The sequence below is a fragment of the Sceloporus occidentalis genome, unplaced genomic scaffold (assembly GCF_023333645.1).
Source record: "Sceloporus occidentalis isolate IW3139 unplaced genomic scaffold, rSceOcc1.0.p SCAF_76, whole genome shotgun sequence".
Taxonomy (NCBI): domain Eukaryota; kingdom Metazoa; phylum Chordata; class Lepidosauria; order Squamata; family Phrynosomatidae; genus Sceloporus; species Sceloporus occidentalis.
In genome coordinates, this window is record NW_028317056.1 from 4,629,599 (window position 1) to 4,687,488 (window position 57,890).

Genomic DNA, 57,890 nt, shown 5'->3' on the forward strand with positions numbered 1-57,890 from the left:
AAGACCCAAATTGGCTGAATTTATTATACAAGAGGCAGCCAAAAATGATCCTGTTTCCAGGCCCGAAAATAATACTGATGAGCCCTTGTGCCATTTTCCCACTATTATTCTTCCTTGTAAAAAATAATTTCTTTATAAAAAAATAAAAAAAATAAAAAAAATTGGCTGATAGAACAAAAAAGGCTATTGGCGAGATGGTAGGATTGTTGACCTGGGACCTCTATGTCTAAAAGGTTTCCTTTATCCTTAATAAATATAGTAAAGGATTTCTGGCATCTTCTCCGAATATTAAATACACCCGAGAAAGGCACATTTTATTCGTCTTACGTAAACGAGAAAACGAGACGCGTCCTCAAGCAGGAAAACGGGTACGATGATGGAGCATCTGATGGAGAAGATTGTTTATCGTTCTAACAGAAGAAACAGGCTGCGTGAAATTGAACTTTTTTTTTATTGTAAACGTGAAAATAAATATACTTGGAAATAATATTTAGAACCAACGAGGTTCTCAATGTCACGGAGTAAACCTACTGAGAGTTCTGGGGATCACTCGGAGAGAATGGGCTCCCCGGGACACGCTATGAATCCTGCTGGCAGATAAGATCCAGAAAAAAAAAGACTTTTACAACCAAAAATTACTTCTGGGTGAATTGATACCCAAAATAATATGTGGACAGACCTCATTTTGGGCTTTCGGTGCAGCACTACAAGAAGTCAAACACTGCTTGTTTCATGTTAGAATAATATTAAGACCTTGGTTTGAGCGGCCCTGGGAGATTTGAGGCGGCATGCATAGAACAATCTAAAGGGGAGAAGGCACTAAAAGAGACCCCCAAGGGACAGAAATCCTGAGAAACAGCCACGAGAGAAACATACGCGCAGAGCATAGATCCAAGTGACCAGGAGCAAGGTAGAAGACGGAGAGAACGGCTGTACAGAAATGAACAAGAAGGAACCTTTGAGACAAGACCCTGAGAAATTCCATATAAGAATCTGTAAGGAGGAGATAATTCCAAGGGAAAGAACCTAAGAGTGTCCGTTGTGTACCAATGGAAGACCTCCCGAGAGCACCAAGCCCATGGGCCACGTATAAAAACACAGAGGAAAGGACAAAACACTAGAAGGAACTCGCAAACGTGGAGCAAACAGCTCTTGGAAACGCTTCAAAGACCTGAAAGGAGGTGAAACCCAAACCTGACACTTGGCAACAGGAGACAGCTATGGCCAATCTGGGAAGTCAACGATTACGGGGGTCCGTCAGCATGGACTGATAGACTGCTTTCTGAGAAGAGAACGTTAAACACGACCTCGGCTTATAACTTACAGGAACAGAACGTTGTATACGTTTACTCCAAACCAACGAGGCAGCAGAAATAACCGAGAGCAAGGTGCCAACGGACTTGGGTGAGGGCTGCCGGGGTGCGTATGCGAGGATATACCCCACATCGTCTTAGTGTCCTCCAGCTGGCTCTGTCAGCCTCTTCGGTGTAAACCTCAGCCTAGATATGGTTGTCTTCCCCGAGCTCCGAGGGTCAGATCAGTTGGTTGAGTTCAGTGGTTCTGAAGGACCTTCTGCGTGGGAAGGCTGTGTGACACCGAGTCTGTCATTACACGACAGAGACGCCGGGATAATGAACTCCTTCCTCATGAATCCTGAGGCACAACTTGGTGAATGCTGTCAGGGGTCAGCGCATCAAAGAAACAGCTGATCATCTTGTCGGCCTGGAGAAAGAGAGAGATTTGAAGAAAAGCAACAAAAAACGAGGGAACAGAGAACTTAAGAATAATGATGGAAGAAAAAAAAAAAAAAGAGGACGGAACAAAAAAAAGGAGAGAAAGAAGAAAAAAAAAGGATGGAACAAAAAAAAGATCGAATAAAGAACAAAAAAATATTAAAATTGGATGGAAGAATAAAGGACAGAATGAAGAATGAAAAGATAAAGCCTGGACCAAAAAAGGATGGAAAGGAGAACAAATGCAAGAGAGAAGAAATATGAAAAAAAGATGGAATGGAGGAGAAAAAAGGGAAGGAACAGAGAAGAAACACAAAAGAATGAAAGAAAGGTAGGAATGGTATAGAGCAGACGGCAAATTGTGCTCCTTCCTCCACTCGTCTCCCAAAGGTATTTCACAGAATGTAATTCATTTGTGTAAATGAAATCAGCGATATGAATGAAATTGCCGCGTCTGCCGTGTTCATCTCCGTGCTGCCGGCGGTCACCCCGCGGCCCGTTACACGCGGCACCCACCTGGCACCCAGTCTGAGGACACATCACTCCCGCCGGGAAGCTCTGATCGGGCGACGTCTCAAAATTAACACTGTAGGCAGAAACACGGTCGATGTTAAGCTCTTGGGGTCATGGATGATACCCGACACGCTCACCAATTGTATGGCCCCAGAAACACAGGATTCCTCCAACTCACCTGGACCACCCAACTACCGGCCTCCACTAAAAATAGAACGGGCCAGAAAATATATATAGCTTTACCCCAGAAAACTGATTGCCCCCCCCCCCCCAATCTCAGCTTCCGTGAAGTTAACCTTGAAAGACGCTTAGATTTACTTCATTCCGTATTACAGGCTGCCTCAATGTCAGAGGTAGGTGAACCACCAATAAAATGGCATTACGTGACTCTGACCATGGCCTTGCTCCTTGACCTATCAGAGTCTGCTGTTGCGTCACATGATAATTAAGCATTCCCTGGAAAACTATGAACAGGGCCAAAGGATTATTCCAGGGAAGGGTTTGGGCATTCAGGACTACTAGAGTTGATGTATTAAGTCAGGGGCGTCCAACCTGCGTCCCTCCAGCTGCTGCAGGACTTCATCTCCCATCCTCCTCAGCCAGCCCCTTAGCTGAAAGAGCATTATGGGAGATGTAGTCCTGCAGCAGCTGGAGGGACGCAGGTTGGAAGCCCCTGTATTAGGTAATAAAAGTGTTCAATTCAGGTGGAACGGCACCTTTAAAACACCTGTTTTAAAGGAACTGATTGAGAAACATGTCAGGTTAAAGACCATTGCGCTAAGACATCACGTTCTTCCCAATATATTCGCTGCACCTTTAGGGAAAAAGTTTTCAGATAGGATTTTTTTGTTTGGATAAATGGAATTCATTCAAATGTCTTTAAATACAGGTAAAAACAGGACCGGCGTTAAGGATCAGATCAGTTTCTTGATTTCCAAGTTAAGCATCGGCGGATGATATAACCTCATGATAGGAGTTGTGTTCTGCGTGGCCCGGCGCCCGTGACACTCATCTCTTCCAAGACGCAACGCCAATTAGCGTAGGAAAAAAGTGTAAGGAACGTCGAAGGAGTTTACATTTCTAAACATCACTAAAAGACGTGATTCTCCCACTCACTCCAGGAATTAATAAACGTCGCTGCAGGAAAAAGCTGGTCATCGGAACGCGAATCACAAACTATCCGGCCCGTTTAACCATAAAACGGAGACGGAAACGTCTGAGAACGCTTTACTAAAACTAACGGAGCCAACAGACACACCTGAGCAAGAAGGATGGGCAAGGCTGACGTCCAGGTGTAGATCCACTGGGTATCAGGAGGCGGGCTTAGTCATAACCACACCCACCATGACCCTGCCACGCCCATTTTCTGATCTTGCCCTGCCCATTTAACCAACGCGCCCCTACTTCAAAGCCATTTAACGTTGCGGCGTCAGTGACTTTTGGTGGCCAACGACTGGGGGTACGTGGGGTGTAAATCCAGCCATTGTTTCTGACCTTGGTCACATGACCTTAATGCCTGACATTAGTAGGAGTTTATCGGGGCATTTAAACATGCTGGTTTCTTCAGCGTTATTATAGAATCCGATACAAATAACCGTTTTCCGCTCCTCTTCACAAGAACTGAAACGTACCGCGGTTATTTGAAGAACCCGCGCTTCTGCGCTGCTTAAAACAAAATAAATCCCTCAGCTTTTTCTTTTTTTTTCGGGTGCTGGCCTACTTTTGCCGCGCGGCGGACTATAACTCACGGCTTTTCCGGCTGGCAGTTCTGTAACATCGCAGATAAGAGCTACGGAGGGGGCTTCTCTACCCCCACCTCGCACCGACGGAGAGGAAGGAACCAACACGGCTCCCGGCTGGGACCGACACAGCCTCCTGTCACACCGCCTGCTCCCTGCTGGCTCTCAACATTACAGAAGTCTATACGGAACTCTATACCATACCACTAGAAATAAAAATACACAGTATCGTCCATCGCGGGAGAAGCCCATGGCGAATACTCGGTGGGAAATACTTTGTCCCCCACAGATCACCGTTTAGTAATTGAACCCCATGGTGCGGGCTAGTAAATGCCCCGTGGGGGGCATCTCAGAATTAATGAATCAATGTCCCCCTCACTGAGAAGCAGGTAATGGTCTCCCCCATTGGCTCTTGCCCTGGGCGATGGTGGAATATTTGCCCCTGGTGTATGCATTTCCGTCGCCCGCAACATTTTCTAAGTCATGGAAACCTTGACTCTATCTAATCCCCGGCAAAACAAAAGCTTCCCGTAAACGGATTTTCGTGCATCGTAATCCGTCAGAGGAAAGGGAACTGTCCCCGGATCAATCTGCCAAATCCTCTGGGTGACCCCCGGCTGCAGATTAACCGCCGAATGCTGTGGAAAGACTGTAACTCTTGCCATAGAAGACTGGTCAACGTTTAGGGGTACGGGGGGGTTATTTACTACACAGTGTGGGTGAGCCGAGACGTCTCATCTCTCCTATTAGATGACGCTCAACCGTGACACCGTTCTCCGGCATGAAGAAGTCCATTTCTATTCAAAGTGGCTCCCTGTGCAAACATAGAGGTCGTCTGCCCTGGATTGCAGGTCCTTATCCTGGTCTCCAAGCTTCGCACTCAACTTATTCCTTGGCTCCTGAAAAGTTAACATTGGCTCGTAGTTTATCTGGCTGAAGTCTACATGAGCTTTCCAGCCGCGTTCCGTAGAAATGGGGATCACCGTAAAGTCACCAGGAGATAAACCGGGGCTTACCTGTCCCTAAGGGAGGTAAAACAAGACACTGCGTTGTCCCGTTGGGCAGCGACCAGCAGACAGGGTCCCTCCGACAGAGCCTTGAGCTGTCAAAAAGAAGACAAGTCCGAGGTCAGGTGAGGGACACAGAGCATCTTTCATGAACATATCAGATCAAAGCTTCAAGGTCGGTCAACGTGGAGCTGCCATTGTTGATGGACAAACCACCGGATGCTCCAGGCCTGAGGAGAGCTGCTCCATGCGCAAGACCAGAATACAGATCACTAGCAGCACCTCCTGCTCCATGAGGTTCTATACCTGAGAGGACAAGCCGGCCGTCGGGCTGTATAACGCTGCCACAAGCTGAGCCTGTGATTGGTTGAACACAGTAAGCCGCGCCGCTGTAACTTGGAAGCCTCGGCCAATCAGTTTCTCTACTCCATGGATGTAGGGCGGTGGGCAGCCATGTAGGGTGCAGGGAGGGAAGAGGAGGCACGTAGTCTGGCAGAGGGCACTGACAAAGGGCTTATCTGAAAAAGAAGGACATCAGGGGTCAATATACGGCCTATCAACCAACACAGGCCCAAGATGTCACTCCCGAGACACCCTATTGTGTATAACGGGGCAACACGGGCCATGTTAAGGGGTAAGGGGCCACTGGCGCTCCTGGCATTCCCAGACAAGAGTTAGGAGGCCAACGGGAACTTCCCTTGGGTCATGTTGTGGCCCCTTCACAGCTTTTAGCCTCACGAAATGTATTTATTTAAATTACCCGCAGCTTTTTTTGTTTGACAATCTGTGTAATTTTGCATTTCGGATACTTAAATCACCAAGAGGGGACGGGCAACCTCATGGGGAGGAATAATTGTGCCGAGACCCTGATAGCAGGAAGTTAAGGTGCTGCTCAGCGGCAGATCCACTTGTAAGCTTTCATGAAATGAACTCTAGTGTTAGACAAGAATATTAACCCTTAAAATGCCTCCGACAGTATGAATGTAGAGCGTACTGTATATTAGTACGGTCGCCGTGCTGAATGTTAGATCGTACTGGGATGGAAAGGGTCCCCGACTAATTGCAGCTCGTCGTTTAAATGAAGTGTCTACGGGTAAAAGGTTGTGGGTTGGCTCTACAGCTGCGAGCCTCGGCACAGGAGCTGACACGAGTGTGCGTCATAAGCCGGAAGACGTGGAAGTGAGTATGTGACTCGCATTTTCCATGCACTCGGAGGATAAACGGCAGGAGCCTCCGTCACCGCGAGTCCTGCGCGGCTAATCTCCAATCCGCGAGTTCCACGGACCCCATCTGTTACTGGCCTGTCCATCGCTCGAAAGACGCGGCAAGGACTGAGTGATCCTCGATTATATGACTGGCCGCGGGTAACTAAAAGAGCGCGGGGGTCTGAATGCCACAACTCAGACACATCCATCATAATGCCACGCACAACGAAACATGATTAAAAAAGGCAAGAAAGGGTCAAAGTCACACAGAAGAAAAATATTGTTTTGGAGTGTAACCCCCCCAGCGCGGTATACAGTAATTACCCCCCAGTGCTGTATACAATAATATAACCCCCAGCGCTGTATACAGTAATTACCCCCCAGTGCTGTATACAGTAATATAACCCCCAGCGCTGTATACAGTAATTACCCCCCAGTGCTGTATACAGTAATATAACCCCCAGTGCTGTATACAGTAATATAACCCCCAGCGCTGTATACAGTAATATAACCCCCAGCACTGTATACAGTAATATAACCCCCAGCGCTGTATACAGTAATATAACCCCCAGCGCTGTATGCAGTAATATAACCCCCAGCACTGTATACAGTAATATAACCCCCCAGCGCTGTATACAGTAATATAACCCCAGCCCTGTATACAGTAATATAACCCCAGCGCTGTATACAGTAATATAACCCCCAGCGCTGTATACAGTAATATAACCCCCAGCGCTGTATACAGTAATATAACCCCCAGCGCTGTACAGTAATATAACCCCCAGCACTGTACAGTAATATAACCCCCAGCACTGTATACAGTAATATAACCCCCAGCGCTGTATACAATAATAACCCCTAACGCTGTATATAGTAATAACCCCCCAGCACTGTATACAGTAATAACCCCCCAGCGCTGTATACAGTAATATAACCCCCCAGCACTGTATACAGTAATAACCCCCCAGCGCTGTATACAGTAATATAACCCCCCAGCGATGTATACAGTAATAACCCCCCCAGCGTTATATATATACAGTAATATAACCCCCCCCCAGCGCTGTATTGAGCTGGGTGACTTTCCTGGCTCAAACACCACACTGAGCTGATGCTTTATGGCAATGCTAATGAAGTCCAACCCTCCATAGACTTTCATTACTCAGAGTGTCTGTCTGGGTGATTAAGGCTGAGCCATTCTTTTTCTTACCACAAGGCAGTATGATATTGTGATCGTATAGTAGATTGGGTTCAGAGAACACAACAATCAATGTTTTTTAGTGACGCTGTCCCTTTAAATATCCCCGATACGAGTCGGTGTGTATATGAGCGCTCCTGTTACGGGGTTACAGACATTACCCGGGTCTGTCAGCGCTCCAGAGAGGGGAACGTTGTTCTTTATCGCTACGCGTTGTGCTCGGCTGTCCAACAAGACATCTTGTTCCAGTCGGGGTATCTGGAGAAAAACGAAAACAAGAAATGAAAGATCTCTACAGTGATTTCAGATTAACCCCTCGGATCACAGCGGCTCTTCCAATACATGCAAAGTGTTTGGGGTTTCTGTATCAGCCAGAAGAACCAGACTGGCCCCTTTTCTGGATTCATCTGGAATTGGGTTATTTGCTCGGCTAATTATTCCGTCTGACTTCTTGTATAATCCTGAATAATAGTAAGAACAGAACAGGATGTGCAGCGCCGGTACATGCGATACGTGAACATATCTAGCATTACATTCAGAACCTGCGCATGGATCGCGTTCGGACTGCAGTCTGGGAGAAGGACAGATTCTCAAGGTGAAGCGACGGGGCAGATGCCGAGGGCAGATTCCGGAGATGACCTCACCGTAGGTCACAGTAATCTGATCGCACTTCAGTCTTCCCTATTAGGAAGCTGGTATCCCTGCTTGAATACAGGTTGCTCAATTAAGCACATATTTGTCCTGACATATAAAGGCTTCTCTTGGAGGCTTCTTACCTAGCTTAGAATCATAGAACCTGCCGGCAGATCGGCCCCATTCGGCCCCCGTGTCGTCTGCCTGTTATTCCTGCTTTAAAGACTCAGACCTTAATCAGTCGTTGGTCTCATCTTAGATTCAGGAGCCGTATGCCGATCCCATGCATGTTTAATACCCTGACTGTATTAACCTCTACCTCTTCTGCTGGAAGGCAGTTCCACTTATCTATCACCCTCTCAGTAAAGCATCTTTGTAACTGTTGACTAAAGGGTTAATATTCAGAAGGCTTATCAGAAAACACGGTCTGTAACGTGGTTATAATAGTTTCAAGCTGCAATTCCGCCTTTGTTTAGAGCGCCAGCTGTCTGTTAGGCACATATCACGCCTAATCGAAGGGCCGGAGTGTAACGATAGTGCGGCTTTGTATCAATCACTTAACCGGCTGTATATAGAACCACGATCTGCCGTCCAGAGGCAGCTGCGCCAAACGCAGGTACATGGAAAAAAAAAGGCACCTACTGCAATAAATACAGCGTGCAGCACTAAATCCGCACTTCCAGCAGATCCGGTATATTATAATTAATCGGGACGGCCAGAAATATCCCACACGCTCTGTTCTTTTCTTCTATTTCGGGCGAAGGTTTTCTCGCAATCCTCCACAAAGCTGGCGGATTTGTGACAAATTTACAGATTTATCCCGAATTTGCGTGTTAACTGTTTGCAGAGTCCGAGGCGCCTCGTTATAAACCCAGAAGCGGACGTGGTTTCTTCGAGGCCGGTACTGATCAAGGCTAAATTGGACCTTATCTCCTAAATTAAGATCCAATCATCAGCAGGAATATCCTGTTGGTTTCTACGGTGACTGCTCGTCATTTATATGTTTGCCCACAAATCTTCCACCTTCGCTGATCTTTTGTGGCTAACTGGAAATCTAAATCAGTCGGACTCTGAGGATCTCTGGACTCCGAGTCATTTTGGGAACTTAATATGGCCCATTGCATTTTGGTAGCTGGGACCTTTTTTTAGGACACCCCCAAAAGGTGTCATAAAACCGAGACAGTGAAGGCAATTCCCATAATCCATTGCAGTTTATCAACAACTGGGAACCCCAATTTTGCATGTTTAATTGCCTCCAACTCCCCCCAATCAAAAGCAAACCCCCCCCAGTTCTCCCAGGCCAAGTTTCTCCGGGTTCCTCAGGCCAAGTTGCTCAGAGACTTTTCCTCTCTGCCAGACACACTAATTCCAGACCCCCCCTGGAAGTCCATGGGGTCAAGCTCCTAAAGCATTGCGTTCGGGGGGCTGCCGAACCTATGTGAGGGGTAGGCTGGTAAGGCCAAGAGCTCCACGAGCATGCGCATGGGGTCGGTAAAACAGCTAATACGTTCTACATGCATTACTTATACTTTAAATTAGAATTCCCCATCCTATAATAAGTGTTTCGGAAGTGCTGCGGTACTCAGAATCGAGCAATTAGAATTACTAGCTTAATAAATCCTATAGGGAATAAACCCTTAAAATAGGTTTTAATGTTTAAGGACGTTACTTTTACATTTTTAAAACCCAATATTTGTTTTTTTTAGGAGTTGGGTCCGTTTTAAGAAGGAATTTGGGTTGCTAAATCCATGTTTAGGGTAAAAAGCAACGGCGCAGGCACTGAAAGAGTCGGATGCCGGGGAAAGCGTACCTGTTCGCTCTCGAGCACGGGTGACGGGTCACAGGGGAGGCCTTCGGCAAAGAAAAACTTCACGTCGCGGATCGCGGTTCGGTAAGACGTGGAGCCTGGAGACCAAGAGAACAAAAGGTCAAAGCAGCGTATATACAGAGATCGGTATTCCGAGGCTCCTCTTCACGATAATTGTTCCTTATAATCATCTGTATGTTTCCTGCTTTTATTGGGGATAATGATTTACTGGATCAGGTGATGGGGAAGATACAACTCATCCACTCCCTTCTAATATCGGAAGGAGGAGGAGGCAACATTACTCCTAAAACTACAATTTATTGCCAATTTAACAGTTATTGTTAATTTTCGGGTACAGATATTAAATATGACCACTGTAATAAAATCACTATTTTTAAACGGCTATTTGCGATAAGTACGGGGTATGGTGAGCAGAACACGTGCATGCATTAAAATTGGGTTAATATCCCCCGTATTCCCTCTGCAGTTTTATGTAATTCCTATCGCTATAGTGCTTTTGATCCCAGCAGAGTTCCCGTCTATACCTGATCGCTCTGCTACATGCACTATGAATGCTCTCTGCCCTAGATTTAAATGTCACGGAGAGAGCCACGTCCGGGAAAACCTATCCATCCAGCATCGGCTGGGCAGGCGAGGTCCTCTAAGCCACCAAGCCACCAAAGCTCTCATGGCGGTATCTTAAATGCCCCAGTGATCTAAAGTCCATCGCCTTTGTCTTACAAAAGCCCACTCTTGTGTTTCGGTACGAGGTCCTGTGAAGGCTAAAGGGGTACTCACAGTACATGCCATTCTGTACGACACTGGATCCGTACTGGGCTCTCCACAGAAACTCGTCCTGGGCTTGGCACAGCTCTGGATCCTCCGGCCCCAGCAGATCCAGCAGCTTGAGCACGGAGTTGTGTCTCTGGAGGCAAAGGGCCAGACAGGGGCCGGAGGTCAGGTAGTCACAGTGGGCACTGCAAAGAGCTTTATCCTGGGGGGGAAAAAATCCACAACACGGCTTCAGAGTCACCGTCATCGTTACCGATATTAATCGTGATTCATACGTCTTGGACATATTGTACTGCTCAACGAGAGGCGATGAGACTGAAAGACGAGAAGAATGGCCTGAAGCGCAAAAGAGATGTGATTTATCTTTTAAAACTAGATAAAGAATGGTGAGCAAGAAGAGCAGTCCTGACGAGGCCTTCAGGACAGAGGCTGGAAAGTCATCCCAGTTACTGGAGTTTTTATATGAATCTTGGTTTTGGGTTTTTTTGGGGGTAAATCTGTGATATTTTGGGGATCTAGGATTGTGATGTGAGAGCGATGCTTGCAGTATTCAATGTACGATGTAAGAGGCTATAGAAGGTGTTTTAGTGTATGTTTTACATGGATTATCTCACTGGTTAGCCAAGGATTATGGGAATTGTAGTTCAACAACAGCTGAGGAGCTACTACTGACTATCGGTGAAGTCAAAATCAGGTCAAGGATAAGAGTGGCACAGTATGCGTATAACGCAAGTGATAAACAGTGTCAGTGATGCAGAAAAATACTGCAGCGTTGTTAAAATGACCAAAATACACAAAGTAAAACGCATAACAATTATCTAATTATGGGATTTACACCCATCAGCGATGGAGAAGAGCAGCATCTGGGGATGAAAGGCGGCCAGTGGGCTCCTCCAGGACTCCCTCACCTGCTTCGCATCCTCAGAGATGATGAGGGAGAAGTCCTGCGGAGTCAGAGTCACGGCCTTCATTCCCACCACGCAGAATCGTTGCCCTTCGATCTTCCGCAATATCTTTCCAAGGGTATTGCTCCAAGTCCCCGGCTTGAGCAGGAGAACCGTGTAGAGCGGTGGAGGACCTAAAAGAATTAGGAGGTGAGAAGAGCAAAGAGTCATTTACTATCAAAGTTCAGAAGTTACATGATAATGATGTCATATTCTCACTGGGTTTGGGTACTGGGAAATACATAAGAAGTCTATGCATGGCCACCAGTCCCCTTTACCGGGTTGGTTCCTTGAAGGAAAAGCCCCTTCGATCATCCGTGGACGGGTAGAAGCTGGGCCAAATCGTCTGGTTTACTTTAAGACGAAATAAATGAATCTTCTTCTTTTTAAATGGTTTTCGGGAGTATTGACAGCACATTCCCTGAAGCTCTTTCTGAGCTTTCTATTAAACATAAGATTGATTGACTCACCCATGAGCATGTACGTGAATACGGACTCTGTCCGCCTCTTGTGAGCTTCTCCACCTACCAAAAAGATATTAACACGGTTGTGTTACAGACCATCCAGATCTCTATTGGTAACATAAGATGACTTCAGTATTTGCCCCCTGGCACATTTAACGAGGGGTGGGGGTGGAATTGGGGTGTTATGTACCCAATCTGTGAAGTAGGAGGTTATTCTTTTAAAATAACAGGAGCATCTAATAAGGAAGACATGAAAAAGCACACACTGAGATCCATTATTATTATTTATTGTTTTATATAGCGCCATCAAATTCCGTAGCGCTGTACGATGGGGTCATACATTACATACCTACAGGGATCTTATAACACACGGGCGTATGGTAATATGCACAGAGGTGCAATAAATAATTCTTTATTCAGCGATATATATGAAGTACTTAGAGTATTGGTACCAATATTATAGCATGCAGGTAGACATTATTAGATACATAATAACAAAGACACACTTTCATAACTGCGATATATGTCTGTGTTATTAATATTTTCTATACATTTATGAAATCTGCGTTCTTTTTCATTCTTACCAGACTTGTAGGTAATCCACGGAGGGGCTACGTATTTCATGATGCAACGGCTTCCCGGGTCTAAAGGGAATTAATATCCGAAAAAAACAAGGATATTTATAGCAGCCGTTCGTGGTCCACGGGCACAAACCATTCATCTCTATATTCCACGAGGCAGCCAATAACAGCCTCGTTATCTTTTTTTAAAGGTCTTTATTGAGGGATGCAACGAGCGAAGCATTATTATTCACATGGGCTTGTGTCACGGGGAAATAATTCTTACTGATCGCTAGATAAAACTTCATCAGACCAAGGACTGAGATTCTAATGCACCTGCGTTTTACATGTTTTAGAATCATGCGGAAGTCTGAATCCGGTGGCGAGTAAATTGAAAGAAATTAATTTAAAATCCTAGTGGTTTTTAGTGGACCAGCATTCAGTAAGATGTAGCGTAACATAAGCTTCTTCTGAACAGGGGAGTGGAGTTTGGCTACTCCTGCCCTCTTAATACTGTCAGGCGCTCGTCCCTCCCAGTGAGTAGCTAGCCCTGCCCCACACACAACTAGCCCCACCTATATCCAAAAGCCCTCCCCAGAGGTACCCTAACCCTGGTATAAGCACAATGTATGCGCACTAAATACTACTTTTAAAGCCATGACACCCCACCTCCAGCAATAGAAATAACTAACTAAAGGTGGCTTTAGGTATTTACCATTAACCATTTCCTTGTCTGTAAATATTAGGGCTGCCTGACGGAAGGCAATTTCAGGGGTGGCAGACATGATGAGTTGGGGCTGCCTCTTGTCTGTGGTGGGAGCCAGTTCCCGGATGGTGAGCTCCATGGTGGCGAAGGCATGTACCCGACGCAGAGCACACACTAAGGCTGGGTTGGAGGTCAGCCGCTCCACGCTTCCCTGCCACGGCCGATCTCCCACCTCATACGGAGTGATTTCTTTGGCCTGCAGACGACTTAGGCATGGCAACCACTTCAAACCCAGGAGCTCGAACCTGAGAGCTTGTGAGCCTGTTGTAAAGACACAAAAACTTCAGCATTATAATGATGAATGGAATTTTTATAGACATCTATTTTCAACACAGTTTGATGTATAATATATATATATATATATATATATATACACACACACACACACACACCGGTATATATACACACACACTGCCATTCAAAAGTTTGGGATCACTTCGCTGTTTTCATGGAAAACACAGAAATTTCTCGCTGTGACATAATTGCAAAAGGATTTCTAACAATCAATTAGCCTTTTAAACTTAAACATGGATCAGCGAAGACAATTGCCATTGGAACACAGGAGTGATGGGAGTGATAAAGGGCCATTGGAACACAGGAGTGATGGGAGTGATAAAGGGCCATTGGAACACAGGAGTGATGGGAGTGATAAAGGGACTCTATGAAGAGATTCCATTAAAAATCAGCCGTTTCCAGCTACAATAGTCATTTACAACATTAACCCCGTCTGCGCTGGATTTCTGATCCATTTAATGTTATTTTAATAGACAGAATTTCCTTTTTTTATTTTTCTATTTATAAATATATAAAACCAAGGACTTTGTGAAGTGGCCCCAAACTTTTGAATGGTAGTGTGTGTGTATATATATATATATATATATATATATATATATATATATATGTTTCAGACTGCATGCAGCCATCGTAAGATGGGACGTCTCATTTGCTTGATTCCTATTGGCTGCACAATGTTCTAATTCAGATAAACACTAGTAGGAAAAATCAATCCTCTAAAAGTGTTACACGGTGTCCGGGATACACGTCAAAGGATAGAAAATTATAGAAGATTAAGCTTGGATTTCTTCCTTGTCTGTTCCCTAATTGTTTTTCCGCTTTAGTCAATGAATGTCACGTATATAAACACTGCGATGATCCGCCAAACGATGTATCAAACGATAAGGACTCCCAACGCATTGTGGTGTTCGGCGTACATTAAACCAATTCTGATTGGCTGTTTACGACATACACTGGACTTGCCATTGGCTGGTTTTCTGTCTCTCCGGCACCTTTCGGAAATATTAAACTGATAAAACAAAGACCTCCTACGGATCCCCCGTCTTCCAAAGACACCACGAATGGGGGAATCCGTCGAGGTTATATTTAAATGGTGGAGCCGCGGATTGGAAGAGCTGACAGCTCTCTGTCCCCATTAAGGAGAGCGAGCCCTGGAAGCTCGGTGGGGGGGGGGGGAGAAGCCAAACCTCTCAGTGTTCCTGAAATAATTGGGAAGAGAAAGGACAAAGACTACATCGGTCTACAGATTCATGCAGTTTAACCCTTTCAACGGCAACCCACTGCTTCGCACGCTGCTTCCTATGCTATATGTATAAGCGGAGCCGACGACCTATATTTACCAGATTAGGAAAAGATTACGGGCTATTATGTAAATTAATACATGTCAAAACGTCTCATGATTCCCAGCGCAGTTTTTTTTGTCTGGGACGTGCGGATAAAAGATGCACGTTTTATCCCGTTTCGATTTCTCACCCGGTTTTCGAAGGGCTCCCTTTGAGTACATCTGCCGCTTTAGACACGGCTTTTAGAACACAGACGGAAAACCTTGAGCCAGAAAATCCCGTCTACAGACATCGTGTTCCAATCGTTGTCTGTCGCGGAGCGGGGATTTTTAATGGAGAATCTGTTGAAATGAAGCTCGACACGAAATTCGGGAAGCTTTATGGGAAGATCCACCGTATAACGTGTGGGGGGGGACATTACAAAACCCGACAAAGATACCCAAAAAGATCACAGAGGGGTCAGACATTCCTGTATAAAAGGTTCTTTAGCCGGTTAATAATGGTGGGATCGTATATGGTGGTCGGTAGCCGTAATTTGGTTAGGATTAAAGAGAATCCATGAAGATGAACTGTGATCAGGCCAATAGATTAAAATACAGAGTCCACGTTTAAAAGAAATAGTAAATAAAACATTATCAACGTACTCCATACCCAAGTTGGGTTTATTGCCCGATGAAGATGGTCATTGAGAAAGAACGGACACATCTCAGCATGGAGCACCACGAACATTGGGAAAGATGGAGAAGATGGCCCATGCCCAGCACCGACTATAATAAAACGGTTGATGGTGGCCCAGAACACCCCGGCAATGTGTGCGGCCGCCAGTCAGGTCCGGTCATCGAGTGATTTTGGTGTTTTTCTTTCTCGGTGAGCACAGAAACCTTGAAAACGTTCAACTTACTCTGGGCTCTGCAACAACCCAGAGAGCCGAGCATCAGACCAGCTCAGCCTTCGTAAACCCCCCACCCCCGAGCAGCGAGGTATACTGGGCCAGAAACCCAAAACGTCTTCGGGAATCAGAACATGAAGCTATACGAGGGATAGATAGGAACAGAACCTTCCACGTATGGAGGGGGGGGAGTGGAGGGGGGGGGAAGAGGAGAAAGATGGCAAAAGGTATACAGAAGGAACCAAGATGAGTAATAATAATACTTAAAGTAGTGAAAAATACTAAAATAAGGTGGTCTCCCTGCGCAGGTGCTACACCAAGGGGCTAGAGCGGGTGCAGTGATGTGAAGGTCTCGCTGTCACCGGGAACATAGCCGAGAACAACGTGAGTCTCTATATATCTAGGGCATCCCCACAGCTGTGACTCGGTACAGCGCTAGTGTCAGCATAATACACAGATGTGTCTAGGTCTGCAGAAATATATTCTATCTGTGGGAAACCCGTGGCTGACACTTCAGATCAAGTTCCACGTTCCCCTGGGACCTGACCGTCTCTCGGCGCGTTCCTCGGAGAAGAACACGGTTCCGTTGGCTCAGAGGTACGCGGCGCTACGCCGATATTTATTAAGTGGGCAAAGCGCGTAGAGTACGGCATTAAAATGCCAGCTGATCCTCGCGTGGTAGAAGCCACTCGGCTGAGTGCATTGCACCTTTAATTAATTTTCCTGCAAGCCTTTAAGTGTTTTGTTGTTAAGTATCGAGCAGCTACATGATCTGCAGAGCCATCCAAACAGCAAATAATAAAATAATAATTACAGACAAACTGCATAAAGATACAATGTGTTACCTAGCCATACCTAGTTACGGCAGCCTTGAGTCGTTGCCTATTCCAGACGGGAAGGTGGGATGCAGGATCAGGGTCAAGGTGGGGTCCAGACGGGAAGGTGGGGTGCAGGATCAGGGTCAAGGTGGGGTGCAGACGGGAAGGTGGGGTGCAGGATCAGGGTGAAGGTGGGGTCCAGACGGGAAGGTGGGGGTGCAGGATCAGGGTGAAGGTGGGGTGCAGACAGGAAGGTGGGGTGCAGGATCAGGGTGAAGGTGGGGTCCAGACGGGAAGGTGGGGTGCAGGATCAGGGTGAAGGTGGGGTGCAGACGGGAAGGTGGGGTGCAGGATCAGGGTGAAGGTGGGGTGCAGACAGGAAGGTGGGGTGCAGGATCAGGGTGAAGGTGGGGTCCAGACGGGAAGGTGGGGTGCAGGATCAGGGTGAAGGTGGGGTGCAGGATCAGGGTGAAGGTGGGGTGCAGGATCAGGGTGGGCTGTGTGAATGAGGACAATTGAAAGGTGGTGAGTTGGTGGGACGGGAAAGAGCTGTAATTTACCCCTCTCACTAGGGATACAAGGTACTGCCCCAGAGGTCTGCCCATCAGTCAGAAATCTGCCCTCTAGCTGATAGCAAACAAACACTTACCAGCCAAAGCTACAAACTGCATCAAATCTTTGCCAGATGTTTTTAAAATCAAATAATATTAAAGATATTTATTTAAAAAACGGAATATAGAAAATCACATTTTTGTAAGGGTCTGGTAAGGGTGCAGACACGCTTGAAGGTTTTTACAGTTTCTGACTATCTTGCCGACATATTTGAAGGAAAAGGAAACACTCTTGAATATAAAAAAGCATCTGCACTCAAACATGATTTCTTTTTTTTTTGTAAAATGCATTAAAATTTCACCTAAATAGATCATTTAAATCTTAGTGTTTGCTGCCCCCCGGTGGACGGTTTTGGGCAGTACCGCCACATAAGGAGTAACGTTACAGAACTGGAGACTAATGACCATACCTGGGAACTCTCCGGGTTTATGGGTGCTGTATACAGTAATAACCCCAGCACTGTATACAGTAATAACCCCAGCGCTGTATACAGTAATAACCCCAGCGCTGTATACAGTAATAACCCCAGCACTGTATACAGTAATAACCCCAGCGCTGTATACAGTAATAACCCCAGCGCTGTATACAGTAATAACCCCAGCGCTGTATACAGTAATAGCCCCAGCGCTGTATACAGTAATATAACCCCCAGCGCTGTATACAGTAATATCCCCCCAAGCGCTGTATACAGTTATATAACCCCAGCACTGTATACATTAATATAACCCCAAGCACTGTATACAGTAATATCCCCCCAAGCGCTGTATACAGTAATAACCCCAGTGCTGTATACAGTAATAACTCCCCAGCGCTGTATACAGTAATAAGTCTCCAGCGCTGTATTCAGTAATAACCCCCCAGCGCTGTATACAGTAATATAACCCCCAGCACTGTATACAGTAATATAACCCCCAGCGCTGTATACAGTAATATAACCCCCAGCACTGTATACAGTAATATAACCCCCAGCGCTGTATACAGTAATATAACCCCCAGCACTGTATACAGTAATATAACCCCCAGCGCTGTATACAGTAATATAACCCCCCAGCACTGTATACAGTAATATAACCCCCCAGCGCTGTATACAGTAATATAACCCCCCAGCGCTGTATACAGTAATATAACCCCCAGCGCTGTATACAGTAATATAACCCCCCAGCGCTGTATACAGTAATATAACCCCCCAGCACTGTATACAGTAATATAACCCCCAGCGCTGTATACAGTAATATAACCCACCAGCACTGTATACAGTAATATAACCCCCCAGCGCTGTATACAGTAATATAACCCCCAGCGCTATATACAGTAATATAACCCCCAGCGCTGTATAGAGCTGCAGCATCTACATCACGTAAGTCCTATATTATTTCTGCTCTTTAAATAATGCACATTACCGTACTCCTAAAGTACTTTAATATACATTCTTCTTTAATGGTACTGTCAAGGACATTAAACTGCCCCTTAAGAGGAGAATGCCACGTCTTCAAGCCTTGGCCTCGGGGAGACCTTTGTGGATAGAATTGTAGTTCCTGGTCAATGATCATTCATCTCTCAGACAAAACGAACCTTATTTCATTCATACAGACCACCGAAAGTCAAACCATCAAACGCCGGCAGACATTTTCCATTTCCATTACTTAAAAATGTTCCTTTCTTGCGAATGAATGTGGTGATGCAAGGGGAGCGCTTACCCAGGCTTGATTTCTGATACTCAGGGAAGGGTCGCAGGATCTGGCGCAGAAAGTGCCCGGCTCTCTTTAAAGTTTGTCTTCCGCTCATTGTGAGGATTACAACTTGTTCCAGTTCGGGGTCGGAGATGAAAGGCTGCTTGGAAAATACATCCAGAGTGACGTTGCTGGGATCGGGGACTGCATGCAAACTGCCGCCTATCGGAAAACAACGTGACGTTGGAAAGTGGGAAAGCTAAAGGTGAACTCCCATAGAAGATAAAATCTCGAGCATAAAACCCAGTGCTGTATAAAATAATATAGGTTAGCATGGTCCAAAACCTCATTTTGCTCAATAAACTCCCTTTATACTGGAGCGGTCATGTGATATTTTGGGTGACTTTCCCGGCTGAAACACCACACTGAGCTGATGCTTTTTGGCAATGCTAATGAAGTCCCTTCCTCCATAGACTGTCATTAGTCAGAGAGTCTGACTGAGTAATTAAGACAAGGACGGATTAATATATTATATCGGGAAAAATGGGAAGATCTGCCAGCAAATTCTATATTTCTATGTTTCTGAAGAGGCACAGAACCTACCCAGGCCCTGTAACAGAGCGTCAGAATAGGGCACCATGTGAAAGTACAAAGCGGGATCAAGTTCACCAGGACGAGAGATGCTTTTCCGGACCGTGCCCAAGACACCGTGCTCGGCCAGTCCATTCGTTAGGCCTAGGTAAAAAAAAAAACACAAAAAACAAGAAGCGAATTAAAAATGGTGTATCTACATCAAAAATATCTTCCTTAAAGTTTTATAGTCATACCGCTGCAGTGAAGGGCAACATTAACATAATTAGTGCCAGCGTCGTTTAGTCACCCCCAGTCCGGTCCTAAATATGACTTCATAAATCCATTTTATATTGCCAGGTTAACAAAATAGGGCAATAAAACCTTTTTTTTTAGATATATAAGTGAAATAAGAAAACACAAACCAGGAATAATTAAACTAAAGACAAATGAAGGGTATTGTATAAAGGAGAATGAAGATCGAGCCGACTGCTTAAATAAATACTTCTGTTTTTACAGAAGAAGATGAAGGTGAGGGACCCTTGATAGCAAAAAGAAATAGGATGAGATGTAAAATGTGTGTTTACAGAGTACAGGCTTAATTGGAGTAAAATATTAATAATAATAATATTAATAATATAGTAAAATATTTTCATTAATCTGTGGGGTTCCTTTAAAACCAACAGGGTTCCCGGAAAGTGCCTAATGAGGTAGCAGCGAGTGTACCAGAACATTCTGTCCGAGTGTTCAGCGCGACGTAATTCATTGCTGTTTTTGCTAAGGAATCACAATAAAAGTTCCATTAGCTTATTGTCATTTTAATGCTGGTAATGGAATCTTTTTGTCAGGAGCCTTCCAGTGAAAAGCGTGCCAGTCTGAGCGTTCTCGTGAGCTTGCAGTCACGCTCACAAAGTGGACTCGCAGAGAGCAGAAAGAAACGCACAAAAAAAAACATTAAAAAAAAAAAGAACAAAAGGTTAAAAGCAAACAACATGAAAAAAACACGTCTTAAAAAGCAGGACGTATTTTGTGCTCATCGATGGCATACCAGAGATCGTTTAGGGGCGCCTCTTTTCCTGCGCCTCAAACTCAAATACGCTTCCACACTGTTTGGGTCCAATCTCTGGGGTCTACCAGTGAGCAGTGGGAGATCAGTTTCTCCAATGTGGGCAACTGGCCATGCCAACAAAAACTTGGCCCAATTTGTCAAGTTCAACTTTACATTTTTATATAGAAGGTCCATAAGGAAGTCCATGGAAGGTGGAGGGTGCTTTAGGTAAGGCTGACCACATCTCTTTCTCAGTTCTGCTCTAAGGGTACAGGTCTCTCTAGTATTAGCGTGTTAGCGAATGATGGTGTCTGAGTGTGACCTTCACATTACACCGCAGGGGCAAATGATTTGGGGACGCTGGCCCAGCCACCGCGCGCAGTCTAAGTTAGTTACCGTGTATGAGTCCTGGCACGTTGTGGCTGGCATTCTCCTTCCTCAAGAGAAGAATCAGGCAGTGAAGGATAGGAAGTGACGGCAGCTGCTCCGAAGGTGCGTTTGGGCAGAAGATGGGCAGCTGCTCCGAAGGTGCGTTTGGGCAGAAGATGGGCAGCTGCTCCGAAGGTGCGTTTGGGCAGAAGATGGGCAGCTGCAAAAAAAAAAAAAAGGCCAATGATTCAGGATGAAATCAGGCATATAGCTTAGTTACCTTACAGTGGTGTGAAGCCCCATACACTTTGAGACAGAAACTTTGAAATTACATTTTTATTTTTATTAAGAGATTTACATATGTCAATAAATTAAAAAAAACTGACTCAGATTCTGTGTGTCAAGAAACTCTAAATCCATCTTAGAAATTTGAGTAATCCACCTCTTTAGAAATCTAGATGATTAAACAAGGTCACGTTGACCAGTGTTTAAAACTCGTTCCTCCAGGAATCTTCCAGCTAACGGAGTCCATTCTCCCAAGTGACCCAACCAGGCTCGGACTGTTTGTGGGGGAGTATGAACTGCGCGGGACTTTAATTACCAACCTTTCACGCAGTAAAAACCTATTTGTGTGCTTAGTTTTAGTTTTTTTTTTTGTGTATGTGTCGTACCTGATTGGGTGACATGCTCATCATGGCCACGCGTTTCGCAGAAAGGCGGACTCTCCGGACCCCGTACACAGCGAATCCTCGGCAAATACAAATGTCTATCACATCTCCGTAAGCACATGGAGGGACGATTGGAGACACGACCAGAAACACATCTCCTGGGGACGGTGGGATGCAAGAGAGAAGTAGGAAGCATTAAATGTGATTCCCTGAATGTTCATCAAAAACATCTCCTGGTTGTTTGGTTTCATCCAACAAGCCAACATGCCCTTAAATATTGTTTTTTAGAAATACTTGCAGATCAGAGGTGGCAACCGGTTCTCTGTGCCAAAGACCTATGTCTTATGTATATATTCCTGTATGCAGTGGATTTATCTATACATGTAGACAAACTCACCCTTAATGGTGGCTGTAAGTAGCGCAGGGGGCCGGCATGTGTCTGTGCTTCTTGCAGGTGGGTTCTGGATGCCAATGTTCACATTACCCGAGTGGGATATCCTGCCCCCAAACCAAAGGCTGAGATCCCGCATAAGCCGCCCGGAGCCTCGTGCAGACTGTAGGATGGGTTCCTCTCTACCGAAGCCGTACAGAGCATGGAGAGAATGTCGATCCGTCAGTCTGGCCAGTTTGGGGTCACACGGACCTGATATATCACCCCACACGTCTCCCGTATGATGTCCCCGCAGAGCTAAAGCCATAACCGGTGGGGTTTGTACATTTTTCTTGGTGTAGGATGGAGGAAGGGTATCTGTAAGTAAAAAAGGGACACAATTCCTTATATTCATTTACTTACCAATGAACGCTTTTTATGAAAATCCCTGGGTACGGGGTACGGGATTTACCCAGTTACAGAACAGACCTACTGCACCCATTCCCCCCAAAACATTTCAAAGATCATTGTCAGAGGGTTCATGGCACAGAGGGAACCCGGACACACTATTCCTTGGAGAAGGACTACATATGATAATATCATATACACAGTATGTATACGGTATGTATACAGTATGTAGGTGGCCTTGCACACTATATGGTGAATTTAACACTTTGCCAGCTAAATACAGAATTAGAAATGTCATTCATTCGTTTGCTGGCTTTCAATACCCTTTTCATAAAAAAATTCATCGATTTTGTAAAAATGTTTTTTAATAGTCACATGACAATTAAGTTATGCCACTCATATAGATATTGGAAAAGCTTCATAAATGCTTCTGTGTTGTTTTTATCCAATTAAAGGTACGCTCTAGCCACGATGGCTGATTGTCACCTTATATTTCACTTTTTTGCATGCAAAAATGCATAGAAGGGCACGTCAGAGCTATTTTTATAAATATATCCCTCAAGCAAAGCATAAAACATTTTTGGAAAAGTTTGTGCAGCGATTGGGTTCCTTCTCAACAAGGCAAGAATGGGTTTGAAAACCAGAAATCTTGTGAGCTGCAGACGTAAAAATGTAATTAGCGACACTTCATTCAAAGGCCAGAGATCCTTTTAATTGGAAAATCTATTTATGGTTTACGGACTTAACAGTAATAGTAGCCGCACGGGACTGGCGGAGACTACCAAATACTGCAAAACCGTCACAGGCATAACGTGTAAGAAAAAAAAAAAAAAACGATACAAAGATAAATAACGAAAAATGAATACTTCTTCCTCTATAGCAAGAAGGTAAATATATATAAAAAAAATACAAATGTATTACTTACTTGCTCTTCAGAGCCATAGCCCTATGAAAGAGAATCTTCAAGACACAACAAGAGTGCTGACCCACGCGAGACGAGAGGACGGCAATTTTAGATGATATAAGAATAGAAAAGAAGCGACCCCAAGATGGTTTGATGTCAATAATTTATACCTATAACAGTACGAAGAAGAGCGTCTTCCGGGTAGAGCAATCTTAAGCCACAAACATCCAGTCCTTTCATCAGAATGAGGTGCAGGGCATGGTGAAACGCAATGGGGTCTCTTAGCAGAGAATCGAATAAGGTGACAGAGAGCACCTGGGGAAAACGTAAAACGACAGAGATTTTTGTGGGTCATTTAGTAAGCAGCACGGATGTCAGCACAAGGCTTACAAACATTTCTCACCTCTGTCTCGTTATCTGTGTTTGTCTCAAGGGTGAGGGGACTCAGCTTCTCCTCTGTCTCCCATGTCTGCCAGAAGAATCCAGAGGCTGATGAGAAAGCTTTCTCCACCGCCTGCCAACATACACACACCAGTTATCTGGCTGCTTACACATGCAGATCACACTCGGCAGTGAACATCCAACCTCCTCCACGTAGGGATTTACCTCTTTTCTGATAAATGCTAGCTGCCGCAACTATATTCACTTTCAGACGCTGAAACACAGAACGGCTGGCCGGACAAAGCAGAAAACAGATCTGATGCTTTACACTTCAGATCACTATTGCCATCAGTTCAACCACTGGAAACCAGACGGTAGGTATGACAGAAATGATACAACTTGCAAGAGCAGATCACTTCAGTCACAGAATATGCCCGCTCCATGTGCATGCGAGTTGTTTGCAAGTTACATGCGAGGACATGCGAGTTCAATGTCTACTCGCGTCTTTGCCTGAAACTCACAAAACATCCCCCCTGCTTTATTATTATAATTGTATTTTTTTTTTATTACATTAAATTAAAGCAAAGATGCCTCCCTTCAGGTGTAATGTATTTATAACCCCCTACCTTTCCCGCTTGGGAAAGAGAAGCGGGTGAGAGCCCATGCCTCTCAAAGGGGATTTTTTAATATTATTTATCCTCCACCCACCCTGATAGGGCAATATGCCCTCCCAGGTTCTTTAATTGCCCAACTCCACTATGTGCTGGGGTTGGGGTAATTGTCAACCCACCTCAGTTAATATGGAGTCTCCTGTTTAATTTTTATTTAATGCGAAAGGGGAGCAGGAGAGACTCATAATTCAGAAGTTGTTGCTTTTATCAACTCGCATCTCCTGCATGCAAGTTGTATTTTTATTTTTTTGTGAAATCTTATGCAAGTTGGCTTTAGTGAATTTGTTGTTTGGATTTTGTACCCAACTCTCCAGCACTCTCGCTTTGGTGAACACACCAGCCCAAGCTAGCAGTCACACTGTATGAGCGCGTAGATATGTACAGTACCTCTGTAGTAGTATTAAGAGTCACGATGTTGCTAAGCTTGACAGGTGGAACTTCAAGATGTAGGGAAACGCGCTGTTTCTGCAACCGATAGGTCACCCCCTCGATCCACCAGGCGACACTCTGCAAGGTGTTCTGCGCCAGGAAGAGCGACACGTGCTGGTAGAAACTGGACATACCTCGGAAATCTTCTTTACCCTGTGCCATCCAAAAATCAAATTAAAAAGTTGACCCACAAAACATAATCTGCACTCCGCCAAGGTAGACTTGCTATCTAACGCAAACGAGTCCTTATCTTACTGCAATGTCGTAGAAATTGGAATACCTTGCTAACAGCCCTAAACATTGTTTAGTAAGGAGAAGAGTAAGGAGAATCGACCTTTCGTTTACGGATCCTGGGGCTACTAATCGCCTGCGTGTCCGGCGCAGCCAAGCAGGCGTAAAGGGCCAGTCCTTCTTCTCGCCACACTTGCTGTAGTCCCAGCACGTGAAAGGGGACAACCCCTTTGCTCTGAGGTGTTAAGGCTGGTACCTGGCAGATAAATGACATATAAGTCAGCTGTAAGCATTGTCGCCGGAGACTTTACAAAGTAAAGTTTAGGTACTGGACTCATGAGATATGCCTACCAAGGAGAGGAGCCAGGTGAGCAAAACGTGGTAGGCATTGGCGGAGGAGAGGACAGAGTCCGGAGAGCGACCGCCGTGCTGTCCCGGGATGATAATCTGTCCGCAGCTGGACAGCCACACTGTTAGGAGAACCATCTCAGCGCCACTGTTTGATGAGGCAGGTAACGCGCTGACCTCTGGACCGTACGAGGCTTCCTGTATAGAAAGTAAAGGAGGCGAGTATGTGTACATTATCACAGATTTTCCCATTCTGACAATGTTTTAGGATCTACAATGTGTTGCTTTACAGGAGGCGCTTATCACAAGTGTCACAAACTATTCACAGGTCAGTAAACATTCCCTTTTCTTAAATAACTTAGCCAATAAAGGTATAAACCATGAAGAAGCTTCAAAACTATACTATCATTATTATTAGATGCTGCTATTTCTGAAACAGTTTTTATACCACTTCGTTAGGATAAACTCGGGCAGCCATTCTCACCGGATGAAACAGCACAGGGGTCTCCTCGGCCACCGGTTGGCGGGCGTTTACGGAATTTCGAGGTTTCAGGCCTTCGAGCTGTGTCTGCATCCTCCGACGGCTTCTCTTCTCCTTTTCCTGCTTTTCTTTCTGTTCTGGTTCCTCTGCACTGAAGACGGACAAACGCAAAGTGTGGGTCTATACGTTGCAATTCAGATTTTGCGAGCAAATGTAAAGACCAGGGTTATTAAAGGGATTTAGGTATACTATCTCCTCCCAATCTGTGACACCATCGTACAGCCACAGATGTAAATGAGTCGTTAAAAGAGTACATAACCTATTTGCATATGGCGCATGTTCCAAAGTTGGAAGGCCCAACACGTTTGAACCAGAATGTGCCTTCACTCTCAGTCTCTTACCAGGAGATCTCTTGGATGTTGGCAGGAGATGGTTGAGGACCTATGAGAGACGTGTCCTCCTGTTCTCTGCCTCCTGAAATGATTTTCTCCTCCAGCTCTGCGTGGATTTTGGGACCGTCCATGCTGTTAGACTTTAGTCGTCTCTTCTTCTGGATCTGGGTAGCGAAAGACTTATCTATGTTTTCTTGCTGATCGCTGGCAGGTTCCGTCGGCGCGATGTTGGGGTTGGGAAAGTCTGTAGATGGGGCGCTCTTTCTTTGACGGAGCTGGCCTAGCAGCAGGGTTTTACCTGTTAGTTCTGACCTAGGAAATAATAACATCTCGTTTACAAAACAGAACCGGAATATCTCCAAAAATGTAAAGAAAAACACGCACATAATGTTGAATATGACAGGCCATGGTATCAAAAAAACGCATCTATTCTACTTCTCTGCTTCTCATTTCTACTCTTTTGTTAAGATTTTATATAAATGTCAATGTGAGACTCACACAATGTACCTTTATCGAGATATTTCTCCTACGCTAACGCTTGTGACCCAGTAATGGCGTGCCATAGGCGAGGGGGACTCGCTTTGAATTTTGATGATATAAAGCATTATTTTAGAGGCTCCTGAGTCTCAGGGGACTTTACATCCTCCATCTGACCGATAAGACTACAGGTTCTATTATATGACATTTACCGGCTTCTTCCCCCACCATCCGAATCGCGTGATACATTATATGTACACCTGCGTATTAAACAGCTGGTATCTCTTATTATTGCGCTGTGTTCCTCCGTCTGTCCCGATCTGACCTTTAGAACGGAAAACAATACTCTCCATGCGCTCTTTCAATACGAACAGCCATTAATGTGTATCTCTGCTGCTAACAGCACTCCTTGTAGCTTTGTCCAAATGCCTATTAAGGCTCGTGGTGATCCGTCAAAGCTAAAGGCCATTTAATAAAAATCAGAGTTTCAGCTTGACGATATATCGCGGGGCTGTCTGGACGCAAAGGCATTCAATTGCTTTTTGTTTGGCTCTCGGCCCATTTGTCTTTCAAACAGGAGCCTAAATTATGGATTGCTTATCTGCACCGAGCAGGTGGGAGAGAAGAGACTGGGGGCTGCCAAGCGCTTGCTGCAGCCCCCGGCTTCTGTCGGCGCGGTAGCAGTCCCACTTACTTATCGCGCGGCTCTCTCTCTGGGTTCTCGCTCGTCTCGGGAGGTTTCCCGGGTCCCTCATCTGTAGCTGAGTTTAAAACGGAGTCCCTCAGATCTAAATAGATGGTGGGGAATTCTGCTGGTTGTTTTCTACCAACTGATACGGTAAGTTCCTTCCTGAAACGGAATACGTTACGATGCAACTTCGAGAAAAATTTTTTTACAAAATTATCAAAATTATACACGGAAGTGCAGACTTTTTTGATAATTTTTACGCAAAAAGGCATATAATTATACATATCCATACATATTAGACTAGTATAACAGTTCTGTTGTTCCAAGGCCACTAGGCAATGGAATAAAGTATGCAAATGCAATGCACCAGACCCATGCATTTATATGTTCTGGCAGCATAATGTACAGCTTTTTAACCCCTTCAGGACAAAGCCCGTACATGTACGTGCTCACAATTGTCATTGATGGGTTGAAGGACAACCTGTTGTCCTTAAGGGGTTCATTTTCTCCAGGTGCGTGTTGTTGAAATGACAGGGTGACGTTAACTAGCCCTAGCTCTGTGTGTTTAACCACTAATTAGCTCGCCAATGCTAGGGCAGGGACGTTCCTGCCATGCCAAGTACTCTTGAGAACCGCGTCGAGGGTCACTAAATTATTCTACGTCCAGTAATCCCCCAATCTGGCGGAAGGTACAAGCTTTGCATCCTAATCAACTGCTAATCATGCTTCCCAGATCTGATCTCATGAGGATGCCTTCAATGAGTGCCCAGAACGACTTCCGGCTCCCATGCCACCCTGGCACCGTCCCAGTCCCAAGGGCACCTGCAGCGGCTGCTATCTCGGTCCTCTGTGGCCAACGGTGGAAGATCATCGAGGCCCTGAGACTGCCTGGTGCTCAGCTCCACCAGCCGCTCCATGATCCGGTCTTGTCGTTGTGCGGAACAATATTCAATGGGTGGCGGTGCTGTTCGTTCTACTAGGACATAGAAAAAAAAAAAAGGAACTACAAATGGGAATGGATGGATCAATGGGAATTTGAACTTCTGAAATGCTTTTGATCAAAAAAATGGCAAGGACTAGGACACAACAAGACAAAAAGATGTGACTGAGGCAAAGGAGCATGAGAAGGTCCAATGGAGTTGATGAAGGCCATCAAGCTGTGAAGGATTCGCCTTCGTCCCCTTAAAACAGGTGATCCCGGGTGGTGAGAGATTAGGGAATAGCATCATGGAGGATAACTTTTACTGAAACGGCAGATTAACCCTATACAGACTTTAATAATTTGTTGTGGGTTTACCGGTCTCTGCAGTGCTGTACGGGGATGTGTCACCGGGACGTTGACCGTTTCCCATCTCCTTGAGTTGCGAAAGAAGACCTTCAAGGTCCAGCTGCTTCACGCTCTGAAATGAGTCAAATGGAGAAGAACGATCACATCGTTGTTGTTGGGAATCAGTCGTTCTCTTACAGTGAGAACAACCCTTTTATCTCAGAAGACGTTGTATGTTTTTCCAGTAATCCGAGAGAATATTAGGGCTACGATTTACACCGCAACTATTGCAGGCCCGCCACGCCATGGGATTTTGAGATTATTGAAGTATACAGGAAAGGAGACATTGAAGGGATTCCGCCTCGTTATGAGGACTGTGATAATGCTAGTGACAGTTCTCTCCTTTCTCCTCCATCAACTCTTACAAAGGCTGCCCGAAGCACTCAACAACAACCAGAAACTCAACAACAGAAGATAGATGTCTTAAGGGGAGGAATAATTATGCAGATCCCGAGAAGATGGCTGCTCCCACGACACATAAAATAAGATTTGCGTGAATTTACGTAGTTTTATTGAATTTTCAGGCAAAGACAGGAAGTACGATTTTTGTGGTTATACTGAAATGCGGCTCATTTATAACACAGTGTATCGCCGTTCCTCCAAATGAGACCTCACCTCCATGGGCTCCGTGTGATGGGATCCAATCTCCACGTCCCTGGTAACTACTTTTCCGCTGTCCATGGTGTCAGCGTCACTGAACTTCTCCTTGACAAGAATGTCATCAATACCGACCAGCATCTCACTGCACTGTTTCAATGCATTCTCCTTTGGACCCCCGATTTCATTCTGTGGGGGCTTTTCCTCAGCTGGGTCAGGCTGCGCCACCTCAGGGTCCGGGACCGTGGCATCCATATCTGGATTTGCAGAGGTGCTCGTCTTTGGGTCTATCCAGCTGGCCGTCTGGAAGTCCACTGGCACAGCCTCCTCCTAGAAAACACAGGAGGCACAACTCACAAAATATGGAACTCACTGGTCCCCTCACTGTATTAACCTCTACCTCTTCTGCTGAGAGGCTGTTCCACTTACTTACCACGTTCTCCATACTACTTGCTTGTCTTTGTTTGGTTTAAACCGAGACCTAGTGAATTGCCAAGTTATAGGGGGCTATATGTATTATATGTTATAGGGGGCTATATGTATTATATGTTATAGGGGGCTATATGTATTATATGTTATAGGGGGCTATATGTATTATATGTTATAGGGGGCTATATGTATTATTTGTTATAGGGGGCTGAATGTATTATTTTAACATACCTGCTCATACTCACCTCAATTCCTCCTGCTTCTTTTAAGAGGTCATCACCAGCTAGGTCTGACACGAAACATAAGTCCTCTCTCTGGAAGATATGCAGCTCCTCATCTTCACAGTCGGACTGCGGAACAGAAAAATGAAAAGAGACTAGAAACCTAAATAATCTCAAGATATAATAAAGTGGGAAGACGCTTTATTGTATAATTATTATATGACTATAAGGTCAGGGTAGTCTGAACACGATGAGCCGCGTTGGGGGTGTAAAGGACTTCAAGGCGAAACGCATCGGACTGGAAGGCTGCACTTTATGATTTCCGCTCACCAGTGAAGCTTCATCGGAATCGAGAGAAGGTACTTGGGCTTTCACTGTGGAGAAGATGGAGTCCCAGTCGGAGTCTGCGGGCCCGCCTGGCTCCGTGGAACTAGTTGTCTTTTTTTCAGAGGACATTTTGTGAACAGACGCCAAAGTTCTGAAATGCAGCAAAACGCACAGGGAGTTAGGTTTAAAAATACAAACCAGACAATTAGTCAAACCCGAAAAAAAGTGTGAAGGGTCGTAACAATTATTGTTGCAGGGATCGAAATGAGTCTGGGCCTGTGTCTATAAGCACCCCCTGCGACCACTTGTCCGACCCTTTTAACGCCGCTATCGGATGGTCTCTCACACTCTCTCACAGCATGGAGATAAAGAGACACAGTACTCTTGTAGGTAAGTGGTATGGGAGAGGCACAGGAAAGCTATTTGGGGGCCAAGATGGCAAAGGCATGCTGTTTGGGGGACAAGATGGGACATGCAGGCTGTTTGGGGGAACTGGCAAGCTGGCAAATATGACACAGACTAGCTATTTGGGGACAAAGATGGCAAAGACAAGCTGGTTAAGGACAAAGATGGCACAGAGAAGCTGTAAAGGGGGTAAAGGTGGCCCTTACAAGCTGTTTGGGGGCAAAGCTGACACTGGGACATGCCGCCTAAGTGAAGTGTGCAAACCCATTTAAATGTAATATTTTTTCTCTTTTAAACGATGACTTTGTATATTCTCAATACAGGAAATGCACAGCACATATAGGGTATGCGTATGATATATGTTTAGAATGGCCGTTCACCATTTCAAAACACAATGACAGGGATCAGACCTGTTCATGAATATTATTGTGCATATGGTTTATTTATATCGCAGTTATACGATCCAGATCAATGCACTAATATCATGTACGTACAAAATGCATATCATAGTCACATGACCCAGGTTAGTCAATGTGAAGATGAGCCGTCATAGTAAAATGGCCTTCATCAGGGCTAACAAATAGCAGGCATTATTTATTAGCCCTGATGAGGTCCATTCACGGCTGAAACGTTGGCTAAATATTTTCTATATTATTTTTACTATAGTTAGAGTGCGCACAGTTAATTTTCACATTATCTTGCCACTTTAGGATTGATTACGGGATCAGTTGCTTCAGTTTCCCTAATTCGGTTAATTTTTCTTTTGGTGTGCACCGGCCCATTTTTTTTAAATAGAAATTTGCGTGATGCCAGCGTTGACCTAATTTGATTCTCTACATAATTTACATAACAGTCACATGACCAAACATCCTAATAGTGATAGTGAATTTGTTTGTGTCACATAGCACAGTCCAATACCTTAACATTATTATACGTATAGATAGAAGTCACATGACCTCCCTCGGTGCCCTAATATTAATGTATAGATAACTTATAGCCCAGGCAGTGCTGAACAGTCACATGGCCCATTCCTGTCAGTGTACCCGTTTCCATAGTGACTACCCCCACATTTGGGCCTGCTGTATATATACTAGCACTGCATTTTGCTGCATAACCTCCACCCTTGTCCCCAATATCCCGGGGCCTCACCTCCCTTTCCTGACCGGGGAGCACCGAAAATCTCTGGCTGTCAACCGCTAGTCACCAACTGCCGGTGCAGAACCAGCCCCGCCCAAAAACACACACAACCCCGCCCTCTACACGCATAACCACGCCCGCCCACTGCGCCCCTCTGCGCTGTCTGCAGCCACGAGGACCAGAAAAGCGAATTGAAAACTATGACCACGCCTTAAAAGGTGGTGCAAAGAAGGAACAGACCCCGCCTATGGACTCTTCACTAGGCAACCAGGGCAGTTAGTTATGCCCATAAATTAGCCACACACACCCCTAACGTCCCGGAGCGTCTTTTTCAACCTTCGTTGCCAGGGTAATAAACGTAAGCTCAGCCCTCTCATAGGTCCTTACAGGTAAATGAAACCGTTATTAAATTAAATACCACTCTTTACATTACACCAGAGATAATAGAATATTAAGATAAATTATTTTATACAATAATAAACATGCAGTAAAACATATACTAAAGAAATGTTTAACCCTCTTTTAAACCGTATTTGTTATACGATAAATACATAGTAGGCAGGACTTTCTGTGTTTGCTTTTCATTGGCTTGTTTGCACGGCGCCCTTGATGTAACACAGAAACTTAATAGGTGGTAGGATCGTCAATCAAAGGAGGGGTGGGACGTGAGGCAAGGGATTGTGGGGATTGTAGTTTAAAAACTAGAAAACATGAACGAAAGAATGAGGAAAGAACTACAAGTTCTAGTATCCTGTGCGGGGAGGTGAGATTCCAGCAGTGGGGCTAAGGTCTCTGCTGAAAAGGAGGAGGTGAGAACTATTTTGTTCCTGATACCAACTTTTGCAGGAGGTGAGTTCTCTCTTACCCTGAGTTGCGTATTATATAGAATGAAAGTAATTTGTCCTTAGAATTTGGTATTAGGAAAAGCATGGAGGCCGATGCCCTGATGTCTGATTTATATGGGGGTGAGAGGTAGATGTCCTGGTGTCTGTGTATTAGGAGGGGTGATGGGTCCTGGTGTCTGTGTATTAGGAGGGGTGAGGGGGTAGGTGTCCTGGTGTCTGTGTATTAGGAGGGGTGATGGGTCCTGGTGTCTGTGTATTAGAAGGGGTGATGGGTCCTGGTGTCTGTGTATTAGAAGGGGTGATGGGTCCTGGTGTCTGTGTATTAGGAGGGGTGAGGGGGTAGGTGTCCTGGTGTCTGTGTATTAGGAGGGGTGAGGGGGTAGGTGTCCTGGTGTCTGTGTATTAGGAGGCGTGATGGGTCCTGGTGTCTGTGTATTAGGAGGGGTGATGGGTCCTGGTGTCTGTGTATTAGGAGGGGTGAGGGGTAGGTGTCCTGGTGTCTGTGTATTAGGAGGGGTGAGGGGGTAGGTGTCCTGGTGTCTGTGTATTAGGAGGGGTGAGGGGGTAGGTGTCCTGGTGTCTGTGTATTAGGAGGGGTGATGGGACCTGGTGTCTGTGTATTAGGAGAGGTGATGGGTCCTGGTGTCTGTGTATTAGGAGGGGTGATGGGACCTGGTGTCTGTGTATTAGGAGAGGTGATGGGTCCTGGTGTCTGTGTATTAGGAGAGGTGATGGGACCTGGTGTCTGTGTATTAGGAGGGATGAGGGATCCTGGTGTCTGTGTATTAGAAGAGGTGATGGGTCTTGGTGTCTGTGTATTAGGAGGGCTGAGGGGGTAGGTGTCCTGGTGTCTGTGTATTAGGAGGGGTGATGGGTCCTGGTGTCTGTGTATTAGGAGGGGTGAGGGGGTAGGTGTCCTGGTGTCTGTGTATTAGGAGGGGTGATGGGTCCTGGTGTCTGTGTATAAGAAGAGGTGATGGGTCTTGGTGTCTGTGTATTAGGAGGGGTGAGGGGTGGGTGTCTCGGTCATGTAGGACAATTCTAAATCCAGAAGTTAATCTTCTTTCAGGGATTGCTCGGCAACAGCGACATGGCAGAGCTGAGTGATGAGGCCAGTGAGACCGAGTTGCTAAACCACAGCTTGTCCATGTGGTACGGAGAACCCCTGGATGACCAGGAGCTACCTTTGGACCTCCACACGGCAGCCTCGATCGGGCAGTATGACGTTGTACAGCGGTTTGTGAACAGGTAACGGGCCATTATCCTGTCCCGCGGCAGCGGCAACTCCGTGGGGGTCTCTTTTCAAGCCATGTGGCTTCATCCACATCTACGTAACGTTCCTCGGATCTTCACTGAGAACGTCAGGTTTAACGCAAAGCATTTGTCTTATTATTAATACTTCCCTGCTTGGCTCTTTAGAAAGGACGTGGATCTGAACCAGGAGAATGTAGGTGGCTGGACACCCCTCATGTACGCTGCTTACATCGGACACGACTCGGTGGTTGGCTTGCTCCTGGAAGCTGGTGTAGATGTGAACTGCCGGACGCCCGGCGGGCAGACGCCTCTAATGTTGGCTGCCAGCTGCGGGAACGAGAGCGTGGCATACTTCCTGATACAGGTGAGATGTCTCTGTTGGGCTCTAACCCAACCTACGGCATATCCTTATCTATACAATTTGTCTGCCACCGTCGCTGGGATTTATGGGATAGCGGCAATTGCAAAGGACCGTGGGTAATTGTAATACATCATCATATATGCCGGTATTTTTAAAGACCCTTTTCAGTTCCAAGTTTTAAAATGTGATTGTATCCCCATAGCAACCATCAGAATGGTCCAATCAGCAGCAACATAAAATAGAATGACACTTTATAGATAGCCCTCGGTATTTAATATAGTGGGAACCTGGAAGCAGTCAGGTTCGTGTTGGATTGTGATCAACGGCAAAAGTAGTGAATACTTTTACTGCTTTAATAAACCTGGCTGTATTTCAGCCCAAATCGTTTAATGTCTGAAATGTTAATGTTTCCCCAAAGGCAGTTTAGAAATCTAAATTATTAAGAGTGATGCTGGTCCTAAGTACTGAATCCAGAGCACCGGGGATCGCTGCACGTTTGGCACTTCTTCCCCAAATTGCTCTTTATAAATACGGCCGCTTTATTTAAACAATGATTTCATGAAATACGCGCGTCTTTGGTCGGTGGCCCCGCTCTGACGTCTCTTCTTCTTTCCGATCCGCGCAGCAAGGTGCGAAGCTGGAGGTGAGAGACTCCCGCGGCTGGACCGCTCTCTTCCACTGCACCAGCGCAGGACACCAGAGGATGCTGCAATTCCTCCTGGAAAATGGAGCCAACGGGGACGTGAAGTGAGATTCAAAGCATGGATCACTAATAACCCGCTCCAGTCCCTTATTTTGGGAACTTTGTGAATGTCAAAATTGTGCTGATGTGTCAACAATTTATACACACACACACACACACACACACACACACACTACCGTTTAAAAGTTTGGGGTCACTTAATGGGAAAAACAAGGAAATTTCTCGCCGTAACATAATTGCAAAAGAGTTTTCTAACGGTCAATTAGCCTTTTAAGCTTAAACGTAGATCAGCGAACACAACGTGCCACTGGAACACAGGAGTGATGGGAGTGATAAAGGGCCACTGGAACACAGGAGTGATGGGAGTGATAAAGGGCCATTGGAACACAGGAGTGATGGGAGTGATAAAGGGGCCATTGGAACACAGGAGTGATGGGAGTGATAAAGGGGCCATTGGAACACGGGAGTGATGGGAGTGATAAAGGGCCTCTGTACGCGTATTTTTTCATTAAAAATCAGCCGTTTCCAGCTACAATAGTTATTTACAACATTAACCCCGTCTGCGCTGGATTTCTGATCATTTCACATTATTTTAATGGACAAAATGTGCTTTTCTGTCAAAAAACAAGGAAGTTTCCTTGACCCTATATTGACATCAAACTTTTGAACGGTAGCATATATACAAAAAGTGTGTATGTGTGTGTATGTGTGTATATATATGTATCACACCCATCATTATTTTATTCTGTAGGGAACCTGTCTACGGATTTACGCCTCTCATGGAGGCTGCAGCGTCTGGCCATGAGATCATAGTGCAACATCTCCTGAATCATGTGAGCGCCCAGATTCATCTGCTCCTCTGATACCTCCCGTCGTAGAGTGTTGTCCTATATATATATATATATTTTTTTTAATTTATTTATTGTGTGCTAGCAGAGCAACGAACCGGTAGAGGTCAGCGTTCTCATTCAAGTTCAAGCTAATGAATCCATAAGGATAAAGGCTGATACAGCAGGAGATGCCAAATAATAACGTTCCCCCTGATCATGTGACCAGGGGTGGAAAGCAGCACATATCTTTAAAATGTGAAGACAGTTTTCTTACAAATCGCTTAAACTTTAGTTTTACTTCTGGAAGCGTGTTACATTTTTCTAAATGGCTTAGAGTTGATTTGTCGCCACGTACGGGGTTTCTCAAACTCTGAAATGATAGAAACTGCTAAAATGTAATAGTAAATACATGCTATTAGAAGCATTTATGCAAACAGAGATGCTTAACCTTGTACCGTCTGTAGGGTGTGAAGGTGACAGCCACAGACCATAACGGGGATACGGCCCGCATGCTTGCTGCGAGATACGGACATTCTAGGATCGTGTCACTTTTGGATTCGCATCGGAACCGCGTGTCTCGGGGACACAGCAGGGGATCAGGTAACTCGGGTCTTTGAAGAGTTCTAGTCCTACCCCAACCCCCCCCCCCAAAAAAAAATCCACCTTCTTGGAAGGTAATGGACTGCTTTCCTCTGCAGCTCGTCGAGAAGATTTCAGCTCTTCAGATGAATCCCTTTCTAGCCCTCAACGTCACAGACCGCAACGCAAGGCTAAAGGTCCCAGCATCCACGATGGTCCTCAAGCGTTGGCCAAAATAACAGGTGGAGGCAATCAGGTTGCATGCGGTGAGCATCAGTGAAAAGAAACACGCATATCCACCCAAAATGTAAAGACTGGGCAGATAAACATGCAACCTAAAAACCTGACTCTACCATAGTCGGGGTTTAGGGAAAAAGATTTCCTGCCATTCTCAAATACATCCTGAAATACCATAAATTATCAGGAATGAGCAGATATTCCGAACTGTCCAGTAGGTCACACTTCAGTTCCATCTGTGTAATTCTTCTGTCTTCAGACAAGGTGCCAGCTCAGGGATATGTCACTTTCAACAACCTAGACTGTGACGCTGGAGGAGATGAAGGTCTACGGTACCGGGATGTAACGTCCCCCATTAACGAGCGTGATGTGGAGAGCAATGGAAGCAGCAGAGGTATGGCTTCTGAATGAGAATTGTTACTGCTACAAGACTCAAAGTGTATGTTTTTGGGGGTTTTGTGTTTCCATGACCGTGAACACGAAGCTATTTTCATACCTTCAGATGAGGAGGACGTTAGCAGATTGAGAAGCAGTAGCAGCGAAGAGCCATGCCCCAAAACAGGACTGAGCAACGAGGCTTCGCTAGAAAGTAACGAGGTACCAACATTCTTTACGTTGCACACCATAACGATAATTCTCTAAGAATTAATTGAAAGTTGAGCCTTTCTAGTATTCACAAAAGGATTCATCGCTCCCCTTAGTCCCAGACCCTGCACTGCTGTACCACAAGCTTGTATTTTAACAAAAACGTCATTTTTTTCCCTCCGTTAGGATTCAGACCCAGCGGTAGAGAGCGCCAACCGTAAAAACATCAAAACCCAAGGCAAGGGAAGATCATACAATGGAGATGTCCACGCTGCTCCCGATGCTCCAAACTGCCAAGCGTCAAAGCCCCATCCAGATTCAGAAGCCCCGCAGTACACGGGGCCAAAGGTAAAAATGGTGACTTAAACAGTCTAAAAGGTTGGCTAATATATTGCTATGTGTTTTCTTCAGTAATGGAAAGGGTTACGTATGTACTTGTGAAAAACATGTCCTACCATTGCTCCGATTCACGTACCTGGCACTATTCAGAGTTGGAACTCAAGAATGGATAATTCTTATTATAAACTTCCTGACCTACAGAGCCAATAACAGGGGGTATCAGTGGACTAGGTATTATACGTATTTCTCTTTTGATAAACCCATACGTGATTTTTTTTTTTTTACCCCTAGGACCTGGCAGAGCTGCTCGAACAAATTGGTTGCTCCAAGTACCTTCCGGTATTTCAAGAGCAAGATGTGAATCTGAGGATCTTCCTTACCCTCACTGAGACAGACCTGCGAGAAGTTGGCATCACGTAAGTACCTCTCATAGAATATCGAGAGGGCTTTATTGGTGTTTGGGGGCAACCATCGATTGAGAGATGAGTAAGTCCTTAACTTCCAAGGGTTAGGAAGGAAACTGGACAAAGTGTCCTTTATTAACTAATGAAGGAACACTTAAAGTACTTGGACAGAGATGGCTCAAACCAGGTTATCTTGCTTGAAACAAGGTACCATCCATCGGCTCTACCAGTTGGTACGGAGTATGGCTCAAATGGCTGTGGGTTAAGGTCTCTAGAATATGTCCTCCTGCCCTTAAGTCTCGGTAAAACCCTGAAATTCCGGTACACATCGCACAGTGACTGGTACTTTTCCTACCGCTTAACAGCTTATTTGGTCCGAAGAGGAAGATGACCTCAGCCATTGCTCGGTGGCACAGCTCTGCCAGGCTTCCTGGAGATAGACTGGAGCAGGCTTATGCTGACCGTCTGGAAGCAGAGATGCAGGAGCTGGCCATCCAACTACACAAGGTAAGTAGCGCTGGTGCCGTCGGAAGGTAACGGAGGATGTGAAGCATGTGTATACCTTGGCTGTTGAGGATGAGAAACATCATCCAGAAACAGAGTAATGCCATTGCCCCACCATGTTTTCCTCAGAGGAGGCTGGAAGCATCATGCCATCTTTAGAGCTAGGCCAACTTTAAGATGTTTTGCACCGGTAATTAAAGGGACATGAGGCTTTCACATATACATTTCTGTCTCCACGTTTAACATTTTTATTACTATTTGTATACAATTATATTTATATGTATGCAAATATATTAAATTGGGGGGGGGACACAAAAATATTACTATTAACCATGAGTAAGGGCTCAGAACCAGGAGATCCAGATCTTTCTATGTACATCACCTGCTTTTTGCCTCCACAGAACTGTGAAGAGGCCGAGCTTCTTAAAGCACAGGTAGCCCAGGAGAGAGAACTGAGAGCCGTGGCTGAAGGTTGCCTGATGGAGAAGGACACCAAGTGGAGAACTGTCTGCTGCAAGCTGGAGGCTACGAGTCAGCTAGCAACTGATGCCCAATATGCCATGAACCAGCTGAGGTACTCCGGATAGGAAATGATGAAATTATTATCTTAAAATTATGGGGGGGGGTTTCCATAAGAGTATCCCTGCCTGGGAATATGTTCTAACATCATCATTCATATTTGCATAAGGTGCTGTCAAGAAGAACTGACTCGTCGGCTGGGCAAACCGTCCACACCAAGGACGAGGACGCCAAAAGTTCCAGGTAATTGGCTGCACAGCGAACCTTTTGAAGAAAGTGCTTCAAGACAGCACAGTATATACACATATCAGTAAAGGGTTAATCAGGGTTCGGGAAATCGAAATCCAGCTGTTGACAAATATATTTACTTCTGGCCACAAACCTTCAAATACCTTGGACACCAAGTAATATTTGTGATGTTGCAGCCCTGAAGGAAAGCGTCCCTGGCGATGCTATGCTGTTTGTGTTAGAAGAAGTCCGTGTTGTTATATTTTTGTTTGTGTGTGCGCCAGGAGTGTATAGTCATACATATGCTACGTGTTTGGAAGGCCATGTGTGTAAGTTTAATGTGGTACTGATATTTGCTCATTAGGAATGGATGGGGGACATGTATCCACCATGAGGTCCATGAGCATGTTGGAGCTGTCATCATCTTTGGAGGAAAGCACAAGAATATTGGGTAAGGTCCTTGTTCAGGTGTTCTGTATGCCAAACATTACAGGCGGGTGAGCACTAGACCCAGACGGGACAAGATGAGCCTGACTTGCCTTTCTGGAGGTGGACCCCATCAACCAACGACAAAATACATTGAGGAGGTTCCTTCTACCTTGACACCCTGGGCTTAGCCGTGCGTTGGGATGAAGGTCACAATGGCTCACCCAGCTGCACCAAGCATTTTGTGTTATATATAGCTGGGCTCATTCTCAGACACAGAGTTGCCCAATATGTATTTATCCTTCACATAACGCTGTCTGTGTTCTGTGTAGAAAAATCCTTGAGAGCCGTACAAGAAAACCTGGAAAAGCTGAGAATAGCAGATAAGGGAAGACACAAGTGGCCGGATCCCTGAGTCTTATGGTGAGTGAAAGATCCAAGGGGGACGGAGAGACGGTGAAAACATCCTCCAATCCTAGTCTTTAGAAGACATGCATTGTAGGCTATGTTTAAAAAGGAATTTTAACCTTTGTAAAGTGCTCCTATCTCCATAGCGACCAAAAAAAAAAAAACAATTAAGGGTTGATCTTTAACTTGGGTTAAATGAAACCATTGATACGGTAGGAATAATGTCAGCAATAACAAATGTTGTTTAGTAGGATTTAAATGGCCATTTATAAATTCATAGTTTCTCCATTTATTCAGCTAAATCTGATGCTAAATGCATTAAATAGCTCTTGTGAATGCATAGATCAAGAAAAAAAAGAGTTCTTAAACAGGCAGCATCCTTTCGCAGCAGAATAGGCAAAAAAAATGTATTGCCCCATTCAGAGTTTAATTTGCATACAGTGCCTGACAAAACAAAAATAATTAAGGGGTATCTGTTTACCCTCCCACTATTGATGGCATTTAGATCTTATCTATTTGATTGACTTATAAGGGTTAGCTAAATGATTAACCGCAGCTCTGGTTTCGAGTAAAGTCCTTGTGGTTTATCCTCTCTGCGAACCAATGACATGCCAGAAAAGTCACCAAAAGATGTCCCTAGAGGACCGATGATGTGCCCGATACGTCATAATTTAAAAATCAGTCTTACGTCTCCAACAATTAATGGCTGTGGATAATTTACAGTATATACATGTAAAATTGTAAATGTATTATAACGTTTTCACTGTTTTTGTGAACACACAATTCTACTGTTTTCGTTTTTTTCTCCATCCAGGACACTTTCTTTACCGTACCTCAGACGGTGGGTGAAGTTTTCCACCCCGAAAGATATCCGACGTCAGAGCGTGGATAGGGAGCCTAACCCGCCTCGTGCCTGCTCTGAGACCGCACCACGCGGACTGGTGCTGGGCTGTGAGGAGGAGAAGCACCCGGGATTTTTAGCAACCTTCTGCAGGAGGAATGGTCTGCCAGCCTTTTCATGGATGTTCTAGAAGAGAGATGCAGAGATGCTATGCCAACTGCACTGCGTGCCCGTGATTTAATATAAAGTTATGACGTGAGCTAGATCTATGCCTTTATCAGAGGGGTTATAGAATGAATACTTGAAAGGGGACGGATTTTAAAGATACAATGTAACGGCCATCTGCAATATCCTCGCAATAAAAAGTGCGCGTTCCAGCATCTGGCTCCAGTTTATTTTCACAGCTGTCACCATGTATCCCAATTCTGTCCAAAAACAAGATAAATGTATAGAGTCGTCTCTAAAGCTTGTAAAAGTCTTCTGGTATCCTATACAACACTCCAGGGATCCATCTGACGTGAAGATCATATCCGAGCTCTGTACGTTCTGCCGTGAGCGGGTCACTTGGATTGTGTCGAAATATTGCGTAATAACCTCAAATAGAATGCTTTAATGGAGCTTTCGGTTCTTTGCTGATGGCTTCATAGGGGGCCGTAGGCATATGGGGCAAGTGATTAAACGGACAGGTCCAGTAGAAACGAGAGATCATACTCCCGTTGTTTGTAAGCTGTAAGTGGTTCTTCTGGTTCTTTGCACCACTGAGTTCTGTCTTTTAGACCCTTTAAACTTTATATGAGTCTGCCTTTTTGAGGCTTCCCTGAGGATGAGCTCCGATGTATATTAGATGACGAACCAGGTAACGTTTACATCTTCATACGAACTGCCATTGTGCACCTTTTAGAAGCCCGGCTCGGAAGGACGTGTATATAGGAACAATGTGTATTATTTAACATCATTCACAGGGACCTCATGCTAATCAGCCTATTGTCCATTACTAAGGCAGTTTGTTTCTCCAGTACCACGGGCCGTGCACATGCGCTGTCTGTCCCTGATAATGAATATGAGCAGGGCTCACGGACGACACAGCTGGGCCGTTCTGTCCAATTTCCAAAGATGCCACTTCTTCAGGATCTCGGACCTTACCTGGGTGCAAAAAAAAAAAAATTACAGGTTTTTTTTTGTATGTTAACTATTTTAAATAGGTGAGGTCTTTATACAAGAATTATTCTTTAGATGTGCTACCAAAAAAATAGAATTTCAAACCGCATTCCTCGGAATCTGCCTATTCTAACATATTTAGTACTAAAACCCCCAGGGGTGCTAACAGCCCCTTACAGCTTATTGGCTGTGATGACTTCAAAGTGTCCCTTGATAGACATTGGGACATCTGCTGCCACTGCCCTCTTTGAAGGGAAAGGTGACCTTTTTGGGGGAAGGGGGGGGAAACAATAGAAATAAAGCAGTGTATTTATTGTTCTGCGTCTTATGGGAGAAGCAACAAACGGCATTAGCACATTGCACGTTTAACCCTTCATCCCTCGTTTGTGTCCCGCAGAACGTGGCAGCAAGCAAACCCAACTATGTTTTCTTATAAAGGTATTTTGTAGACCTCAGGCTAGTAGAATGGCTTGACGGCTATTGAAACAGCATGTGAGTGCCTGATCGTGATGGGAGCTGGAGCCTATGACACTACGATTGTGGCACGTTGTCTATATAAAGAACGTAGTAAACTACTTACTTCTTTGTTAGCAAAACAGTAAAGGACTGCAACCATGAATCCCTGCAAGACAATGAGTGGAATGTCACTGTGGTTAATGATAATATGTCTTGGCTTTTCTTTTAGGGGTCTATAAGAAGATTGCTAAACGGAATGTTAATGTGAGTGGTCCACTTTTTTATTTTTTATTTTAAAAAGGACCTTTTTTGTAACTCAAAATCCTCGCAGACACCACCAAGCTTATACACAAACTTAAGTGTTTCGTGTTTAGAAATAACAATTGTCCTTTTCTATTCCAAAATCAATGTCTCTTTCAGCGGTCCCCCTGATTATCCCTGATTATCCCTGATCTCACCTGAAAGGAGTTCAGGAAGAGGTTAAAGAAGACCTTAACATATCGCAGGATTCCAGATGTCTGCTCATCCGTGGCAAAGATGAACACCACTTCATGAATCCCAAAGAGTGGAATGAGGGTTAACGTGGCCTTAGCCAATCTGCTAAGACAACAGAATGCGTTTAACATAATTGCGCTTTCATGACCAACGCTACTCTTACAGAACAGAATGTATCTGTATCTTCTATAGAGAAGGTAGTACAGAACAGAGAAAGTAACTCGTTGCAGATGGACCACAGATGTCCTCTTGGGCTATCCCAACCAGTGATGAGGCTGACCTAAGCTTGTAGTCTGGGTATCCTTTCTGATTGTCTCTGAGCTTGGACAATATCATCTTCAATATTTTCATGAAGATTACAAGGTTTACCTGAAGAAAGATGGGCAGATACAAAGGAGAATATAAGACTAAGGAAGAATATAATGCTGAAGTGAGAGGAAATGAAGGACATTGACCGATCAATAGCTGAGAATAAGGTGAAGAACTCTGGAAGGCAACTCCAAGTGAAGAGCCATCACACATAGCCATGAGACAGGGAGGACCATGTAAAGAGGGCCATCCCGTGGAGACATTAGACGGGGAGGTCCATGTACACAGAGGGCCATCACACGTAGACATGGGACAGGGAGGACCATGTAAAGAGGGCCATTGTGCATAGCCATGACACAAGGTGGTCTATGTACAGAGGGCCATCACGTGCAGACATTAGACGGGGAGGTCCATGTACACAGAGGGCCATCACACGTAGACATGGGACAGGGAAGATGACGTAGATTGTGAACCCGAAGCCCTGATAATATGACAGGGTGATGAGAGAAATGGAAATGAGGCAATTGAAATGAACTGTTGACCAAGATGTCTTCTGCAACTGTGTGTTTACCAGAGAGGCCAGCAGGATGGGGATCCGGATTATCCACCAATACGCCATGTTCTCATTCAGAGCCCAACATCTGTAGAATAGAATGGATTTAACCAATCAGACACAAGCAGCTCATTCATACCCGGGTAGCACTAATCTAGCTCTCTCCCCTGGACTGCTCATTGGCTTTCATAGCCACTTTCTGGCACTATTATATTGTGGCCTCTCTCCTCTATTTACTCTCAGATTGAGGTCTCCTTGACCTTCTACCTCCCTGCAGTCTCACACTGCAACCTCCCTCCATTCTTTGCTCTCACACTGCAGCCTCCCTCCTATCTGCACCCTCAAACTGCAGCTTCCCTTCTCTCCACATCCTCACACTACAGTTTCCCTCCAATACACACCCTCACACTACAGCTTCCCTCCTCTCTGCACCCTCACACTGCACCCTCCCTTCTCTCCACACCCTCACACTACAGCTTCCCTCCTCTCTGCACCCTCACACTGCACCCTCCCTTCTCTCCACACCCTCACACTACAGCTTCCCTCCTCTCTGCACCCTCACACTGGACCCTCCCTTCTCTCCACACCCTCACACTACAGCTTCCCTCCTCTCTGCACTGCAGCCTCCCTTCTCTCCGCATCCTCATACTGCCACCTCTCTCCTCTCCACACTCTAACACGGTTCCTATTCTCACTCTGAATTTTCCTTCAGATATTTCATTGTCATCCAGGGAACCACAAACAGAAGCGGAGTCCCTGCAAGAAAGAAGAAGAAAGTCGTTTGTGGACAGTGGCAGCTCAAAGTTTTCTAATGTGTTGTCTATGTGGCCAAGTGTGAGCATTCCATCAGGGTTCTCTTAGAATCTACCTAATATAACTAGGTACCATGTTGCTGATGGGCCCCTGACCCGCTTCCTTTATCATCACTGTATCCCAGAGAGGGAAGCGATCACCTTTTCCCTGCTTGGTTTTACAGGAAGATACATGGAAAGTTGCCATCATGCACTTACCCCAACCGAGATACAGGTACAGGGTATATATATTCTTCTCGAAGAACCCTGCTCCGACCAGCAGCTTGTACAGGTAAACCGCCTCCACCACAAACCAATAATGGTTGGCCAATATGCAGTATTGCATGACAACCTGCGCCATGCGGCATCCGATCGCTGCCTGTCAAACAGATATTATTAAAGGTGCTGTACCACCTATTCTGCTGAACTTAGCACAACGTAACTGCATGCAGCATTAGAAACAATATTCCAAGTGATGGTACATAGTGACGTATCTTGGCTGTGCCCTGCCCTAGCGTTGGTCTACAGCAGCACCCCCTGACCTTCATGGCCGCCATGCTCTATGCTAAGCACCAAGATATAACATCATATCCCAGCGCATTGCATTTTCAGGATGTACAACATGGAGTAAGTCAACTATGGAGGCTGTGCTGCTTAGGTCACAAGATCCCCAACTTGTGTCTTTCCAAAATCTTCACCTTCCTGGGGACATCGAGAATTGTGGTTCTCCTGAGGTCCCAACATTAAGGTCCGTGGTGTGGAGAGGCCCCAGAAAGACAAAGGTAACATCCATACATTCACAGATGCCCCATGAACCAATGATTGCCCCAAGCTACAACTTTACTTATTTATATGGCGGCATTCCATTATCTGGTAGGCAAAAGATAGATGCTGACCTCATTGCTGATCAGGATCTCCCAGTCAGTGACCTCGATAATTTGCATTCCCCACCGCTTCTCTAGTAATATATCTTTAACGATAACAGAGATCCCGCGCAGAACAAACGAGAAGAACAAGTTGGCATGAATGTAATTTCGGGTGCAACGAAGTTTCCTAAAGTTAAAAGACAACAAGTAAGAAGTTGGAATCTTGGGAAGACATAAATAAGTCAATTCATGCTCAATGTTTAACCGGTAAACTGGTGTTGGCTTAAGAGTAGCAAGGTGCATAACCTGTAGCCGAACTGGCTTCTTACCTGCACAAGGTGAGAATTAGCAGGGCTGATATAAGTGCCAGCAGAGACACAGAGTACCCGACGGTGTAGAGAGCCTGGAAGCTGAGTAACAGGTTCCGAGTTACAACCTGGGGAGACGTGGACAGCAAATTACCATCACCCTCCCTCTAACATTTCAAATGGCCAAAGACAACACTTGTTACGGGCCATGTGGTTAGAAACGTGAATAAGGAGCAGGGCTTTATCAAGATAATTGGAGTTAGCAGGGGTCACCTATTATTTCCTCTATGAATCCTTAAAACCATATTTTATTTTGCTTATCAATGTTCACTGGGTCCTCTGCACATAAAGTGTGATCTATCACCTCATCTGTGGTCACTTTGGCATCGTCTTCGCACTGTGATGAGTCTCTCCAGGGCTGGGTCCCATTCATTGTCGCCCAGTGCCCATCTTGCCCACATCGCCGTGACACCAGTCCGTGACGCACTGTAATGGGCCGGAATGGGGCATAATATGATACTCGTTACTGTAAAAATCTTAATAAACAATATAGTGAATCAGAGATGAGTTTTCAATGCTCTTGTAACCCGGCCTAAGTCACCTTCTCCTTTTAAATGTTAAATGTTAAAGGGTGGCTCTTCCTTTATGTCCAATCATTTCCGTACATTTACATTTTTTCTAAATAATTGCATTTATTCATTGAAACTGCCTAAAGCTTGTAGTTTTGTTTGTTCGATCAGTGTACTTGAGATCTTGTGGCAGAATGTGGCAGAACTAGCATTCTTGAATTCATTTCACATACAGAGATGTATTTACCTTCGGCCTGACCCAGAGACCCAGAAAAGCTTATTTTAATCTGAAAAGTCAGCTACACGAGTTTGTTTCGGGTGAAGGATTGTAATATGTGGGATCTGGTAAAGTAACCGTTTTAAATCCATACTTTGTACTTGTTGATTGAATCGATTGCACGGATCAGGCCTGTCCCTCCGTTTTATAGGCATTGTACAGCGCTATGGAATTTGATGGCACTATATAAAACAATAAATAATAATAGGCTCCCTGTTTGAGAATTGAAATTGCCCCTTTTCCTTTAATACTCGTCCTCTGCCTATACTTTCTGTAGGTGCAATATTCACCGCTCCTGCATATGTTGGCTGCACCTTCATAACTGACCAGCAGAGGGTGCAAACACACACGGAGAGAATTTGAGGACAGATCGGCCCCATTCGGCCCCATCTAGTCTGCCCGTTTATAGACATTTATAGAGCATCAGCAGCTTCCATAGAGCTATTTCAATGGGGAAAAACACAGCATTAACAACAACATTAAAACTGACAATATACAAAATTAAGAATAACATGAACATACGTTGGGACCGGAGGAGAAGAGGGCCCCGGGAGCTTACGCTCTATTAGATGTAGAGTACAGGAGTACTAGAAAGACGGCGCTAAGAAAATCCTTTTATCCTCTGTTTCTGTAGGTCTAATTGTTATGTTCTTGTCATGTTCTGTTTACTCATTGTACAGCTCTGCGGAATATGATGGTGCTATACACAATAAACAATAAATAATAACATGGGTTTACAGAATTACATTTTTGTACAATGAGCATTAATTACCCAAAGCACGTAGGGTGTATTTGTTTAAAATAACCACCAGAAGGCATAGTAGCTCCACGTGTTCTGTAGCCGCAGTAAATCTTACAAGGTATATCGGATCATTTCCTAGCCAGTACCTTTTGAAAACCATGGTAAATAGTAAGGGCAGGACACATTAGTGACGTTCCCCGGCGATCCATCTGGCCAGCAGGCGTATAAATCAAAAGTACGGTTACAATGTAGCCCTGGAGAAGAAAGACAGAAGAACATTTAGAGCCGGTGTGAAACATTCCACCAGGTCTTCTGCCGGTCTAGTTTTGGAAGGCCAGGCACTTTCATCTTTAATAAACCTCTCATTAATTAATTTAATGACATAAAACAAGTTGTCCTTGTTTTGAATTTATTCACAACTACCAAAATGCCATGAAGTCAACGAGAACATCTTGGTAGGGCCATGTCCCATAGATTTACCTCCATTCCACCTTCCCCAAGAAACGCGACCCTTTTTGGTTATTTGGAATGTATGACATACGAGCGATGGTGAAGGCATTTTATATATATATATCCAGATTCCTTACCCATGGGCTTTGGAGTGCTAGACATCTTCTGGTAACACTCCTCCCTGTACCTCATCCATTCCTCAATAGTTCTCTCGAGCACCTGCCCTGCTTCACTCTGTAGCCACGTAACATGGAGACCAAGAAGACAAAGGTGATTCAGAAAACGATAGCAAAGCCGTCTGTTGAACTCTACATCGGGCAGCCATGGTGCCTGCATATTATTGTAGCTGTTATTAGAGAAATGAAGCCGGCTCAACAGGGCTGTCTCCCATTGATTTAGAGAAGGAATGTGGTGGATACCCCTCACAGGAATCCTGAAACTCAAACACTCTAAAAATGTAAGAAGTCCCAGGTAACCAGAATCAGACGTGTTTTGAACATCTGTCACTTAGAGGATCTCTAAACCCCAACAATGTCTTCAATGGTAAAACATTAAGCAATGCACTATTGCATTTAGAGACACAGAGTTTATGGGTATCAGTAATTTATAGTATTAATTAAGGATTCAACAATGAGATGAAGAAACATTGATAAGAAAAAGAGATTGCAGAGGTCTCTTCTTTAGATGGAATGAAAGAAGAAGAAATCTGACTCATTTGACAGCAAGTAGAGCTGGCCTTTGGTCCATGGGCAGGAGATAAAGCTGGCCCTTGGTCCAAGGGCAGGAGATAAAGCTGGCCTTTGGTCCACTTGACAGTAGGTAAAGTTGGGCCTTGGTCTACTGGACAGATGACCATATTCTGCTGGCATCCAGACCAGTGGACAGCAACAGGCTGGCCCTGATATGGTTCCCTAGAAATTTCAGCAGTCTGGCCTTTGGTTATCCCAGGGTAGACTATTAGGGGGTAAGAATTATGGTCTATTCAGTGATCTACCCCAAAATACTGAATCACAGGCCAAATGTATTGCCTTGACCAAGGACCATGTCAGAGACTTCTCAGGACCAAAAGGACCAGACTGAGGGCCTGATCCAAATCCAGGGCATTTATGTCCGTGACCAATTACACTTTATAATGAAGGGAATTTATAATAAGGGAATTTACCTGCAGGTAGCAGAAGGTGCAGAGGCTGAGGAAGGGTAGCAGGGGTAAAGGACTCATTCGGCTGAAGGGGTAAATAGATAAGGAATGATAAAGCTCCAGAAAGCAGATTAGGACCCACCGATCATCGTAGATAGCTTGAGACCTGCAGAACATGACAAGGAGGTTGAGATCCTGTACACTTTTCACTTTAAGTATCTTAAAGGGGGTGATTTATAAAAGTGGGGGACAGCAATGGGGGGGTGTAAAACACACAAAACAATTTCCATAATCACCCCAAAAAGTAGATATGTGAATGAAAATGCACACGGTCACAATATTAAATCCACCAAAAAATATTGTTTTATTTTTCATGAGCCTTCACATATATTTTGGCACAAAAAATAAAGAAAATGATTGGCCACAACCAAAGTGGGGGATGATTACATATCATGATTACTGATACATATCATTCCCTTATAGAAATGAACCCCAAAAATTGTACCCGATTACATGCAATACGCACCTCGATACAGTCTATTGCCATGGATTTCTTGATATACTCCCATTATCCCTACTGTTTAAGAACCGTTTCTGGGAAATGTACCAAAATCATGGAGATTTATCAGATTTTGGACCAGATGAAGAACATGTCAGCACCATTGGTTTTGTTGGACTGTTAACCCTCAACACTCTCTGCCAGCCAAACACAAGCATCCCCTGTCACTCCACTTGCCATAGCGCAGTCAGTTTTGAACTGACTGTGGATGATGGGAGTTATAGTGCCCTCATCAGCTACCCATCATTACTGCTTTTAAGTACAGGAAGGCGAGGGATATTTACATTTTAAAAGTGTGATGCAATTTTGTAGAACAAATGGTTGGAGACTTTTTGAAGTCTCATTAGTGAGAAACTCGGATGCAAGCTGAGGACTACATACTGATGTCTACCTGGGGAGAAGAAAAAGACACTGAAATCCCTCAACTTCAACCCTTTCCAGACTGGGTTTCATCCCTAAAATCCCCCGGACTCATCTCTTCTGATCAATGAGGCTATCAGGGTTCCAACCTTTAACCCAGATTCCAGAATAGCTGCTCTATCAACAAAAGTTACCTTAACAAAAAACCCACATTCGGAAACAGAATATAGAAAGGAAAGGCAATGGTTAATGTGTGATCACATAGAGACAGGCACCAGAAAAGAGATCTTACCTGGCAGAGCGAAAGAAATCCAATCACCTTAAACTAAATCCACTTTTATTCTTCTGTGATCTCACAGCTTCCAGTCACCATAAAAGTGTCCAGTTCTGTCTCATCGTTGATGTCTCACAGCTTCTCCATCTCGTATCTTCTTGCATGCTCTCTCTGACTGTCCAGTCTACCTGTCTGTTAAATCCCTCCTCTCTCTCTTTCTCCTCTTCTTCTCTCTTCTTTCACCCCCCCCCCATCTCTGTCCTGCCTTCTTCTACTGCCCTGATTTCTTTCTTCTACCTCTTTGTTCCTCTCACTGGATCCACCTACAGCTTTTTATTCCAGGCTCCGCTCTTTTCTCCTGGTACCTTATTAAAAGAAAATGTGTATCGTATGTATGTTGAATTTGACATAAAGTCCGTATGTTTCTGTTTGGTACTCCTGTTCATACGGTGCTGGACATAACCTTTCCTGCTGCGGAATTAGTCTACCTGTCTCAGGTATTTTCTTTACATTTGCCCTGTCCTGCCATAATGCGATCGAAACCTGTTCTATGTTGGCATTTGGTTGCAGTAATTCCATGCTTGGTGTCCCAGAATCTACAATGTTTTGAACTATGCAGTAAAAGTTTGGGTTCTTCTGCACCTTCTTCTTTTCGCTTAGGCTCACGTGTAACATGTTGACATCATCTGTATTCCTTTGGGGCAGTGTCATAGATTCCCCTTGTGGACCAACTCTTGGGGTCCCCAAGTTGGTCCGATTTGTAACATAGTCGTAGAGGTGTAGAGTTGGCTGGTGGGGCTGCGCAGACCAAGCAAGGGCTTAGCTAAACCCCACACTCGGCTTGTCAACATGCGCATGAGTTCAGCCTAAGTAAGAACGAAACCCTCAGCAGAGAGAAGTTTGGGGGAAATCTGAAGCATGAATATTTCCGTCATGCTATATGGCCATGTATTGCTTGACCCGCCACTACACCAAGTACCCCAAATCCTACCAGTCCTCCTGGAAACCTTGTCATTATTTAAAGATACATTTAATAGAGTCACCTGCATTCAAGCAGGGGTATCAACCATAACATACTGGGAGGACAACCAGTAAAGTCTTTTCTACGATCACAGCCGGGGGTGGGGGAATAGGAGTCGGCGCCAGACTGTGTGATCCTGAGAATCTGCCCCTTCACCCTGAGACTCGGGGCCAAACCCTGAGAGTTCAACATATGGCTTCAGTTTTTTCTATACGAGATTTATTTAAACTCCATACAGCGCATATAAGAAATGGTTTCTAGGCAACTGGTATCCTTGGTGTTAAATGAATTAGTGCCTGAAATGCTGGGGTTTTCAAGGTTAATAATGGTGCATATTGACTGGCACGTTCTCTTAATGTATATATATATATATTAGGGCTGCAACTAACGATTATTTTAATAATCGATTAGTTGGCCGATTATTTTTTCGATTAATCGATTAATCGGATAAAAAAAAACAATATGCTAATTTTTTGTTTATTTAAAATAATTTAATGAACTGGATGTTAAAAAAACAACTTAAAATTTACATTAACATTCTTATTTTGTTATGATGTAATAAAAAATAATATTTTCAAAGTAAAAGAACCCAAACACAATATTTCTGAAACAAAATAACCCCAAACATTCTGAAAAGAGGTGGACTATTACTGTTCAAGAAACTTTGCCCCAGCCCTGGCACTTTGCACCCAGCACTTTGCACCCAGCACTGGCACTTTGCACCCGGCCCTTTGCACCCAGCCCTGGCACTTTGCACCCAGCACTCAGCACTTTGCCCCAGCCCTGGCACTTTGCACCCAGAACTTTGCACCCAGCCCTGGCACTTTGCACCCGGCACTCTGCACCCAGCACTCTGCACCCAGCACTTTGCACCCAGCACTTTGCACCCAGCCCTGGCACTTTGCACCCAGCACTTTGCACCCGGCACTTTGCACCCAGCCCTGGCACTTTGCACCCAGCCCTGGCACTTTGCACCCAGCACTCAGCCCCAGCCCTGGCACTTTGCACCCAGCACTTTGCACCCAGCCCTGGCACTTTGCACCCAGCACTTTGCACTGTGCCCCTGCACCCAGTCTCCAACTCTGCCCTGCACCCAGCCCTGCCCCCACATTCTGCCCTGCCCCCACACTCACACCCTGCACCCACTCTGCCCTGCACCCAGTCTCCAACTCTGCCCTGCACCCCCACCCCCACTCTGCCCTGCACCCAGTCTCCAACTCTGCCCTGCACCCAGCCCTGCCCCCACATTCTGCCCTGCCCCCACACTCACACCCTGCACCCACTCTGCCCTGCACCCACACTCACACTCTGCCCTGCACCCACACTCACACTCTGCCCTGCATCCCCACCCCCACTCTGCCCTGCACTCAGTCTCCCACTCTGCCCTGCCACCCCCACTCTGCCCTGCATCCCCTGAAACCCCACCCCCACCCCCGCGAACCGCTCTGTGCGAACGGAGCCACACGCAACTAAAAGAAGGCGGAGAAGGCGGAGCGTGTAGCGGAAGCGGAAGCGGGGAACGCTCGCGGAGGTAAGTAAAAGGAGCCGAGTGCCAACAACGAATCGATCACTCGATTAATCGATAACGGAAATCGTCGACAACGATTTCCGTTATCGATTATTATCGATTTTATCGATTCGTTGTTTCAGCCCTAATATATATATATATATATATGTGTGTCTTCTTTACAGAGTTTATCTGTTCGTCAATAAAACAAAAAATGGAAATGTCGGCGGGTTCCGCAACATCGGTCATCACTCTTATCACCAAAAAAACTGCCCCTCTTTTCTCCCCTGATCCCCCATTTTCCTCCCCAATGCTGCTCTTGTCTCCCCTGATGCCCCATTTCCCCCCCAATGCCCTTCTTTTCTCCCCTGATGACCCATTTTTCTCCCCCAATGCCCCTCTTCTCTACCTGATGCCCCTCTTCCCTTTCCTATGAGCTCACAATATTTGAAAAAGGGCGTTTCTTAATAACATCATATAGATAGAATTCGTTGTTTTTCTTCTTTGCATTCCTCAGTTACATCACAAAGTCCCATACAATGTCTTGGTAAAGCCCCGTCCTCCAAAAACCCTCCATAAATAGGGTGTCCCTTTTAGTAATTGGATATTGTGTGGTGTATGCGATATTAAATGGTACTGGGTGATTATTGCATGGCTTATGGTTATACTGTGAAGTGGCTTCCTCCAAAGAAAGGGGTCTATGGAGGCAGAGACACAATGTTTCTAGATTGTAAGCTCTTTGATCGGGGCTCTTCTCACCTTCTGTTTCTGTGAGTATGTTAGGCACTACTTGTTATGCCCTGTGTACCCATTGTACCGCGCTATGGAATATGATGGAACTATATAAATTAATAAATAATAATAATAATAATAATAATAATGTGGTGGGCTTCTTCTGGTTTTAGTTGGCTGGAGACGCAGATCTAACAAAATTTGCCTGACGTTTTTCTTCTGGATTGACATTGGGGTTGGATCAGAATGAGACGTTGATGGAGATTTTTTCCCCCCTGTAATGGTTCAAAAAAGCTAAAACTCATGTAGCTGGAGCGGCCATAAAGCGACGTCGGGCAGCGGCCCACTGGGCATTGGCCAAGTGTCCCAGATGGCCAGTCCGGGCCTGGGAGCAATTACCATGGAAATGCATCTTCAGATCTGCTCCACAATGAAACCAGAATCTTTCCATTTCTACCTTAATAAACATGACCCAATATTACATGGCCCATTAAATAATTAAATAAACCAATAAACATGGCGCATACGACACACTCGAAGCGTCACGATTGCTAAAGTTCCGAAGTCAACCATCTTTGTGTTAAAATTACACTCGATATCAGAGCTTTTTTTTTCTTTTTCCTATTCTTTTATAAATAGTAAGAAAGCAAATTCCCGCAGCCCCCGGGATTTGCTACATATTTCTCAGCGTAATAATTATCAGGTACCTGGGTGAGTGACGGGGAATAATCAGAGGCTTAATTTGAACCCAAAACAGATACAAACAGAAAGAATGAGCCTGCGTGATTAGCTGCCACTCACACGGCGACGCAATTAACTCTGTAGGGAGATAATCGTCTCTCTCATTAGCGCTTTCTGTATTAAAGGTGGGCCACAGATCCAGTCTTGTCTCCTTTTTTCTTTTTTTTTCCCTTAAATATGGAAGCCCACCATTTTACATTAACGCGCAGGCACTGTGGGCTTCTTCAGGCGGCAGACACTCATGAGTTTCTCTGTGTTCTGTTTCCACGGAGATATAGTCGCTTTTATAGATTTCTGAAAATAAAAATATAAGGTCGACAGCACGAGCTAAAAAGTTCAAGTTTTGATCCACAGCACAAATTCTGCAAACCCGAGTCAATTCTTTTTTTTTCATTGAAAAATTGCCCAACATGAAGGCATAGAAAGAACGTATCATTGAAAAAGTGTTGTGTCAGCGATGTAGCCCTACGTTTAACCCGCGGCAGTGGCGCCTGCCACCCGTGGCCCTGTACTGACTACTTGGCATCAGGATATGACGACAATAAAGCCCGGTGGTCTTCCTTTTACTGGTCCATTGCGTAATGGCGTTGCGCGGAGCCTGAGGCTCCCTGTTTTGTGGCTTAGGGGCTGCGGCTCATACCCTGGGAACTCTCTGAGTGTTGCCCATAGACTCCGGTGAAATGCCACTTCTCCCGGTCACCATGGAGAAACTCCTGGTCCCGGGAGAGGAGTTGCAGCAAACTCTTTGCCCTCTTCCCCTCCAACCACAGCATTTTCCTGGACGTGAGGCTAACCCGGCGCGCAATGTCCGCCAGACCGGCAGCTGACGTCAGTCAGACGGGCCACCGTCAGCCGCCTACCCGCATCCTAAAAATGGAGGGCTACTGGTAGCTGGAGTCTGGATGTTCCCAAGCATGTTGCCGCCTCCTGGACCTACCGCCATAGGCCTAGTCAGCCAAGGCCAGAACACGTCACTGAATCTAGTGTTGCATGAAACATAACTATTACATATATGTATTACATATGTACCGTCATATTAGGAGCCACCCCACCCCAAAAAAAAAAAACTTCAGTCATTATGTCCCCTTATAGCTGGACTCTTAAAGGTTAAAGTTTAGTGTCATAAGAAACCCACCAAAATCTTCTCATTTTACTGAAAAATGTAAGCGTTCTGAAACTTTCATACTGAGCAAGATGTCAGATTAAAGGACTGCGGTTGCAAAATGAACAATGGTCGTGTTCTGTCCTATTCAGCTATTATATTTACTATATATAATACATATATATATAATGCATACCTAATATATCCTCATATTTTACGTAAAAAGTATACATTGGTCTGGTTTAAGGTTTTCTCATTAAATTTAGGTTCTTGATAGCCTAGGCAGACTTTTGCGTTGGTCTTAAAGACGGACCAAACAGGCAGCCATTTTGTATTTGTTCATCACCCTTAAAGTTAGAGAATATGAAAACTTAACTGAGACCCCCATCAAAACCGTCCTGAAAGGTGGAAAGGTCAACTTAAACTAGGTTATGAAATCGGGATTTGTTCATAAGTACCAGCATATAAGAGTTAATAAATAAAAAGTGATTTTGATGCAAAATTGGTCCTATAACCATAGCAACTGGTAGAAGGGTACAATAACCAGGCACATTCTATTGGTTCCTATGGTTACAATTTTTTAATCCTCGCCAATGTTACAATTCCGCCGGTGACTGCTTAACCTCGCATGTAGCGGATCTGCAATTATATTTTAAATTTCACGAGCGCTGGGCTAACCTGCACAACCTCTTTATGGGAATGCGATATTAACAACAACAAAAAAAACAACTATTCAATAAAACAAAAACTAAAAATAATATTTTTTATTCATCACTTTTACCTGCCTTGAAACTCAGAGCAGGTTCCATTAAAAAAAAACAAACCATTTTTTTTACAGTTCAGCGAGGTTCAAGATTTTTTTTTTTTGAATAACATATTTATATTGGCGCATTTCAACACTTGAGGGACTGCCCTGCAAAAACAGGGACGGCTGGGAGTTAGGCATCAGCGATATTAAAAATGACAAAAAAATATTACGTTTTTTATATAAAAAGTTACTTCTGATGACTTTGTGTTTTTTTGGAGATATATTTCTTTTTCATCCCACCGAGTACCGTATTTACTTCCTCCTCTTCTCCTATAAATAAAGCAGTTTATCTATGTAGCGACTCCCCGTTCTCATGGAAACCTTTACTTGCCATTTAAAGATACATTTTGAGTTACCTGCATTCAAGCAGGGATATCAACCATAACATACTGGTAATAAAAGCACCGACTGGGAGCGTTATATATGATCCCAGCGGGGTAGAATAGAAAGGGGTCAGTCCCGGACTGTGTGATGCCGAGAATCTACTCCATCACCCTGAGACCAGGGCCGGTATGAAGCCGAATGTATCTAGCGGTAAGTATGTGGCCCTACCTGTCACGAACGCACTCTACTCCAAGTGTGCGCGTGACTTGGTTCTGGTGGTAAAAGGGTTAAAATTCACTATCTGTCTGCCCTAGACCGAAAATAGTGATAAAAATACAAATATCCACCCTTAATACCACCCGCAATTAACTATAATGATATAACAAATATCAAAATAACGCTGCCACCACCAAGACAATTTAGAAATGGGGGTGCCTTGGTACCCCAAACGAATCAGACTAAAAAAACCCACACAGTATATTTTAACACAAAAATTATGTGATTTAAAATTACCAATAAAACAGTCTCTTCAGGTAACGCAAGTCTTTACCAGACAAAGGCAGAACTTAATAAAGGAATATTTATTATGAACAAAAAAAATCACAGTGCATACACAAAAAAGATGATAACAGATTATTTACACCAAACAGATAAAATAAAAAGGAGAAAATTACAGAAAACCTAACTACTCACTGAATGGTCAAGTAACAGTTTTTCTGTCCGTAGGGCTCCGGCAAGGAAAGATGGCGACTTACTCAAAATTAGATCTTGGCCCCTAGTAAGCACACTGACCAATCTTCTTTCACTAACTTTATACTCTTTCCTAGTTCATCTCGAGTTTCCAAGCCGGCCCAGAGGTGGTATAAGCAGAGGGAAGGTGTACCATAAGTGACCTCCCCCTTGAGTAGTGGAAACATATCAGTCAAAATAACTTATTTTCATTTTATCGTCCCTCCTGTGCTCGCCACAGCCATAATTCATGCATTTATGAATTTCCGGTAAATTGTGAAGTCCATAGATATGTCACACTAGCTACTTATGACTAAACATCATAGACTTCACAATTCCTTCCAAACTGGTTAAGTGGCGCTGCCATGTTTGCACTCTTTTTGTAGGGTGCGCTTTCCCCGTTCTAGGTATGCACACAAGGAGGTATGATAATGAATATATAAGTTATTATTGATATGTGTTTGATATGACCTGGATATGGAATGGTTTTCCTGACTGCTAGTGGTCACTTAGCATATCAAAGAATCCATTATATATGAGGGGATACAGGCATATGGTCGTCTACATTGGAACCTAGACAAAACGGCAGCTCCACTGCAGGACCTAACACCCTGTAGAAGGCCCCGGTTGGAGTCCGAGCTTCAAAGGACACATTTATCTCACAAGACCTTTTGGCACCACATGACTGTACAATCAAATTAACCCCTCTCATACTGAAATTGGCCATACCATCTCTACCAAGTAGCAAGTCCATGT

At 44.8% G+C, this 57,890-nt stretch overlaps 2 protein-coding genes and 1 pseudogene across 2 annotated transcripts; 1 reads left to right on the forward strand and 2 right to left on the reverse strand.

The window, feature by feature from the left end:
• Positions 1–3,023: 3,023 nt before the first annotated feature.
• LOC149285844 (dynein axonemal assembly factor 8-like) lies at positions 3,024–24,874 on the reverse strand. Its single transcript, XM_089494945.1, has 18 exons — positions 24,701–24,874; positions 23,665–23,730; positions 23,432–23,576; positions 21,977–22,327; positions 21,583–21,737; positions 20,939–21,131; positions 19,528–19,659; positions 18,952–19,146; positions 13,308–13,619; positions 12,617–12,676; positions 12,039–12,092; positions 11,533–11,702; positions 10,631–10,826; positions 9,836–9,930; positions 7,554–7,650; positions 5,299–5,510; positions 5,002–5,087; positions 3,024–3,060 (listed from the first exon to the last, which is right to left on the reverse strand). The coding sequence occupies exons 1-18, from the start codon at positions 24,872–24,874 to the stop codon at positions 3,024–3,026; spliced, it is 2,730 nt and encodes a 909-aa protein (XP_089351071.1).
• An 8,863-nt stretch (positions 24,875–33,737) lies between these two features.
• LOC149285845 (ankyrin repeat and SAM domain-containing protein 3-like) lies at positions 33,738–40,031 on the forward strand (annotated as a pseudogene).
• Positions 40,032–41,936: 1,905 nt separating this feature from the next.
• LOC149285846 (glucagon receptor-like) lies at positions 41,937–50,317 on the reverse strand. Its single transcript, XM_089494946.1, has 14 exons — positions 50,307–50,317; positions 49,002–49,143; positions 47,977–48,169; positions 47,536–47,643; positions 46,166–46,287; positions 45,823–45,929; positions 45,524–45,680; positions 44,847–45,006; positions 44,532–44,592; positions 43,855–43,924; positions 43,255–43,343; positions 42,938–43,076; positions 42,604–42,645; positions 41,937–42,008 (listed from the first exon to the last, which is right to left on the reverse strand). Exons 1-14 carry the CDS (start codon positions 50,315–50,317, stop codon positions 41,937–41,939), a joined length of 1,473 nt encoding a protein of 490 aa, XP_089351072.1.
• Positions 50,318–57,890: the final 7,573 nt, after the last annotated feature.

Excerpts from the sequence above, each read along its gene's own strand:
- LOC149285844 (XM_089494945.1), bottom strand. The coding sequence starts at position 24,874 with ATGTCCAGTTTCTACCAGCACGTGTCGCTCTTCCTGGCGCAGAACACC. Across the intron at positions 9,931-10,630 it reads CGTACAGAATGGCATGTACT|GCTCCACGTCTTACCGAACC; the intron begins GTGAGTACCCCT and ends CTTGGTCTCCAG. Across the intron at positions 3,061-5,001 it reads TTTACCTCCCTTAGGGACAG|GTGCAGCGAATATATTGGGA; the intron begins GTAAGCCCCGGT and ends TTTTCCCTAAAG.
- LOC149285846 (XM_089494946.1), bottom strand. Across the intron at positions 47,644-47,976 it reads TAGCACTCCAAAGCCCATGG|GGCTACATTGTAACCGTACT; the intron begins GTAAGGAATCTG and ends TTTCTTCTCCAG. Across the intron at positions 43,077-43,254 it reads TACCCAGACTACAAGCTTAG|ATTGGCTAAGGCCACGTTAA; the intron begins GTCAGCCTCATC and ends TTGTCTTAGCAG.